At 35.2% G+C, this 72,089-nt stretch overlaps 1 protein-coding gene across 2 annotated transcripts; it reads right to left on the reverse strand.

The window, feature by feature from the left end:
* Nucleotides 1-2,002: 2,002 nt before the first annotated feature.
* PRKACB (protein kinase cAMP-activated catalytic subunit beta) lies at nt 2,003-37,729 on the reverse strand. 2 transcript variants are annotated; one of them, XM_074266390.1, is made up of 11 exons: nt 37,485-37,729; nt 30,486-30,547; nt 26,472-26,600; nt 21,964-22,035; nt 14,747-14,845; nt 13,657-13,739; nt 13,063-13,189; nt 12,842-12,937; nt 7,574-7,696; nt 7,000-7,164; nt 2,003-5,279 (listed from the first exon to the last, which is right to left on the reverse strand). In XM_074266390.1, exons 1-11 carry the CDS (start codon nt 37,669-37,671, stop codon nt 5,154-5,156), a joined length of 1,269 nt encoding a protein of 422 aa, XP_074122491.1. In that variant the 5' UTR covers nt 37,672-37,729; the 3' UTR covers nt 2,003-5,153. The 2 variants fall into 2 exon arrangements, with proteins under 2 accessions (XP_074122491.1, XP_074122492.1); XM_074266391.1 differs by lacking the exon at nt 21,964-22,035 and having other exon boundaries at nt 37,485-37,728.
* Nucleotides 37,730-72,089: the final 34,360 nt, after the last annotated feature.

A 72,089-nucleotide genomic window follows, 5' to 3' on the forward strand; every position in this document is an offset into this window, starting at 1 on the left:
AACAATCCATAGTTATGAAAGTAGAACATGATGATTTTGGATACTTGGATAAAAGTGAACCTACACCAACAATTTGTTTATTGTTCTGTGCTGAGAAACCATTGCAGAGAGAGGGATGGATCTTCTCAGAACCGAGGAAGGGGAGGGAGTTTAGGGAACCAGTTAGTCATGTGGTTCATTTCTTAATGGTTGCCACTTGCTCTAAAGACTATACTTCCATTGTGAGGGCCAGAAATTCTTCTCTCAACAAAAGTGCAACACTGGCCAAGATATCCCTTTTCTCACTTGAAAAATGGAATGTGTGGTCACATTTTTTTTTTTGAGGAAAATCTCTTTTTTAGAGGGACTCCATGGTTTAGGAAGCGAGATTCTAGGATTGTTGAACTTTGGAACACTAGACAATCAATCTTCAGAAATTCCCAACAGGTCATGGTGTTTCCCTCTGTAACATTGTGGGGAGATTGTGTTGGTTCTTCTCAAAGTCAAGGGCCAGGAACTTGACCTTGAGAACTCTTCTATGCTTCTTTGGGATCTCTCAATGATGCACCATAACCCCTAATGCTATTTTCTCTTAGTTCAGTAGGATAGAGATTAGACAGGTCAATGCCTATAGTCTAGGAAGTTTCTCCTTGGATCAAGAGCCCATACAACTTGTTTATGCAGTCCCAATTTTAAGAATCCCAGAACCTTCCTCACCAGTGAAGAGTGATTTTCTACTCCAAACCCAGTCCTATAGTGAGTGAATAAAGGCAGTGTTGGTCTTGGGGCTTCTCTTGTAGGTAAACCTGGCTTTTGATTATGAGTATATCTAAGTAGTACAACCCTTGGTGCTCTTTGGAGTAGAGAAAAGGCCCATACTTGTGTTATTTATAATTAGGAAGAGAAACCAGAAGAAACTCAATCCTTGGTAAGAAGGGACAAGGAACTTGGAATTTGCTTAAACTATTAAAATGAACTATTCAATTTGCATCTGATATCAGGCAGAGATAGCCCCAAGTATTTCCCCTGCCAAGAGGAGTCCAAACTACAGGGTGACTCTTAGTTGAGAAAATTTGAGGATCTACCAGAAGAGAATTGTACTCATTGTTTGTGAACTATTTTAAGTCTTCTCTATTATTGTTCCTGAGTCTTTTGCATTTTTCCATGAAGTAGAATAAAGGCACTATAGTATGGGATTTGAATACTCTTTTACCCATATCTATAATTACTTAGACTATGGGTGAGGAACACAAAGAGCTAGAAATACTGATGGATTAACTGATGTATCTGTAGTAGTTAATTAAATTCAGATTTGTTGAACTTAATTTCAAATCAAAAACCATCTAAATCATGATTATCATTTCAGAACTTTATGAATTAAAGGGAACTTTGGAAATCATCTAGTGTTTCTTCCTCATTTTATAGCTGAGGAAATGGAGACATAAAAAAGGTAAATAATATCTAGTGCCACAAAACTCATTAATTGCAGAGCTTACATGTGTTCATTTGAAATCTCTGACTTCACATCTAGTCTTTTTATTTTATCATCTTCTCTTCCTGCTCTCAATTAGGGAAAAGTAAACCTTTTCTTCAACTGGGGAAAGTTTCATCTGATACTAAATATTAAAATTGGGTCTTGAATGAGAGGTTTTATATATTAAATGTTCCTATTAAAGTAAGGGAAATTGCCCCTGAAACCAAACTCAAATTTCTTGTTCAATACAATAAGTAAGTTGAAAAATGAACATTCTTTACATTTCCAAGAGATTGTTGACACAATTTAAATTGTAAAATAAAATGGAATAATAGCCCTTAAAAGTTGTGTCTGTTGGGATGCAAGTTTCACCTTAAAATATACATTTAGATTTAAATTATTTTAAATTATTTAAAAGATTAAGTTTAAATATTAGGATATTTGTCCTTCCCCCAAAAATCTTGTCAGGAACTTTTTCTTTTAAAGGATGGAACATGTTTGTACCTCCAAGAAAATCAGTCACACAAATAAAAACACAACAGAGACAAATTGTGATAGATAGATATATAGATAGATATATAGCATTTATTTAAAACTTTAAACAACATCAAAGTTACTATATATATTTATCGCATACAGCTAGCGTACAACAAAGCATGTTCAGGAGCTAAATGAAATACAAAAGATTTAAACCTTTTCTTACAAATAATTGTCAAATTTGTTGATGGGATGGCAAATCTTTGTTACTTAAATTCTGATACGGCAAATTATCTTAAAACTTCTTGCACATGGGTAAAGGTGGGTAGAATAATACTAAAAATCAGTGTCAGCATCTTAGCAACATTGCTGTTACTAAGATGCTAGAGGATCTGGTGTTATACTGAAAGTTGGAGAAAGAGTACATTTCAAATATAATTGTAAAATGAGTACAAAGGTTCTTTTTTTTTCAGAAAGGAGTAGTAAGCAGATTAAAAGGAAGTCGTTTCAGTGACCTATGAAACCGAGGAACAGATAAATCTGTTTTGTATCAATATAGATCTGTTTTTTGATAAAAACGATCATCCTGTAAAAGTTTGAGTTGTGATATTGATCTGCAATTATGCCCCAGTTTTTAAACTGTGAAGGTGTGCTGTGTGTGTGAAGATAGGTCACTGAGAGATCCAGAAGTGTAAAAACGAGTACCAGATGGATGTTTGAAAGGAAAAAAAAGTGCTGAGCCATGGAATTTGAAAAATTTGAAAAAAAAAGAAGAGCGCCCAAAGCCAGCACTTGGCAGCAAGATCTTAATTAAGTTAAGTCATTTGGTGAGAATGTACAAAACATCACTACGCCCAAAAGCTTAATTATGCTGCAGTTACGTGGTCGTAACTTCTGGCTCACCGGAAACTAAAAATTGATTACAACTTAAGAGAGGATTTTGTTTGGAAAAAAAAGAGAGCGCACCCTTAAAATGAAACTCAATTGTGGCAGTTTTGGTAGACTTTGTTTCTCCTTTCCTTGTTATAAGCAATTAAATTGAAAATGATGATTGATGCAGTACTCCATCTTCAGCTTACTAATATAGTATACCAGAACAAAAAACATGGCAAAAACGCTCTAAGTCAAAACCACTAAGAACAAAAAATAAATAGCCGCAATCAGCTAGCAGTGCATCCATAATATAAATTGCAAAGCGAAGCCACTTAATTAATTAATTTTTTTTTTAATTTTTTTTTAATTTTTTTAATTTTTTTTTTTTTTTATCCTAGCAGGGCCAAGCATCTCACCACACAACTGCCCTTTAACAATAAGCAATTTTCCTTTTTAAAGCGAAAAGATTTAAAGTGAGGGAATATTTTTATGACCCTCTACAATAATCACTTAAATACATACTCATGCGCTGTTTACAATACTGAAACCATTAATTTTATTGAATACAGACGGCGATGCTGTTACCTATATGAGTGAAACTGGTTTACAGTCCAGACCATTTAGAAATATTCCTGCTGCATGAGATCACATGCTTCCCATTGCACAGGCTACTCATGATTTACAGAACAATACACACGCAAGAATTACAACAGAAGGCAGAGATGAAAGAATTGTACTGATCACAGAAAACCAAGGCACAGGGGCCGGCCACCCCGACTTGATGCCAATTTATTGCCTAATTTAGTTTAGATGCCAATTTATTGCCTAATTTAGTTTAGTTTCCAGAATGACATTTTGTTTTGTTTTTGTTTTTTAGGTTATTTTTGAATAAATTTACATAACATTGGGAAATTTTGTCTTTAGAAATCTCCAATAAGTTTGGGGTAGTTTGTTTTGTTTTGTTTGGGGTTAATTTTGCATAAATTTCCAATAAGTTTGGGGTGTTTTGTTTTGTTTGGGGCTAATTTTGCATAAATTTCCAATAAGTTTGGGGTGTTTTGTTTTGTTTGGGGTTAATTTTGCATAAATTTCCAATAAGTTTGGGGTGTTTTGTTTTGTTTGGGGCTAATTTTGCATAAATTTCCAATAAGTTTGGGGTGTTTTGTTTTGTTTGGGGCTAATTTTGCATAAATTTCCAATAAGTTTGGGGGGTTTTGTTTTGTTTGGGGCTAATTTTGCATAAATTTCCAATAAGTTTGAGGGGTTTTGTTTTGTTTGGGGCTAATTTTGCATAAATTTCCAATAAGTTTGGGGTGTTTTGTTTTGTTTGGGGTTAATTTTGCATAAATTTCCAATAAGTTTGGGGTGTTTTGTTTTGTTTGGGGTTAATTTTGCTTAAGTTTCCAATAAGTTTGGGGTGTTTTGTTTTGTTTGGGGTTAATTTTGCATAAGTTTCCAATAAGTTTGGGGTGTTTTGTTTTGTTTGGGGTTAATTTTGCATAAATTTCCAATAAGTTTGGGGTGTTTTGTTTTGTTTGTTTTGGGTTAATTTTGCATAAATTTATATAACATTGGGAAATTTTGTCTTTAGAAATCTCCAATAAGTTTGGGGTGTTTTGTTTGTTTTGGGTTAATTTTGCATAAATTTATATAACATTGGGAAATTTTGTCTTTAGTAATCTCCAATAAGTTTGGGGTGTTTTGTTTTGTTTGTTTTGTTTTGTTTTGAGTTAATTTTGCATAAATTTACATAACATTGGGAAATTTTGTTTTTAGAAATCTCCAATAAGTTTGGGATAGTTTGAATTAGGAAAGATAAAAAAATTAATATAATTATTAGAAACCATAATCTTGGAAATAAAGCTAACAGGAGCTAGCTGATTCAGACAAGAACACTTCTCTCTTTCTCTCTTTCTCTCTCTCTCTCTCTCTCTCTCTCTCTCTCTCTCTCTCTCTCTCTCTCTCTCTCTCTCTCTCTCTCTTTCTCTCCCATTAAAATATTACTAGCTGTACCACCTTCCATTTCTGAACATCAAACTGATCAAAATAAAATAGGTCATTGTAGAGTGAGGATTGGAGGGGAGGGCTGGACTTTGTAAATTTGAAAAAAAGGAAAAGCATAATTATAGAATCCAAAGAAAGAAGGACAAACAAAAAAAGGGCAAAGAAAAAATAATACCCTTGGCCGGCCCTGTGCCTAAGTAATCTGGGTTTTCATAATTGCACGCATGATGATACTTAGCTGTGTGGAATGAAGGAACTAGATGGTATCACTTTTGTTACACGATGATGTTCAGCTTCGCCTTTTCTCATAACATGGTGCAAAGGGGTGAGACCTGCTGGGCCCACTTTAGAAATCAGCGAATTCCTTTGCACATTTCTCAGTAAGAGAAACACGGATGTCCTCTTCTTCGTAATCATCGAAGTTGCTGGTATCGCCAGCACCTCGGTAGCGGGGAACGAATGGAGCTTCCACCTAAAATCAGATAAGCAAAAAAGAGAGGTGAGAAGAAAGAAAGAGTAGGTGCTCGATGACTGGACATTCCTAAGCCACATCATCATCTCTAGAAGCAATCCAGAGGAAGAACATGAAAATAAATGGCAACTAAGCAGGGATTCCTGACTTCTTTTGGTATCATAGACACCTTTGATAGTCTGGTGATACCTATGGTGCCTTTATCAGAATACTATTTTTATTTATTTTTAATTTTAAAAAAAATTAAATGCATAAAATGAAATATATGGTGTCCTAGAGGAAATTGATTATATTGAAAAACAATTATCAAAATATAAAATAGTTCATAATCCTTTATAAATAACCTAACTAGCACAAAACCAGCTCATATTTAGATAATTTCTGAGATTTTTTTCCCCTAAGAAATCTACTCACAAAGCCAAATGGCTTCACTAATTCCTGAATGTTTCAAAGACAGAAAAAAAATCTGACTTTAAGGATTTATAAAACAAAATTTTATGAAGGGGGTTGGGGTTGAGAGTGAGGGGGTGGAGAGAGACCAAGTAGTCACATTTGGAGGAAATTCTGCTGCATACAAATTATTTTTCAATGGGTATTTAAACAGTAAAAGAGCAGATAATAATGATGCAGCCCAGTGAAATCTTTTCATGAATGCCTCCATCTAATACAAAGAGTATGGTAATGTGTTAATCCCATCCTGTCTCACAGTAATTAATACATTACTGATTATCACAACTACTGTACTGTCAACTGGCAGAGAAAAAAAAAAAACCCAGTTTCTTTTCATAAGCTATTGTCAGATTTAGGGTTGGATTTTCTGTTTCATCTTCTTTAGGCAGTACCCTCACTCTTGTTTGTGTTTACATTCTGTTGTCCTAGTCAGGAATTTATAACTAAGAAAGTCTTTATTCAGGTGCAAAGTTTTTCCTTTCTCTTTCCCATTTTGTCTGGGGGGATCATAATATCACAAGAATTACTTTTTGTATTTAATATTACATATCTAAAAATAGGAGACTATTAGATCTTTTTTTTTTTTTTTTTTTTTTTACTGGTCTCAGATTCCGTACACAGTGATCTTTTAATTCAAAGAATCCAAGAATCCTTTTTTCTAAAGAAGGGTGGGGGAAGGGAACTTGAGCTCTTCCATGTGATGAATGGGAAATGGTGATTCTCTCATTTTGGGCTGGGTGAATTTATTAGCTTCCATAATGTCTCCATAAAAATGTAGCTTCATGCCTACATTAATGTTATCCATTTGGGAATGCCAAATCTTGGAGAGCAAGAAGTATGTCTTACACATGCCAGACACAGAGCTGTGCTTGAAAAAAGATCATTTGGGGATAAGAGAATGATTAAGGGTAAGACCCAGTATCAGGGAAACTACTTCAAAATTATGGTCAAAATAGGGAACACAACCTTTTCCTTCCTCAGGGAGAGAAATAATTTAGGCTGTGTGCCTTAAGTGATACCCAGAGTGATTATTAGTCCCAACCATAATAATGCATTTTCAAATATCTTAAGGTTTACAAATAATTCTCCTTACCAGAAGCAATCCTATTAGGTAAATGATATCAGTATTATCACCCCTGCTTTACTGGTGATGAAATTGACAAACAATTCTAAAAATTATCATGTGAAGTCTACATTTGTACTATCTGGAACTGGAACATCAATCATTTATTTTCAATTACTGAAGTTGAGAAGAGAGAAGTAGGCTTACTTTTCTCTGAAAAACGGCAATCCAGTCAATGGCAGAAAACCAACGGTGGTGCTTGATGTCACCAACACCATTCTTCAGGTTCCCGAAACGCTTAGTCAGGTCAACCTGGAGCAGGTTCCTCAGGAGGTCCTTGAGTTCGGAGCTGAAGTGGGAGGGGAAACGGACCTACACACAGACACCCACATGTTGAAATACCTATTCTATACTTTTCCCTACATTTTATCCCCTTCCAACATTTCTTTCCCATAGGTTGTATAAATGAAGACATACAGTGATGACCTCCAATCTACCCCTGAAATAGTGTTCTGCAAATGCAGTATTGCAATATAAAAATACCCATTGTCCTTCTCTGATTCCCTCATGTCATCGTATTATTGCAGAGTAATGAAGTGACTGGTGGAGCATGACTGATTCAGTAGCAGATTCATTGACTAGACTGGTCAATCAATCAACTGGATCTGGGAATTTGCTGAATTTTTTATTGAAGTGAATTCTTCTTTTGAATTATGCCTTGGGAATTCATCAATAGTGAGTGGGGCTGAGTGGAAGGAATGGGATAACCATCTCTGCTCACCTTTCCAGAAATGATCTTTTCGTAGATCTGAATGGGCTGGTCAGCAAAGAAGGGAGGATAACCAGCGGTCATCTCATAGATCAGCACTCCCAGGGCCCACCAGTCCACGGCCTTGTTGTATCCCTGAGATAAACCAGTATGGAAGGTCAATTACTGTTTCATTTCCTAAAATCAAAGGGAGTCTGGGGGGAGGTTAATGATTGTATAATGATCTTCAAGCACATGAAAGAGTATCATAGCAGTTACTAAGCAACTATTGAGGGCAGGAGAGGAAATGGGTTTAAACTATAACAGAACAAATTCAGGTTAAATAAAGGAGAGAACTTTGGAAACTAATGGCTGGTAAAAATTGGTACAGGCTTTTAAAGAAACTTGTAAAATGTTTACCAAAGAACAGCAATAATACAATAAACAGACAATCTCAAAAATATGCTGTTCCCCCTGCAGGCTGGGAGATGGACCAAATGACCTCTTAAAAGGCAGCATGGTATAATGGGAAAAAACCCAATGGATTTGGAGTCAAAAGACTTGAATTTGAGTCCCAGTTCCACCATTTACTAGCTATATGATCATGAAAAAGTCATTTTACCTCACTGAGACTCAGTTTCCTCATCTATGAAAATAGGATAATAATCTTTGCCCCACCTACCTCACAAGATTGTTATGAGGAGCAAATAAGAAAAGGTATATAAAGTGTTCTTTTAGACTTTTATAAAAATTACTTTTGCTGTTGTTAGCATTCTCAGTATATGTATCCTGGGTGTTTTAAGGGATTTACCAAGAGTCTGTCAAACTCAAGGACTGCTACTCTTTTGATAACTCATATCAGAATGAGTATTATCAGAGACTACCTGGGAAGATTTTCTCAGAATTATAAAAACTATAGGAAGAAAGTGCTAGACTTAGGAGACAATTGATTCCTACCAATTGATAGTAGGGTCTTCAAAAATATCTGGGAAGTGAATATGTGGCTAAGAAAAGGATGTGGGGAAAGAGAATTTGTCTTTCTGAACCAAGATTTAAGATACAGGAATGATAATCCCTTTACCAAGACAGAATGCATATAAAGAACACTAGGGAAAAAAAGGCAGGGATTGGGGGGAAAGGGGAAGATAGGAACTTCCCTAATCCTTCTTCTTTACATCTCCTTAGTTGTAATTTTCTTCCTTTGGCAATGTCCTTTTATTTATTTATAGATTGATTTCCTTTTCCTACTCTTTCCCAAATATAATTGAAGAAGAGATTTCACAACTGAGTAGCACTTGAATTGGACCTTAAAGGAAAATCTACAGGTGATTTTTTTTTTCTTTTTTTTTGCTAAGAGTTGAGCAATTCTCGACTTTCCTTGCTGATAACTTTGCAGTGGAAAAGAAAGAAAAGGGGAACTGCTAATGTGTATCTGATTCTGCCTAAAAAGAAGGAAATGTTGAAGTGAAAATGACAGAAACCTTGGGAGGAAGAAACAATGCCTTTTCAGATGGCATCGAGGAATGTCTGGCACAGTTGTGCCAAACCAAATACCTAAAGCAAATATGTTTTGAATAATTATGAAAAAGACCAACGAGGATTCTTTGGCTTGAGGTGCCAAAAGAGAAGTCAATTCAAGAGAACCTGGAAGCTTTCTGGAATAAAATCCTGGTGCCCAGTAACAAAAGATTACTTCTTGGAAAGAATTAATTACTATAATTACCACAAGGAAAAAAAAGGGGGGGATGCTAAGGAGGACTTGTATAAGGAGTGCAGAGCTGATCTCAGTTTATAAAGGACAAATCCAAGATATGGAAGATGGGTGCATTAATAATAGTGCTATAAAAATAAGAATGGTATAATTTTCCTGAGATAGTAGCAAAGAACTTATTGACTGATTTGGGCTAAGATTTGTTAAAAAAAATACTAAAGAAAACAGGGCTTTTTAGTTTGTGGGAGACAAGAGGAAGATTGATGGAAATATAAGGGCTTCTGCTTAGAGAGAATGATAACAAACAGCAAAAAGAAGGCAGAACTACTCAGTGCCTATTTTGCTCCTTTTTTTGACTGAGGGTAATAATTTTGACACTGGCCAGGGGAGAGCAAATGTAATAACAAGTGAATGAAATGCAAGATAAATGAGAAAATGGTAAAAGAGCATATTGCTAAAGTTACCCTCATGGAGTTCAAGTGAACTTGCCCATGTGGTTGCAGAATCATGATTCAAACCAAATTTGGCAAATTTGGCAAATAAGTGTGCCATAGGGCTTGCATTAATTCAACATTATTCTAGAACATCACGAGTAATTAAAATCAAGTTCACTGGCCCAGAGCTTAAAGGATTTATCTTCCTCTTTTTGACAATTAGATCAGAGGACAGTTTGTACATCTCAGAAAGAGATGAGATAATCATTCTAAGCTATCACGGGTTTGTGAAAAACATGTTATACCAAACTAATTTCTTTTTATTATTAGAGAGAGTTACTAGACCAGTAGAACTTTATCACTTGCCTTAGCCAAATCTGGAAATGAGTATGCTAGCTATTCAGATATCTACATATCTGAATTTGTGTAAGGCAGATGGCAAAGCTATTTTGCAATTTCCTTGAGGATCACTGTATAGGGAGATAGATTCAGTAGTGCCCAGATAGCCAACTGCTATTTAGTATCTTTAGGACTGACTCAGGGCTTTTTTTTTTTTTTTTTTTTTGGTATCAGTGACACAGATAAAAGTACAAATGGAAGGCTTACTAAATTTGAATATGTTGTAAAACTGGGGTTTGAAGCTAGATAAAACAATAGATAGTAGATTCAGGATCCAAAAAGATCTCAGTAGACTTGAATAGTGGGCTGAAGTTATCAAGATGAAATTTAACAGGATAAATTTTAAAAGGTTCAAAAATTCAGCTATATAATTATAGGATGGGGCAACCTGACTACAAAGCAGTCCATTTATAAAAATATTTATTTGAGATTTAGTACACTGCAAACTCTGTGTAAATCAATAGTGTGATGAGGAAACCAAAAAAGCTTAAGTAATCCCATACATTAATGGCATCCAGAGTGAGGGAGGTACACTATACTTTCCCTCTCTGCACTCTGTTTTAGTTGGGAGCCCATCTGAAGTACTATGTCTGGTTCTAGGTGCTGCATTTTAAGAATGGCATTGACAAGCTAGAATGGGTCCAGAAAGGGCATTCAGGATGGTAACGGAACTCCAAAGCATGCCAAATGAGGTTTGGTTGGAGGAACTGGGGATTTAGCTTGGAGAAGAGAAGATTTAAAGGGTGCATGATTACTTTATTGTAAAATCTCAAGTCTCCACCATTAGGGGTCTGACCTGCCCGTCTTGGATCTGGAGGACAGAACTAGAACCAAGGGATGGAAGTTACAGAGAGGCAGATTTTGACTTAATATTAGGAAAAACGTCCTAACAATTAGAGCTACCCAAAAATGGAATTGGCCGTTTCTGTAGGTAATGGTTCTCAGTCAGTGGAGGTCTTCAAGCAGGGGCTGGATGACCATTTATTGGGATGTTGTAGATAGAATTTATGCTTGGGTAGCATTTGAACTACATGACATCAGAGGTCCAACTCTGTAATTCTATCAATTACATGCAAAAGCACTTTGTGTCTAGAAAGCACTATATAAATGTAAGCTACTAATATTTTGAGCTCCCTCAATCCATTTTCTTCTTCCATATTATAGCCAGGAGCTTCAAACAAAACGGTAGCTCTGGGACATCAGGGAAATTTGTGGAGTCTCCTTCAGAGTTACTAGAACTTAGAAGGATCAGTGTGCCAAGGTCACTTAATGACATTTGAAACTTTTGTTAAACGAATGTTTACTGGGATGCCTGATCACTTACATATGGACCTCATGGTCATTCACTTATTGAAGTACATCTTACTCTTATATTCCACTAAAATGCCATTCTACTGCCACATGGGGTCAAAGTTACGCTTGGGGGGACATAAACTCACAGATCCTATTAAGCTCACAAAGCTTTGAAAATTTGGGTCTGGTCTCTCTTGTCTAGTTAGGTTGGAGTCATCACCATGTTGGGAAATGGTGATGAATTTTTGGCCACAGCAACTCTCGAAGACCATCTACTGAGTTATATAGAGGTTGTGATCTGCCTTAGTGAAGGTAATACCTGCACTAACCAAATCACAAATCCTTTAAGTAATTATGTCACTTTGACATAATTTATGCTCTACTGGCTTCAATTCACACATTAAGGGGTATAATTTAATTTATATCAACATGAAAAAAGCATAAGAAAATAATTTATGTTTTTAAAGCATTAATGAAGAAACATAAGCATTCAAAATAAAATATCAAAACAATGTGCATTCATATAAAAGCTTATTATCATAGTTCTTATGCACTATGATAATAGATTATTTTAAGTAGAATTTCATCAAAGAAAACAACACAATGAAACAATTTTTATGATAAAGCTATTTACTCATTCTAAATATGAACCACACTGTAATACCATTATTTGGTTGGCTTGGGGAGTACTCCACAATGAATAATCCTGTACAATGATGTTTTCTCAGCAGTCACCTTGCATAATACCTGACTGTGTTGGCAAGTAGCAAGCTGAGCTCTTTCTAGCTCTTTTGTTCTGTCATCAAGTATGATATAATTGAAGAGATTTATTCAAATCCCTTTTCCTCCTCCCTACAGCCTAAGCTACCTTGAATTAAGGGAAATAAGATGAAAGTAAAAACGATCATTTTTGGATGTTCGTGCTGCAATGAGCTGTTGGGTGTATTAGAATTCTTCCAGTCAATCTGCAAGTTATATCCTAATTGTGGGGTTCTTACTGTGTTGAATGATATCCTAATATAAAGTTTCATGCATGAATGGCTGTCTATATCTTCAGCTTACCTGGTAACTTAAATAAATGGGATGAACTGGTGACTAATATGGACCTTTTGTCAATATGTCTGTGTTTGGGGTACCTTTTTCCAGTGGTTTTCCCATTACTAAAAATAATAAGCACTGGATTATTCATCTGGTTTCACAACCAAGGATTTATTTATACTATTTCCTTAACAACAAGGGTAGCAATTAACTAAAGTTGTAGAAGCAATGGGAGGCCCTAAACAGGCAATTTTTAGTAGTTAATGCAGAAATTGTAGATTTAAATTAGTAAGTTAGAACTAGAGAAATCATAGCAAATGCTTTTTTTTTGTCAATTAATTTTAAAATTATACCGGATTTGAAGAAATTCACGATGATGTATTGTGTTAGGTTGCTGACTATACAAGATTTTATAATTAATTGTACCTTGCTGAGGATGATCTCAGGAGCCAGGTATTCAGGGGTTCCACAAAGGGTCCAGGTTCTGCCCTTCACCCTTTTGGCAAATCCAAAGTCAGTGACCTATTAAATAAAATGAAAAAAAAAAAAGAATCATCTTTTTACTATTGTATCACTTATGATAATTCTAATAAATGCTTTCTGGATTAAAAAAAAACTAATTTCTATATTAATTTGATAATTCATACCAGGATGTATCCATATTTGTCAATCAGAAGATTTTCAGGCTTCAGGTCACGATAGACCAGGTCAAGAGCATGAAGATACTCAAAAGTCAGAACAATCTGGGAGGCATAGAAGCGGGCATGGGGCTCGCTGTAAAGAATGGAAACATGATAGATTCCATAAATATACACACATCTATTGAAATGATTAAATTCAATAAATTAATATTTATGAAAATTCCTCAATGATGGGATTTCATTTAGACTGAAAAACTGATGATTGTGGTTATCTGCTCCTTTGCCACTGAAAAACATCTTTAGATAGTGCTTTTGATATACTTGTCATGGGTTGCTAATCCCTTCTAAAGTCATCAAAAGCACATTGAGTTGGTTTCTTTTGGTTTCCTTTTGTTGATTGTTTAAAGAATATTTGTATGTAATAGATTGAAAAAAAGTGAGCAAAAGACTAAATTCAAGGGACTTAGAGTGATATTTTGTTCCTTTTATGATAAACATGTACTCCTGAATTTAGCCAAATTTGGTTTTTTTGTGAGTTCTCTTCAAAACTATGGTCACTCACTGAAGGTTGAGGGGAGAAAGGAGAAAGACCTGGATTACCTGAATCTGCCAATCTTTCTCAGGTGGGAAAACATCTCACCACCAGGCACGTATTCCATAACCATGTACAGGTTAGAATTGTCCTGTGAGTAAGCGAAAAGAATTTAAGTAACATTAAAAAAAATATAAACCTAAGTTGTTTCTTAAAAAATATTTTTAGGTTATACTATTTTCCATTAGGAAAGAACACTTTTACAGCACACTTGACAGGTTAATAATGTGGGAATAGAGTGCTACACTGAAGGCCTCCAAGCTCCCAACATTAGGGCACTCATCCACTTTCTTCTGGGAACTGTCACAAATTCATCCTGGTTTTTCTCAGCTCCCAATATCCGGGGGCCTACCTCAACTTAAGGATATTCTACATAGCCTCCAAATATGATTGCTGTATGTGTGGGAAAGACCAAGAAAACTAAGACCAACTATTTATATTTCCCTGAAAACAAATACTAAAGCAATTTGGTTATTATTATTATATTTTTTACTGAAGGAACAGGACAAAAGAAAATGATCACTTTTTTTTTTTTTTTTTTTTTTTTTTTTGGTTCTTCATTTATTTTTCAGAGGATGAAGAGAACTATTTTATAAGAGTCAAAACTAGCAGAAAGATATATATATATATATAGTACTTCATAATTTACTGTGATGAAACCATGTTTCATTCTAGATAATGGAAATGCCATGATAACAATGCAAGAAAAAATGCTAAAATTTATCAGAAAAAATGTTTCTGCAGCCCCAGAGTTATATATACGGACAGGCAAGGATTAAGTTGACTCTTAAAAAATTAATGAGCAAGATGTTATGTTGCTGAGTAAGAGGTAGATAAAAAGTGGGGAGATATATACATTTGTATAAATCTGTGAACTATTATTAAAAATCATCATAGCTTTTGATGAATACAAATATTCAATTTCATAATAGCATTTCACAAACAATTTGTTCAGTTTGTCCAATTTATCTAGAATCTAGAAAATTTTCAAATCCTGTTTTAACCATGTTTTTCACCATGTACAACTCTTGCTATTTTATATTTCCTTCTGGTTGACATTTTGTATTTTGTATTTTTTTTACCTTAAGCAAAACTTACCTTGAAAGCATATTCCAGCTTGACCAGGAAAGGAAAATTCACAGCCTGGAGGATCCTTTTCTCATTCAAGGTATGCTCAATCTGCTTCAGCTTAACAACCTTTGGAGGAGGTGTAATGTAAACATTTTCAGAACAAATGTGCAGAATGGCAGAAATAGAATCGTTTTTAAAAGGAAGATTTTTCACATAGTGCTAAACTTGGGTTAATGGAAGTCTTGAGAATTTTATCATCATAGCAAGAACACCAATTAAATCAAAATTATTAGACAGCAAATGATCACAGGAGATTAAAAAAAGAATCAGTTGTGATTTGAAAATTGAAATGGTTTCTATTTTTAAATAAATGAAAAATGGTGAGGTGGAAATTAAACAATTTGTCAATTTAATATATATCATGAAGAGTAATAGAATAAGGGGAAAAAAAGACCAATTTGTCCATATAGAATAAAAGAGAGGATTGTCTAAAAAATGTCATGTCTTTATGAAGACTAGGTCTTATTGGATTAATTAAACTTCCTCCTGATAGATTTGGTACAGTGAGGAAGGAAATAATTTATTTTGACTTTAGCAAGGTTTGTGATTCTTTCCTACATGACTTGGCAAATCTTGTGTTCACTCTCAAGCCCCATTCTATGCTCAGTGGCAATCTGCCAGGGTGTGACTGGCAGTGGGTGGGAGGTATAGCTCTTAGTGGTAGTGGATATGGAAAGAGCTAGTAAGGGGAGTGGTTAAGGCAAGAGTCATTAGAAACCCCCTCTACCACCACTTCCATCTCTTTCATCAATGAGAGATTTGCAAATTGCTCTTTTAATAGCATCTTGCATCTTCCTCCATGCCTAAACTAGTCAGAATCATCACCTACTCATTCTTCCTTCCTTCTGCCACAGAAACAGTGGTATCCTTAATAGTAAACTGAAGCTTTCCTATTCCCTCTAGCTTCTCCCCAAGACCTTGCTCCTGAAGTCATCCTCTGTCTCTTAAGTATATTCAATCTCTTCGTCTTAATTGCCTACAAATAATGCTAAGATCTCTAATATCCTAAGAAAGCCTTCCTTTAAGCATTCTATTTTTGCAACCAGTTAACTCTCTCATCTATCTCTCCATCATTGCTTAATGATTCAAAGTTGTCCATAGTGATTCGTCTGCTTTACCACCCCACTCTTGGCTAATTCTTTGCAATTGGCGTGCATTCTTACTGGAACATTCTTATAGGAACAGTTACTGAATTTTCACATTTTCAATAGCATCCTTAACACCTCCCTCCCTGCCCCAGTTCTGATCCTAATTAACCTCTCTGCAGCATTAGACACTATCACTCCCTTCTGTCAAATACTCTTTCTTGCCACTCTTCCATACTTTTTCTAAATTCTCCATCTTAGTTTCCTTTACTAGTCATCCTTTTAACCTTTTTATGGATCCTTACAGGATTCTTCTAGGTCCTATTTGGCCCTTCTCTCTCTCTCCTGGCATTCATTTACTCCTATGGCTTTACTCAACTCACCTAGGAACCCTCCCAGTTCCTCTAAGGAAATAATTCTTAAAATCATAATCTCCAACCCAATGTCTTTCTTGACCATTTATCTATTAACTAGATGAACAACTGGCAATTTAAACTGAACATCTCAAATTAACCTATTTTTCTTCCCAAATCTGCTCTTTCTTCTGACTTCACTTGTTTTCTGTCACTAATATCATCATTTTCTTTCAAAATATTGGTACTATTAATCATTAACTACCTCTTTGCTTTCTCTCTCATATCAATTCTATTCTAACAAGTCTTCCTGCCTTCTTTTCTGGCTTTTCATCTGTCTTTCATGCCATAGACAAAATCATATTCATATACGGATTTTGTTAAGCTACCCCATCTGCTTAGTGAGGAAAATTCAAACTTCCTTGTCTGGCACTCTAGCTCTTCCACAATCTAGTTACATCTTAGTTTTTCCAGTTTCTTTTTGTTCTCCTCCATACATGCCACATTCTAATTAAACTAGACTACTTTCTGTCATCTGTGCTGAGTTTTTTTTTACTCATGTTGTTTTGAGCTTCATTTACCTTGTATCCCTCTTTTCTCTGCTATTAAATTCCTACCAATCTTTCAGGACCCAACTGAAATGTCATCTTTTCCATGAAGCTCTTCTTTATCTCCTGCCAGTAATAACATTCCCCCTTGAACCTCCCATAGCACTTTATTTCATCTTTCTATAATGTGCTTATCATGTAATGTTGAAAATTGTGTTCATCTGTTTGAGTTTTATCTCCTTGGTAGACTGTAATTCCATGAAGGCAAGGGCTATACTTTATTTAAACAATGTTATTTCTTCAGTCTTTACCACAGTACATTCCTGCATACAGCAGGAATTTAATAAATGTTTGTTAAATAGAATCAAATGGCGTGCAAGCACATTCAGTGAAAATAAACCAGAAAGCTGGCACTGTCAGATACATGCATAATTAGTTGAAAAATGGTTCTCCACACTGGTCAAAGGCTTCCAGTCAACCATGGAGTCAGAGGAAAAAACCAAGTTCAACATAAATTTCAAATATATTAGTGTTGTTAGAGAAGAAATGAAACTGGTATGAATAAAGAATATTGTATGTAGAAATCATAAAGAAACTTCTTATTATAATGAAAATGCAAGAAAATAATTGGAATTTTAAATGGAATACACTTCCCATTCCTTTTACTTCATCTTATTTTTTCTATCACTAAACCCCTTCCAAAAAAAAGAAAAAAATTAAATGGAGCCAGACATGATAGGCTTCATCCTGATAAGAGATTTAAAGAGTGCTAAATTTGACTTTAAATTAAAAAAAAAAATTTAGACTCAGGACAGAGAAACAGCAGAAAAATTAGCTGTTATAAGGCTCTGAAAAGGTCTGGGTCTTAGAAATATTTTTCAAACACTTAGCTTGGGAAATTTTTAGGCATCTGACATACACAGATAAAAAGTAATTTCCAAATTGTGCTTGTTTCTGGGCTCCACGTAGGTATAAGAGAAACAGTTGCAAAGGTTTCAGGAAATTAGGGTGTGGAAAGAGTATCTGTCCAATTTAAATGGAAACATATGAAAGGAATTGGAATTGTATGGGCACAAAAAAGAGAAGGCTGAAGCAGTATTTAGTGGGTATGAATAGTTAGATTACAAAGAAGTCATCTTTGTAATATTATTGATCCAGAAGAACTAAGATTTGTCTTCAGGAGGATTTAGGTTAGAAATAAAGACAAAAGGTCTTTAAAAATTAAAAAAAAACTAAAATGAAAATTTTCAAGTTGATCTAATAGTCCCCTAAAATGTCACAAAAAGGGCTATCTTTGAACTAGCAACTTGTGAGTTTCTTATCACAATAGAATGACAATTATGGTCCTATGGTAAGGAATAATTTGCTGTTCCCATGACAATAACATTGCTAGAAATCCGTGAAACAATTACATCCAGCCCTATGGTTATTACAGGAGAATGTGATGGGAATAGAATGCCTTTCTTGAGTCATTTTTTTAAACGATATATTTCCTTAACAAAAAGGAATAGTACAATTCTGTCAAGGGCTCAATTAATTTGAAATCCAAAGAATGTGAAGAACCACAAGTCTGTCACTGCCTTGCTGTGTGACATCTCTCTGGTCAGTAAAAACAGCTACTCAACACTGACCATGAGAACAACATTTTATAAATAATCTACGAGATTTATGTCTATGGAAGAAGGGATATGAAAGGGTCTCCCCTTTGAAAAATTAGATAAAACCCAACCATATAAAGCACAGATAGCCAAAGTTACATAGAGATAATAAGAATAGAATAAATCATTCCACTTCCATCTAAACAAATCTTGAATTTTTAAAAAATATCTAACATCACATTAACCAGGTACACAAGCCAATGGAAAAAATAATAGAATTTATAGTAGAAACATATTCTAGTCCTATAAAGAAGGATAATATTTCTAGAAAATGGCAAATAAGTATTATGTTCATAGGGGTATATACAAATAATATTAAAATATGTATATCTAGTATACTAATGGCATATACATATCACTATAAACTTAATGATAGCTGAAATTTATATGGAGTTTTGAGCGTTAAGAGATCTCTCATAAAAAGTCTCTCACCTGATACACTCCATAATTCTGTAGATACTACAGCTGTTATTGTCCCTAAAGATACTACAGCTGTTATTATCCCTACTTTGAAGATGAGGAAATAGGGTTAGGATGTTTATGACTTTTCTGTTGGTCACACAGCCAGTAAGTGTCAGAGTAACTCCATGTTCTACATCCTTTCTTTCATATTGACCACAATATCCTAATCTGTGTCCCATGAAGTGGTATATTTTATTTTCCCTATTAATAAAGCCAAATTTTAACAACTTATTGTGTATTTGCTAGACTAAACTCTGGGTTCAGATATGGACTAGATGGTCTTTACCATTCCTTCTAACTCTAATCTCCTACCAAGCTGGAAAATAATACTTCCTTAAGCTTTCCTGAATACCCTATACTTTGACCATATCACTAGGTTTGGCAACTCTCTCATGCACTTATCAAGAAATATTTTGAGTTCTGGGAACCTTATAAGTTATACCTCCACATGAAAGCAAGCCCAGAAGGCATGGACACAATTTCATCTATTGACTTTTCACAGCAGGGTTATACAGTGCTCCTTATACAACAGGTCCTAAAATGTTTGTTGAACTCAATGGTTTAATATCTTTTCCATTGTTGTATCTGTGGCTCTCAAACACATTCCAGGGAGAATGGGCAGAATCTCAGAACACTCCACGTATCAGATATGGGTCCTGGACATCTGAATGATTGTGTCATCATAGACTCGCCCTCCTGGGGGTATTGATTTCCTCTACCATCCGGGACCCCAGGCTCTTAGCAGATAGCAAACATAGCCAGAGTACATGGGCTTTGGGGAAGGAAAAGAGATATAGGCAGGCCATAATGATATGCCTCATTCTCTGACCCCATTGGCTATTTTACCAGTAGGATAAATAAATGAAGACTCCACCAATTCAATAAACAATTACCAGGCACTTGCTATTAGCAAGGCACCAAATTAAGTCCTCAGATTAGAAAGATGAAAATTGCAATTGCTCTTGCCTCCAAATAATTTACAAACACTAAGAAGAGTAATATTTTTGCATAAATAAGTAAAATATACTCTGGAATGTGATAAGAGCAAAAGAGAGCCTCCCAAAAAATGCTACGAAATATTACATCTGGAAGAGGTCTTAGAGACTGTTCAGTGACTATCTTGTCCAACCTTTTCATTTCACAGATTAGGAAATAGAGGCCAAGGGAGATAATTTTGCATGGTGGAGCTCATAGAAGTGGCCACTTAAGAAACTATCATAGAAAGAGAGAGCGAGTGTCCAGGTTGATAGCCCTGTAGTCGGTATTTAAGGTTGGAGTAAATCTAGTGAAGACTGTTTGAAGAAGTTTTAATAAAATGGCAAATTTTGCCTTTGAATCAATCTCTGAAAGACTGTGTGGTCTTTTAATTCTAAGTCTGCTTCTATAGAGGTAAACCAGTTTTGAAGCAATGATAAGCATCACTGGTCAGATACAAATTTTTGCAATCCAGCTGAATCTATATTTTCTTGCCATCTGTCCCTTCCCACCAATTCCCTACAGTTTTTGCATTAGAGAAGAAAATTGGTAAAGAAACCCATTCCCATTTTGAGCTAATTAATTCTTTGAATGTTTTCCTTCTTTCAAGCCTAGTTCTAGCTATCAGTATCTTCTACCATTAATTCTAGCTCTATCCTCTAGCCAAAAAGGAAAAATCTAATCTCTTTTCCTTATAACATTGTTAGCTACTTGAAAACAGCTACATCCACCCTTCCCCCCCCACAAATTTTATCTTCTCTATCCTAAACATCCCCAGGTAATTAGTATTTTTCTATTTAAGCATATTTTTAGGGTGATGGGACAATCTCAGAATACTCTACTATATATATATATATATATATATATCATGCACATTAGAATTATAACCTCACCATAAATTTCCCTTTTTTGCTGAATTGATCATCTACTCTTTGAAAATAATACAATGGAATAATTCTTTACAGTGAATAAATTCTGTGATGAATCAGTCCAGAATTGAATCAATTTACATTATGACAGGAAAACAAACAAACAAAACATACCCTTAATTTCATGTCTTTCTCAAGTGAAACAACTAAAATCTTAAGGTTTTCTGGGGTATCTGCCCTGATTCTCTGTCCTCCAGATTCGCCAAGATTATTTGACCCACCAATCAAACCCTGAGTTTGCTATCTCCTCTGCAGCTGACCCCTTTTTGCCCAATTAGAATCTGAATTTCTTGAGAGCAGAGATTATCTTGCTTTGTCCATTTGGATTCCCAGCATGTTTAACACAGTACTAGGCATAGAGTAAATACTTAATAAAGACTTTTCCATTTATTCTAGTAGTCCTCCTTAAGAATCAAATCATAGGATCACAGATTTAGAGCTGGAAGGAATTTAAAGATCATCCATCTAGTCCAATCCCCTCATTTTACAGATGAGAAAACTGAGGCTCAGTGATTTAAGTAACTTGCCCATCACATGGGTATTATTGTAGCAGAGTTGAGGTATGAACTCAAGTCCTCTGCTCCCAAATCCAGTACCCTTTGCACAGAACCAGACCCTACTCCTGAAATAAAAAAAATTAAAAAAAAAACAACAACAACAAAAATGAAAAACAAAACAAGCAAAAAACAGAAGCCAACAACAAAATAAAAAATCTCCTCCCCCCCCCCAAAAAAAAGAGAAAAAAACAACCTTCAAAACAATCAAAGTCAATTTATTGGGCACATGCTAGGGAACTTCTTAACTTTCAAGGGTATATATTAGATCATGTACATATGTGCATATGTTAGTCAAACAGCACATATGCTTGGAAATGATCTCCTTCAGAAAAGCCTCTCTCTGTTTGCCTCCATCCCTCCCTTTTCCCTCCCACTCTCCCCCCTCCCTCTCAAAAAACACATAAGCATGCACACACACGCACACACACACCAAAAACTTATTAGTGTTTTAGAATTCTACTTTGAGTGACATCATTTCTTGGCCAGGAAAGTTCAGGTTAAATATAAATTTATTAAGCAAATATATCAAGGTAAGGATTCCAAGCTTCTCAAATGGCACATTCATAAGAACATACTCTAGCTTAATTCTTAAATAAAATTTGAATGAACTAACTTACTTTTTCCTGCTGTGTTTGTGGAGCACTTTTGCCTTGTCTAGTGCAAGTATTCTCTACCAGAGTCTTCTCTTTCTGCCCAGGAAGCAAAAACCAAACCAGAATGCAAAGGTACCTCACACAGTGAACCCAAACAAGAGGCAGAGCAAATCATGTTCATTTACAATCGTTACCGATATACAGCAGGGGACCCAGATACAATGACTTGGGAGTCTAGAACTGTGATTATACTGGTATAGGGAACTCCCGGGGGAGAATTTTCTCTGCCAGTGTAGATTAGCACATGTCTCAAAGTTGCCGACAGTGCAATGAAAATGTGCCTCTTGCCCTGGGACCACTTAGCCAGTAAGGGACTGAGACTGGACAGCAGCTATAATTCCTGATTATTTAAGAAACATTTCAAGCTGGAGGAATTTGTGATTTGCTGGCAATGTATTTAGGAACCCAACTTCAGTATGAAGTAGCATCAGAACAGGATTTTTAGTGGAGACTCAGAATATACATGAAAATACTTGAGTGTGTTCCATGTCTCCAGTTAATCTGAAATTTTTTTCAATCTCTTTGTAAATTTCCCATGGTAATTATGTCAACAGTCTACACATTGCCAACTGTCCATAAATGGATTCTTCATGTCCAGGACTCTTAGAAGCCAAAATTCATAAGATTGTGGTACTAGAACTTGGCTTTCCCCTGGGTTAATGGACTTGAACTCATTCAGTTTCTTTTTATTTCAGAGGGTTATTGGAATTCTGCCAAAGACAGCTAACACAAGGTCCCACCCTGATTGTTTGGATAAGAAAACTACAGAAATCCTGTTTACTCTAAGTGCCCAGTGGGCAGAATTTGTTGAACAAAGAGAGAAGCATCCAAAGAGGAGCTTTTTCATTTATGGTTTCTCCTATGCACTATGCTTTCTGAGTTGGACCACAAAGGCAGATATATGTGTTATTGCTGAGCTGAACATGTAAAGAGAGCCTTTCCATTTATAAGCCTAAAAATTCTAAATGACATCAATTTAAGTCTAAGTTTTAGCCTAGTGGTTAGAGGGCCCTCTCACCTTGGAATCAGGAAGACTTTGATATCTATTAGCTATGTGGCTAGAGGTAAATCACTTATTTCTTGGGGCCTTGAGGCAATTCTTAAAATTGCAGAAAGAGGTACTGATCTACATTGGTAAAGAAAAGTGCCTAATTGGAGTTCTCCACATGAATGAAATCACAGATCAAATTAAAAAACAGTTTTTTCTTTGGACACAACAGGCTAGTATTTGTTATACTATTCATTGCCCTCTTAAAGGAATATGATTGTCACCCTCCTAGGATGACAAAGTCAAATATATGAAGGGCTAGATTTTCAAAATATATCAATTTAAGGGGAGCTTGCTCGCTGTTTCTAAAAGGATTCCCCACAAGAATTAATTACTTATATATATTGAGTTCCCCGTTTTATTGAAAACATAATTCCATTTATGCAATATTTTAGAAAACTCCATCTATTATATAAAGAAAGGCATATCTCTTCAGTAATCTAATGAAAGTTAGGAAAATGATTCTAAAATCCCCCAATTTCCAGTGATTTGCCTAAAGCAAACTATCATTAAGAAAAAAACAACCAACATCCAATGACATTTAAAAGGAAACAAGCTCAAATATTTTGAATAATCTTGACAATGAACTACCATAAATTTTTCCAAAAGGAAAAAGTAGCAATATTATCAAGTCATCAACTTAATCAATTTGAATTTTTGCCAGATGAAACATATATCCAAATCTAGATTACAACTTAAGACTAAAAGCTATTTTTGAAATAGTAACTATATCAATTTGGAATCTTTTATGAGAATAAATCACTATTTTTGTATTGTTCTGTCCCAATTCTATAGATATGAAACAGACTAGTTTCTATATGAGAGTAGGATGACATCAAATTACATTCCTCATCAGCTAAGTTGAGAGAGTTCTCTTTCAGGAATCCCAACTAACTTCTTTTTTCAAAACACTAATTATTGTCATTTTTACTTCAAGATTCCTTCTTCTGTCCTCACGTATCATTTTGAGAACTCACCAAATCATAGAATTTGAGGATTAGGAAGGACCTCAGTCAACAAATTCACAAGTAGGCTTGATTAATAAAGCAAAGCCTCTGAAAGAACCTTGCTTTTCTCCAAGAAGATTCAGTGGAAATGTTTAGCCTATGGAAGAAAAGTCTAAAGGGAAGAAATTGTGAGATATTGTTCAAACACTTGAAGTGTGGTCATATATAAAAGGGATTGAGTCTATCCTGATGGGCCCTGGAGAAATGACCAAGGAGTTCAAGTCACAGGGAGCCAAATTTTGATTCTGTAAAAAGAAACTTCCTAAGAATTATAGCTTTCAAAAAACGGAATGGCCTCCCTTGTTAAGTAATGATTTTCTTGCTACTGAGGTCTTTTAAGTAGAATTTTGTAGCAGAACTAAGGCTCTAGTTAAGGGTTCAACTGAGTTCCATTTCAACTCTGAGATTATATGACACTGACATATAAATCTGAAAAAAATTTCATCAAATTTAATAAAGCAATCATATCATTATGAGTAGCCTGAGACTTTTTGTAAATCTTGGCAGCAATTATTAGCATTGTGTCTCAGTATGAGAGTTCTTGACTGCAAGTGATTCCTCTGATCTACTGCAAAGGACCAGAATTTAAGTACTACTTCTGATATATACTAGCTGGGTAATCACGGACAAATCACTTACCTCTCAGTGTCCCAAGCAACTTTCTTTGAGTATAAGCTTCAGGTGAGTTGCAATCTGCATCAATGGAGGGGGTTTCCACACCAGAAGTTCCCCATACTTATAAAATCATGACTCCGGACCCCTTCCCCTAACCCATCCAGAAAAAAGTAGTTTCTGGAGGGGATTCTTCATGAGTGGGGAGAATATTCCCACCACTGAGTTCATAGCTCCTTGAATGATTAAAGTAGTATAATAAAGTGAAAAAGGATTTGGATTCAGAGTTGGTGACCTGCATTTAGTCCTCACTCTGCTACTGGCAAATCACTTGGAATCATTTAGCCTCAAATTCTCCTTTGTAAATACAAGACCGTTGGACTTATATATGATCTATAAGATACCTTTTAGATCTAGCATCCTAATATTCTAATCTAGTCATTGCCAAAGAATGGACATTGCTTACCAATAAGAGCGTAGTCTCCATTTACAGGACAACATTTAACAAAATAGTAGTTTTCATACATAACTGAATGTTTCATATTACTCAAGTTTCACCTCTGCTTTATATCCCCAAAAGATTTAAATACATTGGCAATTTTAAATTAAAAAAAAAAACAAAAAACTTCTCAAATGCTTAAAAAAAAAAAACCACATTTCCCTGCCTTTTAAAAACAGAGTATATTTTAGTACTTCTAAAGATCTGGATTTTTCCATTGAGGATATTCCCTCCACAAAAACAAATCACAATCCCTCCATGCCTTAACAGAGGATTTCATGAGCTGCTATAACCAAAAATAAATGTAAAATTAGCTATATACTTTAACATATTACTGACATTAAGACACATTTATCTAAACATCATTTTTCTTAAATTGACTATTTTGGCAGACAAAACCATACACACAAACAATCTCTAAGCTTTCATGTTGTAATAGGAATTTGTTTTTTAACCAATACTACTAAACAAGAAATGACATAGAAAACATTCTGCTTAAACTGGGTGTTGGGAGGACACAGTACCAAAATATGTAGCATTATCTCTCTGACAGAGCTTGCTGAGTTCTAAGAACCAAGATGTTCATCCAGTGATCTTAACTAAAATAATGTCATTCACATCATGGGTGCTTTGGCACCAAGATGTTCAAGAGATGCTTCAATTGGTGACTAACTAATCCTAATTTTTATAACAACCTCAAGTTCCAAAATTATGGACCTGGATTAGCTAAGGAGATAAAGAGCTATGGATTATTGGAGCAGGAGGGTTCCACTGGAGCATGCTCTTAAATCAAGAAGCCCTCATTTCACACCTCTTTTACTTAGTATACACACATTGAGATATTGTAATTGATAGATAAAAGATTTCCTTCTTTCTCAGATGCTTATCTTGAACTTGGAATAAGAAATGTTGCCTCTATTTCTGGGGGTTTTCCATCAGTTGAACACATGAGGTGTGAGGTGTTTGACTAGGAACTGATTTCAGAATACGAAATATCTTTAAAGCACTTTAGATATGCCCTGTTTTAAGTCTCAAGGAAGTTTAATGTGGTGATAATACTAACATTAGACAATCCATGCTAAATTCAAAATTTTGTATTAAAAAGGGAAACAAAAGCATATTTAAATGAAATCATTAAAATAACTGGTTTTTTTCCACAGATATACAAACCATCAAAAATTTTCATTTAAATAATGTCAAGAAATTTGAAATCAGCAGTAATATATATATATAAAGATACATTTAGAATCTAAGCTTTCAAAACCCAAGTTTACACTACGGATAACTCATGACAGAATGCACCAACCTTCTGCTTATCAAGGATTTTCATAGCATAATACTGTTCAGTGGCCTTGTGTTTCACAAGCATGACACGTCCAAATGATCCAGTTCCAAGAGTTTTCTTTCTCTCAAAGTCATCCAGAACAGCAGTATTCTATATATAAAAGTGTAGGGTTTATTATCAAATAAATTCAACAATTGTAAGTGCCTAACAAATGCAAGGCACATGGAATTTACAAATGATGGGGTGTCACGCAGAAGAGGAGCTAAGACTTTTTTCTTTTTGGCCCCCAAGGACAAAACTAAGGGCAATGTGGGTGGAAATTGCAAAGAACAAAATTAAGACTTATGATAAGAAAAAAAAAAAACTCTAGCAAGTAGAAATATACAAAAGTAAGATAGGCTGCCTTAAGAGGTCTTTAAGCAAAGGTTGAGTGACCACTATCCAGAATGCTGTAGAGGGGTTTCTTCTTCATATATGGGCTAAACTTGATGATCTCCGAGGTCCCTTCCAGCTCTGAGATTCTTTGATCTTGGATAGTAACTCAAATGGATAATGAGCTGGATCCAGAATTAAATAGTAGGAGAGCAGGCGGGAATCACCTTTGGGAAACGTTCAGTGATCTTAAACTGTTTCCTGACACAAAGGTTCATCTCTTAAATAACATTCTCCTGATCATGCTATATGGCTAGAGGATTGTGATCTTAGAGAAGGAAAACAAAAAACAAAAAACAAAAAAAAATCGCACATGACCCAAAGAGGCAATGGAAAGACACATGGCAAGGGTAAGTAGGCTGTGGCATATTACTATGTTCACTTAAATGAGAAATAAAGCCAAAAACAACAACAACAACAACACCATCAGAGACATGTATGCATGATGACCTATCAGCTCTGAAACCCAAGGATTACACTGGTATCCATGAAATATTAAAATAACCAAAGAAAGAACTCAGGGCATTGCGTAGACTCACAGAATCATAGAATCACGGAATTGACGGGTTGGAAGGGACCTCAGTGGCCATCTAGTCCAACCCATACATGAAAGAAATCCCCACTATGACATACCCGACAAGCGCTCGTCCAGCCTCTGCTTGCAGACCTCCAAGGAAGGAGCCCCCACCACCTCCTGAGGCAGCCCATTCCATTCCTCTATGGAGGATTTATGGAAGGAAATAGACAAGGATTGCACAGGATGAGAAGTTGTGGACATGTTCTTATATGCACCCCTGGAGGGAGTGCTCAAATTGATGGGGTCAAGCATCCACCAAAGCATCAAAGTGTATGATTTGATAGGATTCCAGAAAAGAATAGGGTGCATAAAAGAGCACAGACTTGGAATCAGTTTCTTCATCTTTAAAACAAGATGCTATATTTGATCTTGCCTCAACCACAGCTCTAGAATGCTATGACTTTATGAAAGCAAGCATTCCCTAAGTGCCTATCCAACTGTGTGGCTGTCTGAGAAAACCATTTCTCCTAGTAGTACTCATTCATTTTTCTATAGCAAAGGGGCAGGTGAGGCGGGATAGCCAACTGGTTTCTTTTCACCAGAGAATAACCTAATTCTGCATGCAGCAGCAGAATTACAGTACTAATTCTTTCTCTCATATCTGGCTCCCCATAGTTCTAATCATAGTCATTGCCAGTGGTAGCAAAGGTGAGGTCTTGGTCTCTCAGCTGCTATAATTGTCCCAGTTCTAACTCTGCCATTGACTGAAAGAAAAATCCCTGGCTACTTAATGTTCTCCAATCACTTTAACAGATCTTGGGGACAAGGTTAGAAAAATGATCTCTCACCCCAAAAAGGGAAATTATCAAAATTTAACACAAAATGTATAGTATTGCCATATATAGAAGTCATGTATTCAAGGAATTTTTTAAAAATTGATTTTCAAAGTATCCCTGATAGGATTGATGGCCTTTCCAAATCTCAAGAATTTTAGGGTACATCCCTACAAGCAAAAGCATCATATGAAAGTGTAACTAAGAAGCTACAATATTGAAACTGGAATCTTTGTCATGATACTGTACTATAGGGATAAACATTTTAATTGCTTGAAAAGGAAGCTTGAAAGAAGAGAATTTGAAAGTAAGAATTTACTATTGTGTTGCCATCTTTCTCCAGTGAAGAAGTAACTTTGATAGAGAAGTTCAGATTATTATCCTTTCACTTTAGTTCTCAACTAAGCAAATGATTTCCCAATTGTGTAACTTGTTTCTTAGGATCATCATAAGATCATACAATTGGAGCTGAAAGGGACCTCAGAGGTTATTTATGGTGATCTATTCATTTTATAGATGAGGAAACTGAGGCACAGAGAAGTTAATTAACTTGCCCAAAGTCACATAAGTATTAAGAGATAGAGCCAAAAGTACAAATCCAGGTGTCCCTGAGACAATCTAGCACTCTTTCCATGGCACCCCTGGGGGAACTTAGTGACCAGAAGAGGAGTGGGCCCCTCTATGCAACCGGTCCAAATTTGCCGGTTAGAAGTCTCTCCCCCATTGTAAATTTATAAATTGGCATTTGGGTTTACAAGTCAACTTTTTGTTAAAAAGGTTAACTTGAATTGATGCTCTAGAGGTTGATTACCCTCGGGTGAACTGACAAAAACTGAGTTTCTGAATCTTCAAAGTTGAAAACTACACCCGAGAATTACAGTAAGCCCACCAGAACATCCTCACAGAATCACATTATTTAAGAGTTGGAAGGGGGACCTTTACTGTCCCTGTGATGTGAAGCCTTGACTGAGCAGTCAGTTAGTTAGCAGGTTTCTTTCTGTAATTCCTTCTCTTAACTGAAAAAAGAAAATCACACCACTGACTTGAGGGTTCTTTAGGTAAAAATTGCTTTCATTTATATTTCAACTTTAGTTTTCTATATTTTATATCTTAATAAGGAAATTTATTCAAGACTACATTCTCTCAACTTTAATCTGGTTAATTTTTGGTCAATCTGCCATCAAAAACCAGTTGAAATATATATTACAGATGTACCAATAAAGGAATACTCTGTGTGTCTAGCTGTCTGTTTTTCTGTCTCTTGTCACCACTGTGACTCTGTGCTACTGTATTTCTCTCTGACTATAGTTCATAATGGCTAGTGTAGGATTTTATCCACTCAAAAACTTACATTCATTTCTGTGAGGCCTTCCTTTTTAATTTTTTTTCCTACTCAAGGTATTCCCTACCTCCCACAGTATTTCTGTTATATAATGTTTTAAATAATGTTTGCCATTATTGGTATGACTGTATTTTAAATTATAAGTCATACCCCCAAATCTTGGCAGGGATTACTTTTTCAATAAAATTGCTATAATTATTTAGAATTACATATTCTTTAGTGGAAAGATTTCTTAAATATTGAAGTTCAATGTTATAAAAAAGTTTTTCAAAATTCATCTTATAGGTAAAATCTCTATCTTCTTCCTTAGTCAACTAAAGAATTAAAATTTTATAAAAGAAATATTTTAAAAATTATTCTTAATTTTGTCTTTTAAAATTCAAATTTAGCATATATTTTGTTCCATGTCTAAACTATCTAAGACACTATTCCAGAATAGAATACATTAGGAAAAATACTTATCTAATTTAATCTTTTATCCATAAAAATATTTTAATGAAAGAATTCTTATTCAACTGGTATGATGGCAGATATTACTAATAATTACATTTTTAAAATTATATAGCATTTATGCTTCTAGACAATAGTACTTAACATTACTGGTACTCAAGAATAGTAATTATCAAATATTTATACTATGACTACTACAAGAAGCAACATGGCATAATAGAAAGCTGGCAAAATTAAATTTCTTTAAAATTTATTTTAAAACCAACATCTACATTTGTCCCATGTCCCAAGATTCATATTGAAAACTTTAATTCAGTATCTTTTCACTTTAAGCATTTAAACATATAATAGTCATTGCTGTATTAACACAATTTTAAAATTGATTTATCACTCTAGGAAATAATCAGGGCTTTACATTCTATGAGATTTTAAAGTCACAGAAAATTTTAAGGCTTGTTTACCTGGGTGGGATTTTCCCATTTCCTCAGGAATTCTTCCTTGGCCTTGGACAGGAAGTCTCTCACTGAAAATATATAAAATGCGTCTTTTTGGACTACATAGGTCATGCTGATTTGAAATAAGATTAGCTATAGCTACTATAATAACTGTTAAAAACATGCATATCAGAAATATGTTACACAAAACAATGATTTACCCCTAAATATAAAGCAACATTGCTATTGGGCCCAGGATAATTTTTAAAAATTATTCTAGAGTATCAGTCTATTAAAATCACTTTGACAATTCCAAGTCTAATGGCAGATAAACAATACTATCCCTACAGAATTGAAGATGATATCAAATGTTTCATACTAACACAAGACAAAATAACTATTACAAGTAAAAAAATCTATTAATTTCATTAATATTCACCCTGGTAACAGTGTGGATGCTGTTCTATTGTTTTAAATCACCTTTAACAAAAAGTTGTTTGCAAGTATAAATAGTGATAGCAGAACATTGTAGAAAGCAATAGCAAGAAGAATACAGGACCACAACAGCAAACACAATAGAGAGGCCTGCCGTCAGAGAAAACACTTCTTTTGATTCTAATACTTGAATTTACCACAAGAATTTTAAAAAATGAACCAAAGGCACATCAATTTGAGACCAAATTGCTCATTATTTATATAAAAATAACAAGTTCTTCATTTGTTTTATTTGTTTTGGATATTCAATTTTAATAAATTCATTTAAAGTGTTTTCTTTTTTGTTTTGCTGGGCCATGCCAAAAAGTGATTGAAAAACACTAGCCATTTGCAGATAATTATTTTAGGTATTTAAAAGTAACTGATTGGAAAACACCTCTCAAGATTAAAAAACAAAAAGGTATTATTAACAAATAGGATAATATAGTCAAATGGGAACATAAAGTCTGACTATTTGGAAAGTGACTATTATAATACATACAATATGAATCTCTTTTCTCCAATAAATCCATATTTTAGTATCCCAATGGTAAGGCAGATTAACACCTAATCCCTAATATGATGTGTTTAAAAAATAGTTTTAAAAAAACATTTCAAAAGTGACTTTCATCTCCCTCATTTATCTCAATAAAGATAAAATGCAATTTAATGAATGTTCAATGATGCCAGACAATACAGAACAGAAGTTTTTGAAAAAGAGAATGACATAGTCAGGGCTGTGCCTTAATTTTGGAACTTTTAAATTTCCTCAATATTGATCTTCCCAGTCCTGTAGATTCCATATCTAATCCATGATCAAGTTTTGTTATTTTTATTTCTCCATTTCTCATCAGCCCTTCCTTTTTCACTCACATGGAGAAGGTAGAGAAATAAACTTGATAGGACTTTACAAGATAAAAGTAATTTTTTCTTGGATGTAGATCAAAGAGAAATTATATGAAGGGAAAGGAGCAACAACTTTTCTCAATAACATAGTCTATAATAAAACTATCCCAAAAAAGAGCTCCCTTTGTAGGCCAAATGAATATTACTTCCAAAATCTAACCAGAAATTAAACAGTCATTATAGAGAACCAACAAAACCTCAATTTGTAAATTATAGTTTTAGAGATTTGCATGAGGCACTGAAAGCTAAAATATTTGCCGAACACACAGCCAGTGTGAGTTAACCTTGAATTTAGCTCTTCTTGACTCTAAGTCCAAGTCTCCATTCGCTATATCATGCTGTGTCTCATATGTGGCTATAGATTCTAAAATTACAAATTTAGCTTTTAAATGTATAGTTTGATACTCTCTTTTATTATGGAATAGACTACATATATATAAAGTATTTAAAACAGTTTAAGATATAAGAGCAAATAGGAGATTAATTATTCCATTAAAAAGTTAGCTTCATTATTTCTTTCTAAAGATTATTCTAAATAATTTAAAATAAAGAAGTCAGAGAAACAATTTTATCTGAATCTCAATTTCTCTTCTAACCAAAGCTAGAAATATTCATAGGATTGTGCATAGAGCTATAAGAGATCTTAGTGGTCATTTAGTATCAATTTCTTCATTTTAAAAATGAGAAATGAGAGTTCCAAAAGCAGAAATGACTTACTCAATGAGATACAGGTAGAAAGTAACAGAAACAATATTTGAAGCCACGTCCTTTGGCTCCAAGTAGAGCATCCTTTTAACTATACCACCCTGTCTCCAACTATTCCAATTAATTCTTTATACATACTCTATCTCAAGGCTGTCTGGTATATTTGCTTTTTTATCACAGCAAATAAAAATCTTAAATGTTGGGATTCACAAAATTATTCAATGAAAATAACTTAATTATATTTAGGAGCCAGGTACAAGAAAATAAGTTTTTTCTAATTGCATGGCTTTTGTTTATTGATTTAGGTTATTTATGGCCTTAAAATGGCACATTAAAATCTCTATGAAAGAAAAATGAGGAACTTAGATATAAATTAACATTGGCTTCTATTAGTGAGTTCTTCATATTTTCCAATTTTTACAAGACTTTTATTTAGTTTCTCTAAGTGAATGAACACAAAAGCCTCAAAACACTGTTTAATTTCATGTATTACTACTGGCTTTAGTTTCCCCCTGGAAAGGAGAGCTTTTCCCCTCCATATCTAAATATGCTTCAACAAATAGCTGAAGAATAACAGATATCATATACTCACCATTCATGCTGAAAACAAGCCTTTCCAAAACACATTGCTCATAATAACCATCTAACAGTATTGTGAGTTATGCTAATCTCTAGAGCACTGATCCTGTAAACACATTCACTGGAAATGGAATGTACTATACAGAAATGGAAAAAAAGGTTTTTCCTTAAGAATGCTGGAAGGAAAGCTCAACTAACCAATCCAAGATGCCACTAACTAATACCAGAGAATATCCAAGATGTGCATGGCTAGTTTTGTTTATTATGCTCTCATCTAGTCATCTTCTACTCCTACATATACCACCATTACAGCAATTTAAAATGGTAGAGAAAAAAAAATTCAAATGCCAGTATGTTTAAGATAATCTCAGTTATACCTAGCATGAATTGTTACCATGGCAACATTAGACCAGAATTATCAGTTCACATGTAACCAATGAGTAGTTCCTCTAAAGCTTTAATCAATCCAGGCATATAGGATTTTCCTCTATGTTTCTGTGTTAGATGATTTTAAATGTACCCTCATATGTCATTTCCAGTGCTCATCTGGCTATAACACTTCTTACAACTCTCAAAGACATAAAAATTTAATCATGAATTACTGTTTTTCTCAAATACAGTGTTTATTTCTCTATTTCATTCTAAATCTGGCAAAAGCCAAACAACAAAATGACTCGATTTAAATATCCTTCAATTACATTTAGATCTCATTGCTAGCAGTCAATCTCATAGATACTAAAATGCTGTTCTGTTGCCAGTGACTATTGCAATTAATCTTATTGCCCAGACTGGCAATAGCTTTTATTTTTCACAGGCTAGCATGAAAGGGAGCTACATTGCCTAGGTCTGCTAAGATAAACTACTCAAGCCCTAAGATAAACTACTTCAAACACTTTGAAAGTGACATAAAATGTGACATGAAATATATGCACATTTTAAAAAAAGATGTATTAACATTTCTAAACTTTTACTAAATTCATTATTGTAAGTGCCACTAAACATCTTGCTCCTTAAAACCAGTTTTATCATAGCTTGCTAATCAAGTGGTCACCAAGATGACAAAGTCAGAGGCTACTGATAGTATCTGACAACATATAAAATATTTTCCAGATTTGCCAGAGGTGCTGGCAAATCATATAAACTACTCAGGATACTTCTGGAAAGAATAATGTCAAACTGTTGAGTAACTTGATTTCAAATTCCAGCCCTACCATTTACTAATTATATAATTGTGGACAAGTCATCCACTTTCTATGTATTTTCATTTCCTTACCTATCTAAAGCAAATACTCCTAAATCCATGTAAACTCATTTTGGTAAGCAAGTATATATTTCTATGTATATTGTTCTTTAAACTTTTTACAATGTGTATGCCTTACTGGTTTCCCCAATACATTTTCAAATTAAGAAAAATGTATATATATCGAGTAATTAACTTAAGAACCCGATGATTCTGGAATGGCAGTACACAAGTAAGGTTATAACTCTGTCTCTTGAGACAGAGGTTCATTGTAAGACTTATAGAGCAAAGAGCAGACACAATGTGATTTTTAAATTAAATTTTAAAGGTCAAAATAGAACAGAGTGCCACAATATTTTGTGGCAAAAAAATTAAGTGCAATAGATAGCATTTTTTGAGTTGGTTTCATAAAAAGAGTCAGACCAATACATCACTATGTCATTTCAATTGTAGGGTCTGCAATAGCTCTTTTCCTCTGACTTTTTTTTTTTTTTGAAGGAGCCAGAGCAAATAAAGATATCTCATATATCCAGAGGTGAGCCCAGAAGAAGGCTACTTTTCTGGTGATGTTCTAGAAAGGGCAGAAATTAAAATGACTCCAAGAAACTTTTGATATGGTGCCAGATGTATGGGGCATATTAAAAAGTATAAAGAGTTCATTTCCTTCCTTACCTATATCACTGCATAGCAATCAGCTTCCTGCTACTAGATATTTGTAAATCAAAAATAGCAAACCCATTTCCAAAAACCATCTATATCATGTGACTGACTGTCTTGTCATTTTAGAAGCAAAAGATAATGAACGCAAGTCTGACTGAATGGCACTTTTAATCTATCTTATAGTCAACACTTACTCAACAGTTCACAGATCTCATTTGTTTAATGCTATACATGCTAGCCTCTTTGCTTAGTGAATTTCTTAAAATAGCATCTTAGAACAATTATATTCATCAAATGATCATCAGTGTACATGGTATTCTATTTCCTTGTTAAACAAGTTATTCAAGTAAATTGAGAATATTCTAAGTATATTAATAAGCCAACATTTATTTTTAAAGAAATGAAAGAAGGCTATTTAAATATTTTTTCTACTTTACTATTGAACTTTTATAGTCTTTAAATAAATTTATTTGTTTAATAGTTTTTCCTCTATATTATATCTTAATATATAGTTAAGATACATTATATCTTATATATAAGACTTTAAGTACCATTAGTATACTCTTTTTTGTAATCACATCCTAACACATTTTAATTTCTGCTTGTTTAATGGTCATCTAAAGATAAGGAGATTGTTTGATTAATAAAACACTCCATTGTTATTGAACTATAAGGTCTATTTATTTTGCCATGCAGACTTCTTGAATATTAATACCTTTTAGGTTTTTGCTTTCATAATCAAAAAGATTCTTTTTATGAAGTCTTATACATTTAAATTAAGGCTTTCTTTCATGAGGTCATCATTTATATTCATATCCCATTTGAACAGTTTATCATTTCAAATAAGTAGAAGTTTTTTGCTCATGATACTATCCCACTCCTAGATTTCTGTAGTTATTACTAAAGTAATGTATTCATCAAAAATGTATAAGTCCAATTAAATAGCTAGTAATTACTGCAAATACCAGCAATTAAAGGATTATTAAATTATCAGATCTTTATGAGGAACAATAATTATGTCTAAAATGATTTAAGAGAGTGAAGCAGTAGACAACAGCAAGGTCATACAAGTGAAAATTCTATTACAGGGAGCCTTTTAATTGATTTTAATAAATTCATTGTGTAAACTGAACCATTCACTTACTTTAAAACTGTATCTAAGTTTCCTCTGCTACAAAGTAGAGCTAATATTATATATGTAATGTTGCCTACCTAGACATAATAGAAATATTTTCATTGAAACAATTAATTTACCTTTCCACAAATGTACCTTATATATATATATATTTCCCCTTTATATCTCTTAATGTCTTGACAAGAGGTAAAAACCTTTATGAAATACATATGTTTCTACCATCATTACCAAACTATGAAAGAGGGGAAGTTAAATAGATCTAGTAAATTCAGGTGAAGCATTTTCTTTTAAATTTTAGCTTTCCTCCCCTTTAACTCATGAGTTAGTGATAGGGATTCACAGCTTTTCTATCCCAGGTATTTGCCCTAGCCACTGAGAGGTTAAGTGAACTGCCCAGGATAATCCTGCCAGTTAAATATGTCAGAGGAAGGGCATATGTCCCTAACTAATATAAACATTAAAAGATAAATTCAACATTGAATGAGTAATATTTGATGGTCAATTAGTAAATCCATTAAAGGATACAAGATAATTTGGAGTAACTTCATTCCCTATCCAATCAAAGCAGCTAATCAAACAATATAAGGGAAAACCTAAAGTAAGGTGGAATTTAAAGGAGATGCTCCTATTTTTACATAGATTTTTTTTAAACAAAAAGACAAAGTTTCCAAAGATCATTTGATTTCATATTTTAGAAAAAAATAATCTAAATATTTTAATATGAATATCTGATGCATGAATCAAAATAATTATTATCATTTTGTTATAAAATTCTAGTCTGATTAGACAGAAATGACAGATTATACAAAACTGAAAAATTATGGATAACAATTAGATGCATAATTCCATAAGCAAAATTTTAATTAAAAAAATAACATAAATCTTGTAACTTTTTGGAATCCTGCTTATAATGCTGAAATGACTCACAAACTGCAATCCAAATGAAAACATTATCATTCTTATAAAGGAATCCTTCAATTAAAAACATATTCAATTTCCACAAAATTGTGGTGGCTTAGCACTTCTAAGTACTTAAAGTAAATTATTTTTTAATTTAGTCATTTCTCTCTGAAATGAAAGCATTATTAGGGCTAACAGAAGACAAGCCTATCTACTGCTGATCAAGAAACACAAAACTGAGTTATGAAATAATATGGGAGTAGTTTCATCCTGAGCCCATGAAATGTCTTTCTTATGAAGGAGTAAGTAGTTAAAAGGCAAAAAAAGGCTTTAACAACATGCTGTTCTTTAGATCAAATTCAATCATCAACTTCTCTTATTTATTGTTAGTTATCTGCAAATTGAAGGCTACCAGAGGAAGACTTACTTGATCTGTCCCATAAGGCAGGGTATTCAGAGAAATGAAGGCTCTCATTTTCCAGATCTGTTTTCAAATCATGAGCTGCACCCTTAGGCTGTCTATGAAACAATCGGCTAGCAAAACCTTCAAGTTTTTGAAGAGTGGTGGTAGTCCCTGTACACTGGTTACAAGGCAGCCCCCTCCTAGCTGCCATTCATCTACATGAGACTTTTTAATACCAAAATGCTGAAGAAGTTCGATAACTTCTAACATCGAAACTAAGAGCTATGCAAGTATCAAACTTCCTGTTTGCAGACTATTCAAACCACTACTGCTATTCTGTTTCCTGTTATATCAAACAGCACATTTGTGAGCTTTGCTTAGTGAAATTCTCATTTCATCTTAAGGTGGTGATTTAAAAAAAAAAAACAAACCCCACAATATCTGCCTTAAAAGCTCTAAGTTTTACAACCTTTTAATACAAAAACACTCAATAATGAGATCAATAAACAAAAGCATTTTATATATGGTAGCATAAAAAATTAAATAATAAAACTCCCCAATTTATTACAATCTATGCAGAGAATTGAAAGTCAATGGAAACAATCTATCAAACCAAATTAAAAAGGCAACATTGGTGCTGATATCATCACTAATGAATACTGCTAATGTGAAATACATTAAATAAAATCCTCCATCTAAAAAACTTAAAAGATGTAACTAGATTCCTCAAGTCTTCATGTGACCTATTCTTTAGTTATGTTTTCTTCCTCCTGTATATTGGATTTTTTTTCACCTAAGTATGAATCTTGACTCAATTTCATTTGATTGAAATTTTGGTTTTGGTTTGGTTTTAGCCAACCAAAACTTAGGAACCTGGTTCTACCTTCCAAAATATTAGTAGGCTCTTCTACTTTTGTGTCACATGGAAAAAAATCTAATAAAATATTCAAACAATAAAAATAATGTACATATTCTGTGGACATATTCTTCTTGAGATTGCCCTGCCTGGCTTTCATCCCTTAATCACTATTAGATACAATCTTTGTTTCATCTAACTAAACTATCATCAATCTTTCTCTACCTTGCATTTCTGTACTTTGTACATAAGGATATTGTGAAGCTCTGCCTCACTAAGAAAACTGCCTGAAGCACAGTCCTGATCTGCCATTTTGGTAAACATATCAAAAAAGAGATTAGTTTTTTACAATTTGTTCTTGATGGACCTCTGATCACTGATGTTGACAAAAGATGCCCTTTTCTAAGTGCTCCCACAGCAGCCCTTTAATAAAGTATTCTAGAATTTGGTCAGGATCCAAAGTCAAGCAAAAATTTTACCTTCTTTTACCTTATCTTTCCCTTCTCTTCTCCCCTCAAAGTCAAGGTATTAATCCATCTCAAATCTTTAGGCACCTTTACTTTTCAAATTTCTTTTTCTTTATTTTTCTTTTGCAAAGTCCCATTTCTCCCAAAAAGGCTTCCTTGGTTACTCTAACTCCCATGGATCCCTAGCTTCTTTGAATTCCCAGAATGTATTTGGTTTTATATTTGTCTTGATTTCCACAACATCTCAACCCTATTTAGATTTTAAGTTCCCTGAGGACAGAGAACACTTATTCATTTTCACATTTCTCTTAGCAATGTGTTGCACAAAGTGGGTATGCAATGTTTGCTAAATAAATGTCTAGTTGCTTTTCATTTTCCATTGCCATTAGTTAAAACATTATTATTATGTTAATAAATAGAGGAAGGAATGAATATACTGAACTTTTTCAGTTGATACATTTTCCAAAGCTTCAACTCAAGAATAATTGAGTTAGAAATCGCCTAAATTCCTTAGTTGAACTCTAATTTTAGTTGATAAAACTATAAACATGTTCTCTAAGTAAATATAACTATATCAAGCAAAGTTTTACTGGTTAAGTGGTTGTAAAATATTAAGCTGAAACATCTTTACATAATTTCAACAAAAATTGCAAAGACTTGTTATAAAGTCCTATTAAAAATATGATATAAGACTATAAGAACCCTATATCATATTTTCTAAAAATAGCAATTCTAAGAGGAAGTTGTTGCTATGGCCCTGCTGGTCTCAATTCTGTTTTAATTTAGAAGAACTCTACTGGCATCTACTGCTAGAAGGGAACAACTACAGTTGTAACACAACTTTGATTTGTTTTGTAATTCAATCAACCCTTGAGAAGTGTGAAGTTTGTCAACTGAACACAACAGCATAAAATTTAGTTTCAATTTTACTTATTAGTCAACAATGGGGAGCATCATGGCACCATGTATAGAGCACTAGAATTGATGTCAAAAAGACCTATGTTCAGCTTCCCCTTCAGACACTGTGTGACCTTAGCCAAGTCACTTAACTTGTGTTTTCTTCAGTTTTCTCAACTGTAAGATGTAATGATTGGACTCAATGACTTCTCAGGTTTCCTATTAATCTAAATCTAGGGACTTATAAATACTGTGTACTACTTAATGTTTGTTGAATTGAAGAATATAATATCATAATAGCATTTTTTTAAAAAAAATAGAGCCTTATTAAAATATTATTTATAAGGAAAGTTATTGATAGATTTCTTCACATTAGTTTATTTCACATCAATGGGAAAATGAGAAATTTATATTTTAGCAGGCTGCTAATAAACTGTAGATATTGATCAAATGTAGGAGACTATAGAGCTTTTTCAAAAAGTACATATGTACAATGAGTTTATTTTCTTTTCCATCACTTAGTACCAGTCTCATCTAAGGTCTCAAGCTTTATTAAGATGAGTCCTAAGGATCTTGATTTTTCTGAATCTTGGGAAACTTCTCTTAAGAAGTTTGGAACCATTGGTCCCCACTGAGTCCCATATACCTTTAAAGCTAGCTGAGCTTTGAGGCATTTGCTGGCTGGAGCTATCTTAATCCTTGCTATTCTTAAGATAGCCAAATGGTTATGCTGATGTTTTTAGCCCAGCCATCTCCAAAATTAAAATGTTTCATTTACAAATATATCTCTATTTTACCACACTACTACTTGTCCAGTTTATGTTTAAAGCAAAGCTTTCATTTAATTTAGTTGAGATTTAATACATTTACGATATTTCCAGATAAGGTGATTACCAGTAGTATTTTCAGAATCAGCTCAAAAAAATGTGTTGGAAATATCAACCTTACTATGCTCTGGAAGACAGTTGTGACAAAAGGACAGAAATTATGCTAATTTTTAAAAGTTTATTAATACTTCATAAAACAGAAATATTAAAGGGATATTTACAAATAGAATAAATATATATGATAAACTAAGACAAATATGGAAACTGTGATTAAAAATGAAGTCAATTATGTCAGTGACTAAAATGGCTCCTCTTATAAGATCTAAAAGTCTTAAATAACTGGAATTTTTGTTATACTTTAGCACCAGTTAAGGTTTTATGTCACTTGGTAGCTGTTCAATTCAATCTAGCATAACAAAGGTTTATTAACAGTCTCAGCTATAAGGGCCAAACAGCCCTAAGGATATACAGACCAAAGAAGAACAAAAACCCTAATAAATCCTGAGATAAATTACTTAACCTCCCAAAGCCTTAGGTGACTTATCTATAATCCTGAGATAGTACTAGTTAGTTCCCTAGGATTCACCAGGATATTTAAGAGGATCAAAATGATAATGTAAAGACTGGGTGATATATCAAGGAAAGGGCTGGATTGGGAAGTCAGGAGAGGGAGAATTCTAAATCTTTTTGACTTGCCCTTTTTCAATAACTTCATTATTTCCTGCCATAATGTGTTTGGTACTGAATTGATAAAGTCAAAATGCTTTTCCTATCCTCACTAATTATAACAGACCATATAGGTCATTCTATTCCCTTTCACATCTACTTGCTGTGCTTGCAATTTCATCTGCAAAATGATTGATTTCAGGTTAAACTGACTTAATCAAGTTGCATACCAGGCCCTAAGACCTTGGTTTCTCATGAGAAACTTTTCACTATTTTATGAATTAAAACACTATCTTTGGTACTATGAGATACTGAAGTTGTGTGTGTGTGTGTTTGTGCTAGGCAAAGAAACCAAGTACTTGTTGATTTAAAATAGTTTATAGGCTCTTCTGGCCTCCTCAGTGTGGCAATTGTCTTGCATAGTTCGCTTTTTCCAAAAAATGGTGGTAAGAGTTAATGTCTTGGTTTTCATCCATTTCCTATTTTTTGGAGTCTATAGATTGTTTAAATAGGAAAGGCTAGAGCTACTGTAATCTCATTTTTATCTTTCCCTCCAACTTTAAATTTACTTTAACCTTTTTTCTAACTGGTTGATCAAATAACTAGACATACATAGATGTTACATAATGCAAAACTGCTAGATTTGGAGTAAAAAAAAACCCTGGGCTTTAAATCATAGTTTTGCCATGTGCTATCACTGTTACCTTGACAAAGTCTACATTTGGAAAAAATGAGAGTATTTCCCTTTTGATTCTAAATCTAAGATCCTATGACCCTAATAATAGAAAGTAGAATACATCAATGACTATAATTCAAAAATATGTGAGACCAAATCCAACCTTCTTTTCAAAATCATGCCCCACCATTTATTTTTATGACTAACATCATAGAAGAAAGGAAAATATATTTTGTAACATCTACCCATTAGAAGTTACCTTTAAAACAAACAAACTATTTGGAATATGTTTTGGATAGTATAATAATCCAAATTTATAATTTTGGTCAAGAACTAAAATAAGAAAATTTTCAAAACTCAACTTATAATACCAATTAGGAATTAAATTTGCAGTCTCCAACTGTCGACTAATTCTAATAGAAAGTACACATAATGTTCTAATTTATCTCATAGTCAAAACAGTACAGAATAATAAAAATCTGATGATGGAGGGCTAATTATTCTGATACATGCTGTGTGACCTGATTAAAAGCAACTACTTTCAACTTTCTACTCATATCACTTATTAGTAAAGCTATGGTGTAAATTAATCTCATTCTTCTTACCCAAAAGGGCACAGTGTTTTTGTTTACATTGGATATATCTCTTGTAAAGGGTACTTCCAACAGAGTTTAATATAACTGCCATCATTCATTTCCCCCCAATAAATGGAGGTTTTTGAATGCTGAGTTCCCTATCTTCAAGGAAGGAGCATGAAGAGATAGTATCAGAGACCTTAGGGAAAATGAAAAAAAAAAAAATGGCCAATGTATCCATATAATCATCTATCAAAGTGACTGATTCATGCATTTACAAATGCCACTAACCTTTAGAAGAGAAATTCTAGATTCCCTACTTCTCCTATCATTCTTGGTCAGATGTGGGGTGGGGGGAGGTTGAGGGAAACATGCAAAGAGGTAAGTAAATACAATTGAATCTAAGGAGAGAATAAACACTAAAAAAATAAATTCCCTCCTTGACTGTTTTTTAAAATCCTAATTAATTAATACAGGGAAGCAAACTCATTATAGTTTATCTTCCATTACTCAATATTTATTCATATTAACAGAATTATAGGTTTTTAGACCTAGGGCTTTAGAATCTAACATAATCATTTACATATAATCATTTAGTCCTACACAGTCATTTGTAGATTAAGAAAATAGGGCTTAGAGAAGTCAAGTCATTGAGCAAGCTCATGGCAAAACTAAAACTGGAACTCAAGTTTCCTGACTCCAAACTGAGTATTCTTTCCACTGCATCACAGAGCCTCTTGGCATATACTTTTTCCCCAATAAAATTCTCAGGATATATTCTCAACCTCCATTTTCCCAGAAATATATGTTTACACAGAATAACCTTGGTCCCAATTCATTCTATAAAAACAAGATTTTGCTGTATATTTATTTATTCATTTCCTCCTAGCAGTCACCTTACAACTGTTGCTCTGAAAATGATTTCTTTCTTGGTTGGAGCCTTTCAATGCTCCATTGAAGATAGGGATGAGGTCAGTCAGTACATTCTACTCTATCATATACTTCTATGCTTTTTCATGCCTCTTTTTTCCTTGCCTTTTCCTTCCTTTATCCTATCTCTTTTCAACTTTTCATTTCAAAACATAACATTGCATCATGCCTTCAACACATTTCATGCCAATAAAGCATGGTGAGTACAAAAGAAAGGAGAAAACTCAGAAAAAGAGACCTGCAAATCATGAGTTCTCATTCCAATTTAGTAACCTCCTGGTGTTGCTAATTTACAAATATATGTTTATTTTAAATCACCTGTGCTATAATCTCCCTCAGTTAGATTGAATAATTGAAAACTGATGACTTGCATCAAAATATAAGATATCATTTAGCTTTATTAATTTTTAGCTTCATAATTGTTTTTAGGTATATGGCAATGATCAGGTAAAAGAGGAGCAGAACATTATACATTCTAAAGCTATATTTGAAAATCCAAGGGTTTTTTTTTTAAGGGGGATGCTTTTATATTACTATTTAAGATTTTAAAAATTAGTTATTAGTATTTTTATTAATACCAGTGAAAGTAGATTCATGGGAATAATGGGCTATTGAATGTACTGAAAATTTATTGAACTGAATTTTCATTTACTTGGTAAAAGTGAATACAAGCTTCAAACAGTTTTGATAAATGATAGTTTTGGATTTGTTATAACTATAAACTCTTTGATATGCACAAAAATATAAACTATGTATCTTCTATTTTTGTCTAACTTTTGAGCTATGCAAAAAGTTTAATGACAGATATTTATACAAAGTTTTGACATTTTCACAATATTCCACATAAGTTATCTGATTTGACTCTCACAATAATCACTGTTAGAAGTAGGCACTATAGATATATTATTATGCCCATTTTGGAGATAGGGGAATTGTGAGTCAGGTGATAACAAAATCTGAACTATAAACATGACCAGATTTAAAGAGTTTGGTGAATACTTAGCAGTCCAATTTAACTGGAATGAAGAGTGCGTGAAGGAGAGGAATATGAAATAAGCCTAGAAATGTAGATAGATGGAATTAGTTTATGTAGGACTTTAAATACTAAGCTGAAGAGCTTGTATTTTATCCTAGAGGCAAGATGGAGTCATCAAAAATTTTCAAGTGGGGTGCTGACAGTCAGACCCATATTTTAAGAATGTCAATTTGACAGTTGGGTGGCAGTTGGACAGGAGAGGAAAGAGATGGGAGCTGGGAGACTAATTAGGAAAATGTTACAATAGTTAATAAGTAATAAGTAGTCAGGGTTTGAACTAGGTATAGATATATAGCTTTGAGAATAATCTGAAAAATGATTCAGATTCTGACCCTGCTATTTACTACTTATGTGGGCATATTATTTAATTTATTAAATTAAATTAATTTATCTGAAAGTCAGTAGCCTGACCTGTAAAAAGATAGAGCTAGAACTAAATGATTTCTAAAAGTCCTTTCATTTCGAAATCTATAATCCTATGTTCACCCTTCTCTATTCCCATAATAACTCCTTATTATTTTAGTAATTATAACATAAGGTAAGATTATTCAAGAAACTCACAAATATCAATAGTTTTGGAAATGCTTGTTAAATTGAATTGGCTGGTTTTTTTTTCTTTTTTCTTTTCTTTGCTTGTTTCTTTTTTTTCTTAAAAGTATAAGACCTCATACTTTTGAACACACCTTTGGAGCCTATGGTAGAGTCTCAGAACAATCGCTTATCAGATATGGGTCCTGGAAATCTGAATGACTGTATCATCATTGACTCACCCATCTGGTACTTCATTCTTTAGGGAAAGTACCAAAACACAGGGATATGAAATAAGATCCTTGAAGGAGCAGCAACACAAATTAACATTACCTATTCATGCCCCTCTTCAATTTGATATGAGTCCCTGCTTACCTTATGTACCAGAGGATACATAAGAAAAGATTCCCTGAGGCTCCCAGGCCTAAGCTACAACTTTCTAGTTGAATTTCATTACTTGAATAATATCACCAATTTAGAATCCAGTGGGTCCCTTCTTACAGGCACCCCAGATTTATCTCATTTCAAAATGAGTTCAGAGAAGTTAAATGATTTGCTTATGATTATATAGGTATTAAATGGTGGAGCTAAGATCCAAATTCTGGAGTGTATTTAGCTTAAATATTTTAAATTAGAGACTTTTTTTTTTTGCCCAAACACCCTTATAAGAACTTCCCTATGGGTATCTTATCTTATCTATCTACCTATCTCTCTCTGTGTGTTGTCATTAATTTTTTTTTTTAATTTTTAACAAGCATTTTAGAATCATTGAATTTTTGAAATTGAAGGGAATTCAAAGGCCATCTGGACCAGCCACTTCAGTTCATAGCTAATAAAACTGAAGTTTGGAGTTATGGTTTATAAAATTGCTAGTTAGTGGATGAAAAAGGATTAGATTCCAGAACTCCTGATTTTCAGGGTTCAGTCTTTTGTCCTCTCATTATTGTTATCCTATTACCTTAAAACTAGGAAAATGTTTACCCTACAAAGTTAACAAAGTGAATGTCTTACAAGTTTTATACTTTATTAATTAAAGGAAATTAATTTGCACTGTCCCCTTTTCAAGTAAAATATGCTAACATTAAATTATGAAAACATATAAAACTCTAGCTTAACAAAGTTCAGGTTCTTACAAAATTAAAGTCATTTTCATCAACCAAATGCCTTACCCAGAGAAAATCTGTTCCATAATTAACCAAGCTTATGCCTAACCCAAATCACTCATTTTGCATATTCACAAGTTACCAGGATAATACTCAATATTGCTACTATTAGAAACAACACAGTTCAAAGTACATGGCCTACTGGTAATGCCAGAAACATCTATAGATAGAAACAAAAATAGAGCAAATTTATAAGTGTTTAAGTTTAGGGCAGTACATTTTTTAATGAAAGATCCATATACAAAAAGATTACAATTAGTGAGATGACTTACTTTTGGTTCTTAAAGATGTAAATCAGCTATTTTTTTTTAACCTATCATCTACAATGTATTTGCTTTGGAAAAAAAAGGAATTTAAAATTAACTTACGTAAAACAGATCATATATATTATTATTAGAATATCTGTGATTGGGTTAGGTCGCAAATAACCTATTTTTCTTACTAATTTTTAGAAGAAATCACACCAGTTTACAATTGGTGAATTCACAAGTCTAGATTTAATCAGAACTAATTTAAGGCTAATTTTTTTTTTTTTTTTTTTTTTGGTAGAAGCAATTCAATAGTAGTATCTAAGAAGACAACAATTCTTAACTTGGGGGGGGTCTTTGAACTTCAAAAAAATAATTTGATAACTATCTTAATATATTTGATTTTATTTATAATTTTATTTGATTTACTTAAAATCCTAATTCTGAGAAGTCCATAGATTTTTACCAGATTGCTCAAGGGGTCCAAAGTAAGGTTGAGAACTTTTGTTCTCATTTTCTGCTACTTCATGTCAACCAAGACTTGGGAACTAGAAAGGGTTCTTTTCTTTTAAAATGCCCCCAAATTTGATCTAGTTGACTAGTGTGAGGTTCTTGGTAATTAACTAAGCTGATCTTTGAACAGCAGATTCACTCTATTTATTAATTGGGTTACATAAAAATCTTTCCATCATAACATTATTTGCTAAGGCTAATGCTTCATGGGTAGAGCCTTTGAAAATTCAAACTTGTCCCCATGATGACACATAAGAAGAAGAACATATGTATATACATAAATAGATTCCATATACATGTATGTATATGTGTAATTTAAATTGAAAAAAATCTCATTTGTTAACTTTTTCATATAAATAAGCATAGTTTGGCAGAAAGAAGACCAGTTAAAATTAATCAGTTGGTCAAGGCAGCTGATTTATGGGGCAGGAAAACAGCAGCTGTTTCCAATATTCTTAAAGGGGGAGCTAACCTCTCCCTTACTTTTAAGATGCCTAGTCAGTATGAGGGTGTCCCAAAAGTTTTAGTGTGGTTTAAAGCTTTAATTGTTTAAAATAATAATTATTTGATAGCTATTAAAAATTAAAATTGCATTAAGATTTTTGAGACACTATACACAGTATGTACAGCAGGAAGAGCTAAAATGTGTAAGTCAAAGGTCCTTTTTTTTTTTTTTTTTGTATCCTGGACCCTTTTGGCAACAATCTGTTGAAACCTATGGGCCCCTTTTCAAAATAATTGTTTCAAATGCATAAATTAAGAAATTAATAGTAGAAAAGTAACTAATTATATTTAAATGAAATTATCAAAAAATTCAGTTCACAGATCTCTCCCTAAAAAGGAGGAGGGATGGCTCATGATTAAGAATCCCTGCCCTAGACTGATATTTGAGATTGGCCAATGATTATGTATTACAAAATTGTATTTGTTGTAAAAAAAAGAAGGGTATGAGATCCAGGTGAGATCTCTTTTTGCAATAACAGGGAACCTGCCAGATTGATGAATCTAACTTTCTTTTTGAGATTGTCTTCCCCTGGGTTGCATCTACCCCTAAGGAAGTCTTGTGGACTATCAGTTCTAGGAGAATAGATTACAAAGGGTTTCTTTCAAAGAATTATCTTCTACATCAAATAAGATAACATATATAAAGGGCTTTAAACACTGGCATGCTATATAAATTATAAGCTATAAGTATTCTTAAACCGAGGTTCAAGTCTTATCATTCTCTCTCTCTCTCTCTTTTTTTTTTTTTTTTTCTCTTTCTGGCATCAAAGAAGAACCTTGCTCCTCCTTTACATTGGCATAAATAATTTTAATAGCACATAGCAATCTAAACCTTTAAATACATCAATATATATGAATAATAAAGAGTGGGGTGTGTGGCTATGCTAGCCTCCCTCCAGGGCTATGTGAAGTGTGTATCTCCTTGCCTCTCAGTTGAGAAGTGAATGAATGCTACCATGTAGGAGTATTACAAAGGGGGACAAGGATTCAGGACAAATCAAGTCTTCATATTATCAAGAAGACAATTGGCAAAGTGAGTTGCCTTTGGGGGCATAGGTGCAACATATCAATCAAATTCTGAGCAAAAAAAAAAATAATTGTAATGAGGAAAATGGAGAGTTGCCCAAAGAGATAAATATGCAAAGGAACTAATTAATCAACTTAATAGTTTTTAAAAGATAAACAAAAAAGAAGAAAGGATAGGGAACAGGAAATAATGTCAGGAGCATTAAAACTCAGGTCTGTCTAAGAATCCTAAGGACAAAAAAATGGAGGTTGCCTCTTTAATTTGGATTTTATAGTAATATAGGAGGATGAGGGAAAGATCAAAAAAGAAGCAAGGTTGCTTTTTGAGGGGCACAGGCTGATTGATACCAGACAATAGGGAGAAAGCAGATTTAACTCTTCTCTTTTCTCTAATATGGAGAATAATCTATAAAATAGATTGGTGACTTGATACCCAAGAGAAGTAGAAAGATAGTAAATCCCAACCAAAGTGCATTAGCTGGGTTTAAATCACCAAATTCTGTCAAACTTAATCTTAGTACACTAAAGAGCAGGTAGGTTTAGTTGCTGAATCACTGTTAATAATCTATGAAAGGTTTTGGAGAGTAGGAGGCATACTAAAGCAATGGAAAAGAAAAAAACTAAATTGGAGAAGGAAAATGAAGACTGTGGGATGCCAGGTCCATAAGCTTGAATTCAATTTTTGTGAAAATTTTAGAGGTATTAAAAGATTGGTTGGGGATACCTAAATAGGGGGCTTGATTATAAAAAGCTAGCAGTGGTTCATGACTGGTTAGAAAGGATCATGTCAGAATCACCTCATTTCTTTTTTGGACAGGGTGTCAGGGAGGAAGGGTTGAGTCAGGGGAGAAGGAAATAAGGAATGGGGTGGGGGAGAGGCAGGGATGAGACTTGGGAGGGAGGGGGAGCAAGGGACTTGTAGGAGAAAGGGAGGGGCCAGGGATGGAGGAGGGGGAAGGGATGAGACTAGGAGGAAAAAAGAGGGGTTAGGGAAGAGGGTTGAGTGGGAAGAGGGGGAGGGGATGTGGATTGAAATGGAGAAGAAGCAAAAATGGGGTTGGGGGGGACAGGGATAGGGTCCCTCCTTTGAAGGAGGAGGGAGGAGCCAAGTATGAAACTTGGCAGGGGAGGGGGAGCAAGGGATGGGATTTGGGGAGAAGGGAGGGGCCAAGGATGGGACCTGAGAAGGAAGGATGAAGGTTGTTAGGGGAAAGTGTCAAAAAAGGGCATGAGATTAATCTCCCCCATCTTCAGTCATATTATCTCTTTGAGATCAGAATTTCCTTTTCTGGTTATTTGATAACCATCCCTTTACCAGAATATTCTGGAATTTTTTCAGGATTCTAATTCTAGCTAATAAACCAACCATACTGTAGAATTCATTATTTTCCCTTTATAAAAAAAAACAAAAAAACCCCTAAATTAATTGGAGGGGTAGGTTGCCTAATGCCATTAAAAAAAAAATCCATAAACCAGTTCGGTTAGAATAAGCGATAGAGCTCTGGATTTTGGAATCAAAAAGATATAGTTTCAAATCCTGGTTCTGCTATTTATTAACTTTGGCCAAATCATCAAACCTGTCTTAAGTTTTCAACTCCTTAACTGGTAAAATGACACAACTGAACTGGATGACCTCTAAGGTTCCTTCTAATTCTAAATCTATGAGTTTATGAATAGGAGAGTTTTAAAAGAGTTCTATGTTCTTGCCTATGTGTATACCTCCATATTCTGATCTACAGTCTTTCACATAACAGGTGTTTAATAAATTACCATTGATTCTATTGCATCCATACTCCTTGAAATGATAATAGATAGATATTATATTGCTATATAGGATATTAAAATTATTTTATGCCAATGTACAAAGCCATGAAAAAGAGGCATATAGAATGAAGTGCAGACAGTTTGTGAGCTGCACCTTTAGAGGAAGTGCAAGGCTTATGATCTGTGTTATTGAAGGGAATGTAGGTGTGGTAATCTGCACCATTGAAGGGAGTGACCACATCCATGAGATCACTGAAGAGACTCATGTGTTGAAAAATTATTTAAAGAAAATACAGATTAAATACTTAGGAGATAAACCAGTAGGCTAAGTTGATTTCTTAGTAAGTACCCAAAGCAATAAACCTCTCCAGTGTTATAGTAATGGTTCTTTTATTTATTCTTGTGATTTATTAAAGAGTCAATTATTTTGTCCACTCTAATGGGACATTAACAATACCTTTGAATAATACTCTTAGCTGAAATTATGCATACAGATGAAGGACACAACATGTTAAGTAGTTGTCCTTAAGTTATGTCATTTGTTGTTTGTTTGTTTTTAATCACTTCCCATCATTTGTTCAAAATTACTTAGTAATCTTTAGTTTGCATGTATAATGTACTAAAAAAAACTACTAATAGACACATGCAAATTAGGTTGTCAATGAACATTTGAATCTTTAAAAATAAATTTTATATAAAGAGTTTGTAAGAATAATTAATTAAATTTGGGGGATTTTTCTTTTTCAATTTCTTAAATATATTGAGAATTTCCCCACACTTATGAACCTTACATTAACACTGGCAAGGAGGAGAGGACTACTTTAGTAGCCCCATAATTAAGTATGCAGATCATCATAAAACCCTAAATACTTAGGTGATACACAGGTAGGCTAAGTTGATTTCTTAGTAAGGACCCAAAGCAATAAACCTCTCCAGTGTTATAGTAATGGTTCTTTTATTTATTCTTGTGATTTATTAAAGAGTCAATTACCTTGTCCACTCTAATGGGACATTAACAATACCTTTGAATAATACTCTTAGCTGAAATTATGCATACAGATGAAGGACACAACATGTTAAGTAGTTGTCCTTAAGTTATGTCATTTGTTGTTTGTTTGTTTTTAATCACTTCCCATCATTTGTTCAAAATTACTTAGTAATCTTTAGTTTGCATGTATAATGTACTAAAAAAAACTACTAATAGATACATGCAAATTAGGCTGTCAATGAACATTTGAATCTTTAAAAATAAATTTTATATAAAGAATTTGTAAGAATAATTAATTAAATTTGGGGGATTTTTCTTTTTCAATTTCTTAAATATATTGAGAATTTCCCCATACTTATGAACCTTACATTAACACTGGCAAGGAGGAGAGGACTACTTTAGTAGCCCCATAATTAAGTATGCAGATCATCATAAAACCCTAAATACTTAGGTGATACACAGGTAGGCTAAGTTGATTTCTTAGTAAGGACCCAAAGCAATAAACCTCTCCAGTGTTATAATAATGGTTCTTTTATTTATTCTTGTGATTTATTAAAGAGTCAATTACCTTGTCCACTCTAATGGGACATTAACAATGCCTTTGAATAATACTCTTAGCTGAAATTATGCATACAGATGAAGGACACAACATGTTAAATAGTTGTCCTTAAGTTATGTCATTTGTTGTTTGTTTGTTTTTAATCACTTCCCACCATTTGTTCAAAATTACTTAGTAATCTTTAGTTTGCATGTATAATGTACTAAAAAAAACTACTAATAGACACATGCAAATTAGGTTGTCAATGAACATTTGAATCTTTAAAAATAAATTTTATATAAAGAGTTTGTAAGAATAATTAATTAAATTTGGGGGATTTTTCTTTTTCAATTTCTTAAATATATTGAGAATTTCCCCACACTTATGAACCTTACATTAACACTGGCAAGGAGGAGAGGACTACTTTAGTAGCCCCATAATTAAGTATGCAGATCATCATAAAACCCTAAATACTTAGGTGATACACAGGTAGGCTAAGTTGATTTCTTAGTAAGGACCCAAAGCAATAAACCTCTCCAGTGTTATAGTAATGGTTCTTTTATTTATTCTTGTGATTTATTAAAGAGTCAATTACCTTGTCCACTCTAATGGGACATTAACAATGCCTTTGAATAATACTCTTAGCTGAAATTATGCATACAGATGAAGGACACAACATGTTAAGTAGTTGTCCTTAAGTTATGTCATTTGTTGTTTGTTTGTTTTTAATCACTTTCCATCATTTGTTCAAAATTACTTAGTAATCTTTAGTTTGCATGTATAATGTACTAAAAAAAACTACTAATAGACACATGCAAATTAGGCTGTCAATGAACATTTGAATCTTTAAAAATAAATTTTACATAAAAAAGTTTGTAAGAATAATTAATTAAATTTGGGGGAATTTTCTTTTTCAATTTCTTAAATATATTGAGAATTTCCCCATACTTATGAACCTTACATTAACACTGGCAAGAAGGAGAGGACTACTTTAGTAGCCCATAATTAATTATGCAGATCATCATAAAACCCATCTTACCATAAGGATCATTCTCAAGATATCCATCTCCATCCATGGCTAAAAGGAAAACACTTGCATGATTCAATCCACAAGTACATTCTTTTGTAATAAGAATAAGGCACCAACACACATTTTGATCACTTTAATTAATTAGGCATTTAAATTAAATCAATAGGGAAAACAACCTATTTGACACTCTTGATGGATATTTTTCTCTTTAGCAGGCTTCTAAGTTTCTATAATTTTTCCACTTTAAAAAAAAAGCTATATTAGCCTCTCATTAATATAATTTTAAAATGTGCTTATTTTTTCATAGTTTTAAAAACTTTTGAAAACAATTTTATAAAGGCACATTACAAGTAAACAAGACTATATTGGTGCACTACCATAAAGTCAAAACATCAGACTTCATATTCAAATTTTTTTTAAAAATTTGTTCAGTGATTTTTTTTTCCAAATTTTAAAAATTATTCTTTAATGATCTATGAATGTGGACTCTAGAAAATTTTTTTTCTTTATGCTGATTAGAAAAAGTAGCTTTATTTTGATTTTAGCAGAGAAACCTGGCTAAAGGAAAAAAATATTCATTAACTGGCCAATAATAAACAAAACCAAATTTACTTAAATGCAGAGACAACACCTTTCCATGCTTATGTATGCCTTTAATTCCCTTTAAATGTTCTCTGGAGTTCATAAGAAACAAACCAGAATGTGTATTTAATTTTGACCAGTTTCAAAATATCTTCTAACCCCAGCAGACCATACATCAATTAGTGTGTAACATTGTAATACAAGAATGTAATCATGTATTAGCATTAAGTTAGCAATAAATAGGAAGAGGGAAGTAAAGTGGGAATGGGAGGGGAGAGGAGAGGAGGGAGGGGGGAATGAGTGGGAGGAGGGAATGAGGAGAGGAGGGAGGAGGGAGGAGGGAGGAGGGAGGAGGGAATGAGGAGAGCAGGGAGGGGGAGCAGGAGGAGAGGAGGGAGGGGGAGCAGGAGGAGAGGAGGGAGGGGGAGCAGGAGGAGAAGAGGGAGGGGGAGCAGGAGGAGAGGAGGGAGGGAAGGAGAAGGAGGTAGGAGGAGGAAGAGAAAAGGGAGGGGGAAGAAGAGAGGAGAAAAAGAGGAGGGAGGGGGAGAAGAGGAGAAAAAGAGGAGGGAGGGGGAGAAGAGGAGAAAAAGAGGAGGGAGGGGGAGAAGAGGAGAAAAAAGAAGGGAGGGGGAAGAGGAGAGGAGAAAAAGGAGGAAGAAAGATGAGGAAAGGAGGAAGTGGGAGGGAAGGAGAGTGAGGGAGGACAAGGAGGGAGGAGGGAAGAGAAGAGGAGACAGGAGGAGAGGAGGGAGGAGGGAAGAGGAGGAGAGGAGAGAGGGAGAGAGATGAGGAGGAAAAAGGAGGGAGGAGGAGAAAAGGGAGGGGGAAGAGGAGAGGAGAGGAGAAAGGAGGGAGGGGGAGGAGGAAGAGATAGGGAGGGGGGTTGCGGCAGAGTGAGGGGGATGCAGAAGAGTGCGGGTGGGGCGTTAATTGTCCTGTTTTGTACTGCTTGGGGTAGTTGCCATACTTTTCCCCCCCAAGGCTGAGAAATCAACATTATACATATGTGACGAAGTACCATTTTACTCCCGCCCAATTCGAGTGCCACCCTTTTATTTTTCATGCAACTTATTGCGACATTTTTTTAGGGGAGAGGGGGGGTGTCTAGAAATGATAGAGCTGGCCCCTTAGCTCCCCTCGAATAAGCCCATTTACCTAGAAGTGCATTTCCCCCCTCCCAAAGGGTGCTAAGAGTGGAGCCTGGCAAAAGCACAGGCGCTATAGAGGATTTACCTCAGACTGCGCTCCCCGTCTGTTTGCCTTAAGGGCGCACCACCAGTGGGGGTGGGGGGAGGGCTTTTACAGCTGTGCCTCATGGGGGGGGGTAGTGCCAAGTGTGAAGGGGAATGGGGTGCATAATACATGTTTTTTGCCCTCTTTAAGTCCCCCAAAAGGAGGAGGGGGCACGTGCGCCAAGAGTGGCGCTCGCTCAGGGGATTGGCACAAGTGCGCGCGCGGCTGTAGCCAGGCGCTTGGCGCTTAACACATCGTGAAGGAGGGAAAAGAAGAAGAAAAAAACGTGGTTTTGGTACTTACCGAGCCCCGTGCGTGCGTGGAGGTTTCATTCCCTCTTTTCGCGCTTGCACACGCACGCACACATTCGCTCACACACTCACTGGCAAGCTCACTAATAGGACTCCCCCCCTCCCTTGCTAGCCTGAGCGCCTTACTTCAAGGGTATTAATTTGGCAGGAGGAGAGGGACTCAGACAGGATTGGATGGGCTTTTGCACCTTTTATCTCCGCTCACCTGCCTCATTTTAGCCCAAGTACGTCAGTCGGGGCAAAGCCCCCAGCCTCCCCCTCAGACGGGTGGAGGCTCAAGAGAGAACAGACTACCGTCTGGTGAACAGACTCTGAGAACTGGGACAGAAGGAGACGCAGAAACTGGACTAGACCATAAAGGCCATAGGTAAGGACTTGGGAAGGCGGGAAAAAACAACATTGGGAGCTAGAGACAGCTGCCCTGAGTTGTCTGCAGCCAAAAGACCCGACTTTGAGGGAATTCGTGGGGCGCATCTTAGGGAGCTTTGCCCCACCCTCATGTGGACTTTGGAAGGGGCGCCTCAAGATTTACTCCTGTCACCGTCCTTCATTTGTCCAGTGAGTCCTTAAAGGGCTGGACAGAGGGGTTGGTGGGCAGTATATTGAGACGAACTAAATCAGACGGGACTGAGGCTAAACTAATGGACGGGACTTTAGGGACTTAGTGGAGACGCACGGGACTTAATGGAATTGGAGGAGAAGGCTAGGTTTTAAGGGACTTAAGGGAGACTAGGGGGGACTTGGAGGAGGCTAGCAAGAATTTGAGGAGACCTCCAGGGACCAAAGGGCAGGCGGACGTGTGTCTAGATTGGGGAATAAGCTATGTCCGCCGCCCCACATGAGGGGACTCACCACTCTCACCTTCGGTGCACCTCCGGGCAGCTGCTCCGGCGTTTCCCATGGTTGGGGAGTCAGGGAAATCGGGATCTTCGGGGGAAGGAGGGGAGGGAAGGGGAAGGTCTTCAGGACGCTTGGACGTCGTCGGCTCTGGGTGAGGCGGGCAAGCCGCCTGACTGCTCAGTGACTGGGTTGCCTGCAGCAGGCGTGCGGGCAGAGAGCTGCTGAGGACAGCTCTCGGCTCACTCGCAACTCTAAGGGGTTCCGCTCTGGAACTCCTAGGAGGCTGCTGGCGACGGTGGTCACAACAGCAGTGGCACTGGCACTGGCGGGCGCGGGATAGACACCCTCGCAGGCGGGCAGACACGCCCCCAACCCCACCCACCCCTACCCCCCCTCCCCATCAGGCTCCACCCCCTGCTCCCCCTCCCCTCTCGGAGGAGCAAGCCCCCCTCCCTCACCCGTCTGCCTGTTCCCTGCCAGCCTACCTCATGCAACTAGCTTGGCCCAGCCAGAGACGTAGTAGACCCTTTTCCCAAGCAGACCCCTTCCCCAATAACACAGAAACCCGGAAGTGACGCCAACGAGTCCTGGGACTCTAGCTGAGGAGGGGGCTAAGGGAAAGGCAGGGGGATGCAGAGTAGGGGGCACAGACTGGATCTTCAGGTGGGGGTCAACAACTCAGTCTGGAAAAGGCCCTACACCGATTCTGCTTTACTGGGGCGTCTCTTTAGAGGACAGCCGGGGATCAGGTGGACACCCCTAAAGAAGAGCACAGTGTCTGAGCAGATATATGTGAACAAGACAGAAGCACGGTCCGTTTTAGTCCCCCATTACTGAAGACGCCTCAGTTTGGGGGGGTACCATGGGTAGCCCGCCGCGCACTGGGCTTCCTGATCTCTCCCCAGATAGGGTGGCCGCTAGCCTTCGAGGCTCCTGCAGCTGTCCCGCTGCCCACCTTGTCCGCAAGGGGGCAGTCGCAGCTACAGCAGCATCCCAGCCGAAGCGGCTGCTGTGGCTACGGCGGCTAACCGGGTTTCTCAAGCCAAGTTACCTTTGATACCGCTGCCAAGCCGAGCCGAGCCCGAACCTGGCGGCTAATAAAAAACGAAAGAAGCCGGTACCACCGAACCCAGGGCAAGGAGGCAAAGCCTCTCCACGGTAGCCCGAGCTCCTGTCACCTGGAGCGCGCACAATGCGGCTTCTCAGTCTGTGTGTGGGTACTTTTCTGTGCGAAAACCAGCCCGTAGTTACGGGTCCAGCCGGCCCGCCGGCCCCGAGCATCCCGTCACTAGGGCCCTTGCAGCCGTTGGGGTCAGGGGCACGGAGCGCTCAGGGTTATCAGATCAGTTTCTCCCTGCCGACCCTTGCCAGAGACCCCATTCCTGTATTTTAATACGTTTTTCCCAGCCTTTCTCACTCGCTTTAGTGGCCCAGGCGGGCATGCGCCAGACAAGTTTTCCATGGAAATTGCGCAGTGCGTTTCCTAGTCCTAAGCAACTCTCAGATACAAATATAAAAAGGGGAAAAAAAGAATAAATTGTCCCCAATTCCAATCTACCTTAATTTTTATTTTTTAACCCCAATATTTTACCACTGCTGCAATATGGCTGAGTCCTTGGCAACGGGAAAAAATCAGGAGTGCGGGGTCACCCTGAAGATGGGCAGTAAGGAGGCTGGAGAAGCCGATTGCCAGGGATGACTTGCAAGTCCGATGCCTTGCCGCAGTGATTTGCGCATTGCGGGAAGACGGTGTCCAAAATATAGGATAAGGGAGGAAGAGAAAGACCGTTCGTGGAGCAAAAAACCAAAGGGTAAATAGATGGACAGGCTGAGTGCTGCGGTAGAGTGGTACCAAGCAAATGTTAAAAGATCTAGAAATGTTTATACTAGAAAAAGGGCTGCCGGGCACCTGGGATGAATCTGCTATATGCGATGGGTAAGCCGCCGCAAGTAGAGAATCTGCGGGCGACAGAAGTGACCGGCGGCATTTGATGCCCGCCGGGCAGCTGCAGATTGGAATGGAAACAGGTAGCGAAAAGCCCGATGATGGGTCGCTATCAGTAACATCAGCGGGAGGAAAAAACCGCTGGAAATCTTGGAACAAAGTATCCATCGCATAATAAACGTGCTCTTTGAAAGATGTTGATCATTCTACCCTTTCCCATGCAGTTTTACACACTCGGGTCTCACAGATTTCGGCAATCTTAACCTAGAAAGGAGCCGGTTTCGGCAATCTTAACCTAGAAAGGAGCCGGTTTCGGCAATCTTAGCATAGAACGGAGCCGTACTTAGAGAGTTGACAGATTTCGGCAATCTTAGCCTAGAACGGAGCCGTACTTAGAGAGTTGACAGATTTCGGCAATCTTAGCCTAGAAAAGAGCGGTACATAGAGAGTAGACAGATTTCGGCAATCTTAGCCTAGAAAGGAGCGGTACATAGAGAGTTGACAGATTTCGGCAATCTTAGCATAGAACCGAGCCGTAGATAGAGAGTTCCCAGAATTCGGCAATCTTAGCGTAGAAAGGAACAGTAGATCGAGAGTTTGCAAGATTTAGACTTGGAAAAGATCTTAGCGAATACATTTATTCATTTAACGGCTTCATTTCACAGCGGAGATAAGGCGAGAAAAGGCATTGCAGGGAATAGAAAAGAGTAGAGCCCGAATGAAAGCTCCGAACGTAGCGCTCTTTTCTCTGTGCGAGCGCTTGCAATAAACCTTTCCCGCCTTATCTCGCACTACTGCGGTCACCGACAAAATGCCAGATTCCTGCGGTTCTCCGAACGCTTATCTCCCGCTTCGGGCGCACCGTCGCATACATTTTTGCAAGCGGACCCCATTTTTGGGGGGACGCATTTTTTTTTTAATCTTTGTTTCTTAAAATCCTTGGTTTCTCCAAGGCTTTACTTAAGTGCGACCCTCTGTAAAACACCTTTTTTGCATCCCCTTCCCCGACTTTGTTTTTCATTTAACATAGCGGCCACGCCGTATCCCCGCCGTACATCGGGGTTCGGTAGGGGCTTAATACGACTTTAATACATTTATTATTGAATGAATTTGGTAAATTGCATCTTAGTCAAAGACTCGGAAGCCACCTGTGGCCATGGGAGAAAAAAAAACCTCAGTTTCCTCATCTGTAACATGTGGATGACAAATCCTACAGAATCAACTCTCCCGAAGTTGCTGATGGAGAAAGGTATACAAAGCACATTGAGCTATATTATATAAAAGGGAAATTGTTTTTTTTTTTTTAATTTTTTCTTTTCTTTTCTTTCTTTTTTTTGTTGTTTCCTTTTTTCTTCCTTTCTTTTTCTTCCTTCCTTTGCTTCCTTTTTCTTTCTTCCTTCCTTCTTCCTTTTATCTTTCTTTTTTTTTTCTTTCTTTTTCTTTTTTCTTTTTTTTTTTTTTTTAACAACTTGTTGCTTCATCAGATATATTATGTACAGAGCTGATTAAGAGAGTAGCCTGGTTAATTTGATGAGCTAATAGGGTGGGCTTGAAACTCCTAATTAACCTATTACAAATATTTTTACACAACAATAGTCCAGGTATACTGTACTGATAATTTTTGGCATTGTATTTAGTAACTTTTTTTGATGATTTCAAAATTAAAAAAAAAAAATTAGGACTCGGAGCTGGAAGGGACTTTAGCTTTATCAGATGAGGATATTGAAGTCTGGCTAGGTTAAGTGATTGGTCATGATCACAGAGTCACTAAATAAAACCAGGATTAAAATTAAGATTTTCTTGTAAAATCAGGGCTGTTTTTCATTACACAATGTTGATCTCCTTTTACTGTATGCCTTATAAAATTTTGCATTTTCAAAGAGTTTCCTGATTGTTTATGAGTTAAGATTTGTAACACAAAGGCATTTTCAAAATGTGGATTCTGTCTTTGAGTTCTGGTGCTATGGAAATATGAATTCTAAAAATTGACTTAAAAAATAAGATACTGACCTTAGGGGGCCAGAGCCCATTTCTCTAATTTCTTTTGCATGCTTTTCCTGACTATGCCAAGAGCACAATAGGTTTAATAAATACTTTTGTTTATTTAAAAACAATATACTAAGAAAATACTTCAAGATCCTGAAAATACCAACACCATTGTCTTAATAAGACAAAAAGGGGAAAAAATGATTATGGCAATTATTAAACCTTCCCAATAATTTCATCATTAGGATATTTTTGTTAGTATGTAAATCTCCCATTATCAACACATTAGGAAACATTGTAATTTTGACTTTATGTGCTGCAACTAGATTAAGTACTACATACAGTGAATATGGAAAAATAATTCCTATTTATCTAACTCTTAAAGGTTTATATTCAATCATCCAAAAAGTATTTATTAAATACCTACAATATGCAGAGCAGTATTCTAGAGTCTAGACAAAGACAAAACAAAAAGCAATCTCAACTCTCATCAAGTAGAAAGTATTCTCATAGAAAACAGACATTTTTCTATTTGTCTTTGTAGTCTAAGAGCCCAGCAGAGTTCCTGACACAAAGCAAGCACTTAAGAAATGCTTGTTAATTTGAACTTATGTTCTAATGTTTTCCATATAGGAATCCTAACTCTGGTAGTACAATTCCTGTGATCCTCACTTTACAGATGGAGAAACTGAGGTACAGTATATAATAAAAAGGAACTTGTTCAAAGAGATGAGTAATTGATATAGGGAAAACTATGAAACAATTGTGCATATAATCAGAGCAGCTTGGATCCTAAATGTTGCTACAATGGACATAACAAATGTTGCTAAGATCTCATATGTGACCTTCACTGGCATAAATTCTCAAGAGAACTCAAAATACTTATGGTATCACAACAAGAATGCTGTTTCACCATTATATGTAGGATATACACCATTTCAATGAATTATCAATAGATAATTGTGATGCGTTAAATGTGATACATTAAAATAAGCATAGTGGAAAAGAAAAATGCATTGTAATATATGTCTAGACTTGGATGCAGTTATGGTCATTTTTAAAATATCATTGGCTCTGAAAGAGTCTTTGATATATCACAAAAGATTTGGGTAAGATCTAAGTACACATCAAAAAGCTGTTTGGATTTTTTTTTTTTTTTTTTTTTTTTTTTTTTTTTTTTTTTACATTTTATTCCTGACCAGTTCTATGTGGATGAAATCATTCTTATTCTTCCATTTGCTGCAGAGAGGCTCAACTCTTCGGGGACCTGCAAAGAGTTTGAACAACTACTGGTTTTTCTATCACTGCATAAACATAGGAGATGGGGAGCAGGATTTGAAATGCTTTTTTCTTCTACAACTAGCTTTAGTTATGTTTTGCAAACTGGAGGAGAAGCCATTAGAGGATTCCAACTAATTCTGTAATATAGGGAGAAGTTATAGGAAGCTTTTTAATATGAAAACAGATAAATTTAGATTCCCTGAAGATATACATCAAGATTAACATTTTGAAATAGGAAAATTTATTTTTTAATTCACTTTTAACAATAAAATCTTATTTTTCAAGCTTTCTCAGTATGAAGACTCTATATAGGCAACCTAACCTCAGGATATGATTCATGCAAAAGTAAAGCAAAATTAAATTCACTTGAATTTGCAATGATTTTAATGGGTGTTGGAGTATAGATTGACATTGTTTATAAGTCCTTATAGTGGAAACTAGTAGCAAAAATGAAAAAAAGAGGAAATGTTTAAAATACATAATTATCAAGAACAGCAGAATGCACCTTCAAACATTTTAGAGATAGCTATTAGTGCAAGATTAATTCATATGCTAATCATAAATAATTGTCATTTATTAAACAAGCAGCCTAAAGAACATTTCTAGGCAACATTTTTTCTTATTTTAAGTTGAATTAATGTATTTTCCAGAATCCAAGAGTTGGAAAGGACCTCAGAGACTATCTAGTCCAAATCAGACCTGAATGGCAACCCCTTTTGCAACATTTCTGGCAAGTGGTCATCCACTGTGCACTTGAAGACCTCCAGAAATGAAGAACTCATTCCCTCTTGAAGCAACTCATTCTAATATGGAGCAGCTCTAACGTGATGTTGTTTGTTTTTTCTTTTCTCCACGATGCCTATATCTGACCTTTTCCAACTGTTTCGCATTGTGCTTTGACCCTCTGGGACCAAGGACAGAAAACTTAATTCCCATCCCATATGAAGACTCTTTAGGAACATAAAGACAGCACTTTAGCATCCAAACATCTTCTCCTCTTCAGGATAAACATTCCATTTCTCCAGTTGATCTTCACCAAGCCAATCCAACAAGAATGCCTAAAACCTGTGCTAAATACTGAGGATAAAAAGACAAAATAAAATATAATCCTTGCCCTCAAGGAACTTAAATTCTACTGAATAGAATCGACTTATTTGAGGAAGTACACTAGTTGTAGTAAAATAAGAAACAACTTCCCATAGGAATTGTAACCTGAACTGAACTTTGAAAGAACCTAGCAATTGCAAGAAGTTCATGCCAGCCATGAAGCACAGTCTGTACAAATGTGTGGAGGTGTAAGATGGAGTGCCAAATACAGGGAGAAGTAAATAGGCCAGTTGGCTGAAATGGAGACTATGGGATGGTAATATGAAATAAGCTTGGAAAGGGAGCCTGATCTCATATTGTAAAAGGCTTTTAGTGTCATTCTGGGTTTGTATTTTATCCTGGGTACAATGGGGCCTTGAGCAGAGAGTGATGTGGGTAGACTTGTGCTTTAGCAAGTTTTTGATTTATTTATTTATTTTTGGGGGCAATTGTAGAAAGGATGGATTGGGGTAGGAAGTTGAGTCTAGTAAGTAGAATGTTACCATAGCTCTATCTGGCTTCCCCAAAGAAAGGTAGAGCCAAGAAATGTCAAAGGTTTATTCTCTGAGTTTGGTAGTGAAAGACTGGAGAAACTAGGTGGGGCTACAGAGCCTGGAGTCCTGGGCCTAGACTCAGGAAACTCATCTTCCCCAGACACTTACTAGCTGGATGACCTTGGGCAAATCACTTAATATTGTTTACCTCAGTTTCCTCATTTGTAAAATAATGGAGAAGCTGGAGAAGGATATGGCAAATCATTCCAGCATCTCTACCAAGAAAACCCCAAATGGGGTCATAAAGAATTGGACACAACTGAAAAATGATTGAACGATAACAGTAAAAGGCCAAGTATAAGAAAAAAGCTTTAGAGACTTCACTTTAGAAAAGTGAAGATCCTTTAGTGATGGGAATACCAGGACCTATTTGTAGGCAGCAACAAAGGACAGCAGTTAGAGAAGGATTAAAGATTGAGAGTAGAAGTGGTGGAAAAATTGAGCAAAGGGAATTGAAGGCATAAGTAGAGCAATTGTCTTTGATATGAGAATAGCTACTATTTAGTCAGACATTAGAGCAAAGGAGAAGAAAAATACATTAAGAAATCTTGAGACATAGAACTGGGAAGAAGAAGGAGTTCATAGTGCATAGCCTCTGTTTTCTCAGCCAATTGGAAGGCAAAGCTAAGCTGATAGCAAAGTTTTGAGGAGAGAAACAAAGAATAGAGCCATTACTATGATGAGGGTGATTTTATGGGCCAGAACTCTGAACTTGAAACAAGGATGCTTACAAGGTACTAAGTGGAACTGATGAGACAATGGTTATATAGTTTAGCATGGTTCAGAATGATTGATTTACTCTTACAACAAATAATGGTTTCCTAGTGGTATAATGATTGGTTTATACAGTGTGGATCATATAAGCAGGGACTGATAGCCTCAGAGGACAAGAACACTAGAAGCTCTCGGAGCCAAGGAGACAAATTCATTTCACCTTCAGTCAGGCTCCTGGTGGCTGGCCTGTTCTCTTGCACTTCTCCCACTGAGACCAAGGCCGGTCTGAAAGGCTCTCCAGAAAGCTGCCCATCCTCAGGAAGGAGATAATTAATGATTTGGACTTTAACACCTGGCTGTTTTTGTGGTGATTACTGAACTGAAATGAACGCTGTCCCAAGAACCCAGAGACCCCAAGAAAACCAAACCAAAGAACATTACAGATGATAGACAATTAGGGGAAAATAACAGGATTGTTATGCAACAATAAGGGGCCAACTTAAGTAACAGATTTGTCATGCAGTCAAAAATAGTTGTGTAACTTCTTCCAGCAGTGTCAAACACACAGGTGCTATCGTATGGTACATAGGTGGGTTAATGGTAGACAAAGCCATAGGACAAGGGAACCAGGGAGTCAGCTACTGGATCAGGGAAGAAGAGGAGATGAAAGAGAGATAGACTGGAAGTGGATAATTCAATGGGGTGACAAGAGGTCCCAGGGAAGATGAAGTAAGACCCTTTATCTTAAAAACCTATGAAGAGGTAGAAAGAAAGGACATTAGGGTCAGATAGAGCAATTCCACATTTTTAGATTATGGAGTTATGGTGGGATCTATACAGATAATGGTAAAATTTAGGTATGACCTTTGCTATTGTGTTTGAGTATGATGAAGGCCCTTGGGAGTTGAGGATTTTGCTGAAATAAGAGACTAGCATGTCCAAGTATTTATCAGCATGTATACTGAAGTACGTTTCCAAGCACAAGGACATTGTCACACATACCCTCACTATCCTAATCATATACTTAACAATAATACAATAAATTTCCTTTCCTTCCCATTTCCTCTGAGAACACGCAGTTATGGCCCTTACTACCTCTTCTCTGGACTATTTTAATAGCAGGCTAACTGTTTCTCTGCCTCCAGGCTCTCCTTAGCTTCAATTTACTCTACTAAGAGTCACCAAATTAATCTTTCGAAAGCACATGCTTAAAAATCTTCAATAGCTCCCCTTTGCCTTAAATCCACACACCTCAACAAGTATTCAATTAATGATTTGACTTAAATATAGTTTTTCTGTCTTATTCTTAATAGTACCCTTGCTAATATGAACCATGGGGAAGATGAAAAGCTCTTCTAGCTTTGTCCATGTAATGGTGGAAGACAGATGAATCTGATAGGGAGAGTATAAACACAGAAATGAATTGGGGAAGGGAATAGGATTGTCAACTGACTACAATCTGACCAATGTGGTCCATATATTTTCATAGAAGCTGGTTTCTTCTTAGACATGTTTTTAAATTATTTTGCTTTGTTATAGTTATTTTAACCCTCTTGAGCCTTCAACTCTATTCTAAGCAGCCCAAACCCTCTGTAGGTTTTTTAAAAAGACTTATTCTGTCTACCATTTCATTGTGCTTTAGAATACTTATTTTAGTCCCAGCAAATATCCTTGAATCTTCTAACTTTCCAGTTAAAGTTTTCATCATTTTCTTGTTTTAACTGAAGACTAGATCTCCTGGTAGAGTAGCAAATTCCTTGCAATCTTCTATATTCTCCTCTTTCCTCCTGCCTTATAGAGCAAGGAGGAAGAAAGAAAAAAATAGAATTATGCTTCTGCCATCATTTCTCAAGGACCTTTCTTCTTCTGAATTAATGTTCCACATTTAAGCCACATGATAATAATAGTTCACATTTATATAATATGTTTAGTTTGTAAAGCATCTTTTCATAACAATTGTGATATAGATAGTGCAATATTAAGAATAATGTAAGCCAACTTAGAATTTTTGTATTGTGCTAAGATTTGCTTTTTACTCTTATCTTCATTTGATAATCATATTAATGTTATAAAGTAAAGCAAAAAATATTCTTGTATCCTTTGCATTTAAGAAAAATGAGTCAGAGAGAGGTTAAATGACACACACAAAAAAACCTGCAGAAGTAAGAAGCATTGGCCAAGATTTGAATCCAGGACTCCCATCTCCACATCTAAAACTCTGTACGGTGTGCTGCTGGCATGGTTAAATATTAGAACTTAATCATCTCCAAAATCTAAAATTGTGAAATTCCAGTCTGAGTACAGCCTCCTTCATCCTTACACTTAATCCCCTCTCTTACTTCTACTAGCACCTTCAGTGCTTTGACTCATCTCTTTTCTATAGGAGAGATGGAAGCACAGACCAATAATATATATAGATTGGGAAGTTAAGGGAGCCAGATGCCTCCATGCAGCACTTCAGAGAAACCACTTGTCTCTTGATAGAACCATTAATTCTTTCAGGAAACCATGTGTATCAATGACTCAATACCGTATGGAGACATAGAAGGAAAGTAAGAGCCATTGCTAGTTGGAGATACAAAACAAGAGGATTAGCAGAGCAAGTAGTCATTGTGTGAAGGAATAACCTGGACCTCTCACTTCACTGGTACCGGTGAGTCATGTGGATTGTACATCCTTAGGAATCTGAGACTTAACAGGAGTGTAAGATTGTTGACTAGAAGTTCCTTTCTTTGGATGAGAGAGGGTAGGGTAAAGTTAGTGAGTCTGCAAAGTAGAACTTTTAGTTTGGAAGACTGTTTAGATGGGGATGTCAGAAGCATACCAAAGAAAGGGGACTTAAAAGGCTTGGGCATGATTTCTTTTTGTTTATTATAGTTGTTGTTGTTATTACTGGATTAAATAAAACTTGTTCTATATTCACTAACCTGTTAGCCTGAGTGCTTACAGGGGAGTTGAGGGATATTGTTGGAAAGAAGTAAAACTTGATGTTCCCAGAGCCATTTGTCCCCTGAGTAGGGACAAAATGAGCCACATTCTTCTCTTCCCTGGTAAACCCTTGAGTAGTTGCACATGCAAGACAAATAAATATTTACCCTCCAAATTAAATCCAGTTAGTGCAAGCTCCCAAACTCAGCAGTAAAGCACACATTTTATATATAAATTTCTTATATTACCTTGAGAATTATGCCATTAGAATTATTATTTTTAGGACATATTGTTCTCTGTTTCTCTGTCTCTGTATTCTTAGAAAGATATATAGTAGATATGCTCAGGAATGGTTCAAGAGGAAGAATAATTTCCTCCTTTCCATTGTGGCTCCTTGAAAAGATATTGATTTTAGTTCCAAGTCTTCATTACTCTACTTATGAGTGCTGCTGTTCTGTGACAACCTGTGTACATCCATGTGCTTTGCATACATTAGATGTTGACAATTTGTTCAAAGGGATTGCTGAAAACTTCCCAATTGGAAGTAAGTATTCTGGCCTGTAAATGCCCATTTGTGTCTTTCTTATGACACTTACCTCATGTTATTAAGCTTATTTGTGTTACCTTATCTGTCTCTGTCCAGACTATAAACTCTTTGAGGTCAGGGAACATATCTTGGTCATCTTTGTCATCTCCTCAGTTCATAGTATAAAAGCTAACATAGAGTAGATATGCAACAAATTTTCTTGAAGATTAGATTTCTTTTTAAAAAAACATTCTCTATTTCAGCACTTTAATAATTTAGAATATACTGCATCCAATTAATCTAAATCACCAAGGTTACATAGTAGTTTAAAATGACTTGAAGAAAACTAAAGTCATTATGGACAAAGAGGTTATGGTTAGATGATCTATAGAAGTAAGAAGTCACTTCATCTAATGGTTCCCTTTTATTATCATGAGTAATACAATACTGGATATACAGTTAATTATTACTTCAAAGAAAACTAATCTTTATATTTTGAAACAATACAATTGCCTCCAAAGCCTATTTCTTTGCAGCACAGCCCTTTTCCAATGAAAAAAAAATCTATATGTAAAATATAGATCACATACATATATTATGCATACAATACATATTCTTATATATGATATGAGACACTTTTTGTATACTGTGGTCTTCATGAACTCATATTTTCCACAGAGAACAAGATTAATGTACAACATGGGCACGATTTCAATCTGAATTCAATATAGGGGATAATAAAAATACAAGATGTACTTAGATTGTTAACAAGGAGACTACCTGTTAAATGCTATTTGTGTCTGTTTTACAGACTGTCAGAAAATAAATTAGGTCTTACACTGATTTGCAAATTTGTTTGTGAAAGAATTGATTCAAATAGTTCGTGGAAAGACTGAGTTTCTTCAGAAGTGCTAGTCTGTATATGTAGTGATATAGTTAAAATGTGTAGGGAACAGAGAAGTTGTGTGTCCCATTGTAGTAATGGGAAATAAGGATGGATAAATACAGAGAGAGGCCCATTTTTAGAGCTTTGAAAACCAAGCAGAGAGATGTGTAGTAGAAAATAAGAAGCAACTGTGATCTGATGAAAACTGTCTCATTGGTATATAGAGAAAGGAAAAGAGATGAGACATAGAGAAACTAGCTAGTAGACTTTTGCAATTTCCTAGGGATGAAGTATCAAAGATGTGGATTGTTGTGAGAAGCAAGGATGGACTGGATAAGGTGAATCCTGAGGATATTTTGGAAGTAGAAATAATGTGAGTTGGGGACATATTGGAATTTAGGAAAAGAGATTCAAAACTAAAAGCAGTATCACTGACAGAAGTGGAATAATTGGTTAGGAGTGCTTTTTCAACATTGGGGAATTAATAACCTGTTTTTAATTTGTGTTTAAGTTGATAGAAAAGATAGTCCCTTCTCTACTCTGTACCTACATACTTAATGACTATGATACCCAGAAGTCAGGACAAGAGTTCTATGCATCTTCTTATAGTATAATTGGAAGAATATTCCTTCAAGAATTAAAAAGGATATGTAAAAATACCTTCTTTGCTTTTTACTATTTTTGGGACCTTGCATAAGTCACTTTCTTCCCTAGTCAACTCCCAATAAAAAGATTGGTTGAGCTAGACAACCTTTCAAATCCATTCCAATTTTAACTTAGCTAGTTTTGCATACAACTTCATTCAAGGAAGAGAAATGTATAAATTGGATTTTCTGTTTGTGTTTAATAGCATTTTAAAAAAATTTAAATCTGATGTATAATTTGAATTCTTGGCAGTGTACTTCATGATGGACCTTACAGCTCTCGGGACCTGACTTGCAAAGGAGGCATAAACTCATGGGTTAATAATCTTAACCAATACAGACACTTAAGGTACAGTATGGAGTCAAAGATCTCAGCATTTTTGTTTCCCTTTGTATTTGTAAATACTCTACTAATTTATATAACTGTTCACATTCTACTCATGTGTTCAACTCAAGTCCCAAGTTTTCTATGAAGACTTCCATCATCATTTAAATCCCAGTGATCTTTCTCTCCTTTTATTTCCTATGGCACTTGGCATTTGTGGCACTCTTTTTGTTAACTCATATTTTACAATTGAACAAGATTCCCCATTCTCCTGGAGGCTTCTTGAAGGCAGAAACTGTGTCATGTACTGACTTACATACATTAGTCACTTGTGGATTAACATCTATTGCTTAATGAAGATGAAACTTTTTTAAAAATGACTTTCTTAGAGGATCACAGAATCAGAAGTGACTTCAGAATTCTTCTAGTTCAACTCATAACCAGAAGCCTTTTTTATAATAAAAATGGCTGAACAATAATAACTTAAACAATTAAAAATGAGAAATAGGTAACAGTGAAGACATTGACTTCATCACCATTTCTTAAATGTTGCCACACTGAAAATTCCAAAAGAGCACTGCCACCAGATATTTATTCAAAAATTTTAAGTAGAGAACCACAGCAAACTTAGGAGTAAAATTCATTCGTAAAATATTATAGGGGATGATGATGTAATACTATATTATATAGAATATTGCATCACAAAAGAGAAAAGAAAAGCAGTTTAATTAACAAGAAGCCTAAAGAAAAGTTGTTTTGAAATCTAACTAAGCCAGATTTCCCCCTGCTAGAAAAATTACAGATTTCTAAAATATTGAAAGGCTCATTTCAAGAGCATTCAGAGGTGAGAACAATAGATATGAAGTAGCCTAGATACCACATGAAGAGGTTGTGGGCAGAGCCCAAGAAAGGGAAGCAGCCAGAGGTACTGTTAAAGTAGTAAAAATCTGGACCCAGACATGGAGAAGCAGTGGTGAAATTGCTTGGTCCAGAAATGTCAGCAAACTGAGCCAGTGATAAAATAGTATACGTTTTGGGACTTAGCTTTCTCTCTTTTTAAAAAAAATTAAAGCCATTTATTGTCAAAAGATATGGATGGCTACTTTTTCAACATTAACCCTTGCATAGCCTTGGATTCCAAATTTTTTCTCTCTTCCCCCCACCCTTTCCCCTAGATAGCAAGCAATTTGATATATATTATATATGTTAAAATATATGTTAAATCCAATATATGTAAACATATTTATACAATTCTCTTGCTGCATAAGAAAAATCTGATCAAAAAGAAAAGAAAATGAAAAAGAAAACAAAAAGAAAACAAAATGCAAATGAACAACAACAAAAAAAGTGAAAATGCTATGTTGTAATCTTCACTCAGTTCCCACAGCCCTCTCTCTGGGTGCAGATGGCTCTCTTCATCACAAGATCCTTGGAACTGGACTCAATCATCTCATTGTTGGAAAGAGTTTGAGAAGAGTGACTCTTTCCATGACCATCAGAATTGATCATTGTAAAATATTGATGTTGCCATATATAATGATCTCCTGGTTCTGCTCATTTCACTCAGCATCAGTTCATGTAAGCTTCTCTGAAATGATCCTGCTGGTCATTCCTTACAGAATGATAATATTTCATAGCACTCATATATCATAATTTATTCATCCATTCTCCAATGGAGGGGCATCCACTTAATTTCCAGTTCCCTGTCACTACAAAGAGGGCTGCCACAAACATTTTTGCACATGTGGGTCCCTTTTCCTCTTTTAAGATCTCTGGGATATAAGTCCAGTAGTAACACTGCTGGATCAAAATGTATGCACAGGTTGAAGGGCATTCTTCCAAATTGCTGTCCAGAATGGTTGGATACATTCACAATTCCACCAACAATGTATAATTGGACTTAGCTTTCTCAAGAAATAAGCAAGAGCTCCTAAATTTGCCTCCTGGCAAGTAGATAAGATCACCATGTAGGCTTGAAGGTAAAAGAGAGGGGCCACTGATGCATTAAATGGGAGGAGCTCTCTTCTACTACCATGAGTTATTTGGATAGTATTAGTCTGGTGAAAAATAGATTATCTCCTAGAAGCACCAAGAATAGAAGGGGGAAAGTACAAAGTAGGAGTGATTGCCTAGGTAGACAGTGAGGGGCATATACTTTTTTTTTTTTTTCTGAGGCATTTGGGGTTAAGTGACTTGCCCAGAATCACACATCTAGAAAGTGTTAAGTGCCTGAAGACAGAATTGAACTCAGGTCCTCCTGACTTGAGGGCAGGAACATATACTTTTATGATATAATTTAATAAACTTTTCTTCATGAAAAAACAAACAAGTCTTGTGAGTAATTCTTATGATATTCTATTCAGCTCTTCAAATACATAATAACATTGGATACTTACTGTTCCTATTAAAGGAGATGAAATGGTTGTCATTTTCATTCATTTTGTGAGATTTTTCCTTTCACATCTTAGAAACAGATGGGATGAAGCCTTAAGATCTATGATTCTAGGAAGGCTTTCTGTCCCAATCCCAGCTTATTGATTTAACAGAAAAGCAACCATATTCGTAAATATGGGTATTATATATTTTCTTGAGTCACAAGAAAAACATGGCATTGAATTTAACAAACCACACATTTTATGCGTATGATTTAGGGGACAGTGGCACTTAAATGACAAGGGATTTAGCAAGAGCTTTTGTATGAGACACACAAGTGAAAATCAAATCTTCCTTTTGGATTTCAGCCAAAACAAAAATACTCCTTTTTTTTTTTTTTTTTTTTTTTTTTTTGAAATTTCACATCGTATGAAATGAAAGAAAAGTTTCTCAAACCTACTTTAATCTGAATTCTAGTTTTTTAAACTCTGATTAAAAATTGACTAGGGTGACACTCATGAAGCATTTAATAGTTACAATAAAATTTATATTATAATCATAATAAATTCCTGGTAATGACCTGTTCCATTGGCACTTAACAGATTACTTAGCCACAGTCAATAACTTGTTTTTGCATATGTAAAGGAATGCCCAAGGAAATCAACAATTTAGATAAAGACTAATGAATTCTCTGTGTAACTCACAAATTGAAATTACTCTTACTAAGAAAATTTAGAAATAACTTAGACAATTCTTATGAAAATATATGCAGGTACACATGTGAAATGTGTTATTTTCAAAACACTTCCAAAATGGATGATTTTCTTTCCTTTTGCTATTTGTTTTATATTTAATATGACACTTTTTTGATACACAGTAGAACAATTAAACAATGAAATATTAATTGTTGGTTAAGACCTAAAAAAAATTAGATTGCATTTGTTTGTATACATGAGATCATCTATCAGCCCTACTCCTAAGTAAAATGAAACTTCTTGATAATAGGTCTTAAGCTTTGATTTTGTAAACGCAGATTATAGAGTGGGAGCTTAATAAACATTTATTTAATTGAATTGGATTGAGATATAGACTTTTGATAGAATTAGCCAAATAAAAGATTTGTAGAATCTGTAGTAGAATTAAAACCTTAGTGTTTAAGAATGTGCCATTGATAGGTATGCTA

The sequence above is a fragment of the Sminthopsis crassicaudata genome, chromosome 4 (assembly GCF_048593235.1).
Source record: "Sminthopsis crassicaudata isolate SCR6 chromosome 4, ASM4859323v1, whole genome shotgun sequence".
NCBI classification, from domain to species: domain Eukaryota; kingdom Metazoa; phylum Chordata; class Mammalia; order Dasyuromorphia; family Dasyuridae; genus Sminthopsis; species Sminthopsis crassicaudata.

Coding starts and splice junctions, on each gene's coding strand:
- PRKACB (XM_074266390.1), bottom strand. CDS start 37,671: ATGGCAGCTAGGAGGGGGCTGCCTTGTAACCAGTGTACAGGGACTACC. Junction 30,548..37,484: donor TGCCTTATGGGACAGATCAA/GTAAGTCTTCCT, acceptor ATATATTTTCAG/TGAGAGACTTCCTGTCCAAG. Junction 22,036..26,471: donor AAATCCTTGATAAGCAGAAG/GTTGGTGCATTC, acceptor CTTCCTGGGCAG/AAAGAGAAGACTCTGGTAGA.